This window comes from Gobius niger (genome assembly GCF_951799975.1).
Source record: "Gobius niger genome assembly, chromosome: 15".
NCBI classification, from domain to species: domain Eukaryota; kingdom Metazoa; phylum Chordata; class Actinopteri; order Gobiiformes; family Gobiidae; genus Gobius; species Gobius niger.
Genome location: NC_136866.1, coordinates 27957179 through 28029267, shown reverse-complemented (window position 1 = coordinate 28029267; position 72089 = coordinate 27957179). Strand labels below are relative to the sequence as shown.

The 72089-nt window shown below is 40.6% G+C and overlaps 1 protein-coding gene across 1 annotated transcript; it reads left to right on the top strand.

The window, feature by feature from the left end:
* Positions 1-22351: 22351 nt before the first annotated feature.
* Positions 22352-58893, top strand: LOC306975090 (rho guanine nucleotide exchange factor TIAM2-like). Its single transcript, XM_079572511.1, has 21 exons — positions 22352-22885; positions 23908-24468; positions 31249-31476; positions 36030-36215; positions 36320-36493; positions 36597-36663; positions 38817-38906; positions 39091-39270; positions 41445-41494; positions 43194-43379; positions 48294-48530; positions 50460-50528; positions 50651-50776; positions 50845-50953; positions 52139-52318; positions 52414-52532; positions 54164-54272; positions 54350-54405; positions 55395-55479; positions 55549-55624; positions 58450-58893. Exons 1-21 carry the CDS (start codon positions 22355-22357, stop codon positions 58889-58891), a joined length of 3861 nt encoding a protein of 1286 aa, XP_079428637.1. The 5' UTR covers positions 22352-22354; the 3' UTR covers positions 58892-58893.
* The last annotated feature ends 13196 nt before the right edge of the window (positions 58894-72089 follow it).

The following is a 72089-nucleotide window of genomic DNA, read 5'->3' as shown; positions in this document are numbered from 1 at the left end:
TCACGTCATCTGATTTGTTTTCCATCATTTTTTTGTTGGGTCTTCAATTCATTTTTGTCATTTTTTTGTTATTTTTTGTCAAATTTTTATCACATTTTTGTCACATTTTGTCCCATTTTTGTCTATTTTTGGCAAATTTTCTCTATTTTATTTTTGTCACATTTTTGTCATTTTTTGTGATTTTTTATCATTTTTTTGTCATTTTTAATCCATTTTTTGTCAGATTTTTGTCATTTTTTTGTCACATTTTTGTCATTTTTTCGTCAATTTTTTATCACATTTTAATCACATTTTGGTCATTTTTTCGTCATTTTTTAATACTTTTATTTATTTATTTTCGTCAATTTTTGTCACATTTTTGTCATTTTTTCGTCAATATTTTATCACATTTTTTATCACATTTTTGTCATTTTTAATCAAATTTTTGTCACATTTTTGTCATTGTTTTGTTATTTTTTGTATCCATTTTTTGTTTGATTTTTGTCATTTTTTTGTCACATTTTTGTGATTTTTTGTGATTTTTTATCACATTTTTGTCATTTTTTCGTCAATATTTTATCAAATCTTTGTCACATTTTTGTCATTTTTTATCACATTTTTGTCATTTTTAATCAAATTTTTGTCATTTTTTCGTCAATTTTTTATCACATTTTTATCACATTTTTGTGATTTTTTGTGATTTTTTATCACATTTTTGTCATTTTCTGTCACATTTTGTCACATTTTTGTCATTTTTTCATCAATTTTTCGTCACTTTTTTGTCAATGTTTTCTCGCTTTTTTGTCACATTTCCATCATTGTTTTCATCTCAGTTTGAAGAAAATGTGCTCGGTTCAGGTGGGAGTTAAGGGGTTAATTATATCACTATTGCTGAAGTGAATTTACCTTTAAGTCTCCAGCACAACACAGTCACACACACGAGAGTCAGCAGAGCCACAGTAAACACCGCAATAACAGCGAACAGGACTGAAAACACAGGACAGGTGGGTCAAATCCACGTCTTATCTGCACAATAGAAGAAAGTCTGAAAATGTCATTGATTCTGAGCAAATGATTGAAACACTGAACCAAACCAAGAACCATCTTCTCTCCGTTACCTTGTTTGTATCTGGAGCTGTTGGCTGAAGGCGCTGCAGGGTTTGGGGCCGTCGTGATGTTTGAAACAATCGTCGTCACATTTGGAGCTTGAGTTTGGAGGAGATCTGTTCCATTGCAAAAGAGAGAGATTTCAAATGAATCAATGAAGCTCCTCCTGTTTCCATCTGATTAAACCTGACAGGTCGGTTCAGAGAGTTGGTCTCATTGGTCAAAGTGACGCACCAGGGATTCTGACCAGCAAAGGGAGGGACCTAAGAAGAAATGTTGAAGGCTCAGGCAGGAGGAAGAGGAAAGAGGAGGAGGAGCTGACCAGTGCAGGACACCACGCTCTGAAACAGGGACAAACCCAGGAGGCGCTGCTCCGTTTCAGAGGCGACTGAACTCCCTTCTCCAGGATGAGCCTCAGCGCCGCGTTCAGTTGCAGTGGCTCAGGACTAACCGATACAGGACTTACTTACATTTGTAAAACTACAAATAGATGCAAGTTGGCCATTTTATACTCACTACTGCCACCTCAGGTCATAATTGTAACTGCAGCGTCTATATTATGACGGCACTTTGGACCAGAAGTAACAACTTTCTGAGTGACAGTGCAGGATTTTAGAGGCAGTTGTGGTGAACAGGTCTGAGCTCATTCTACACATTAGGACATGGAGGAACGTGTAGGGGGAGGAAAATACATAATTTAACATTTTTAAACTCTGTATAGTCCCTTTAACCTCTTAACTCCCACCTGAACCAAAAGGATCTTTTCCTTACGTCATCAGATTTTTTTTCCATAATTTTTTTGTTGGGTAGTCAACTCATTTTTGTAACTTTTTTGTCATTTTTTTTGTCTTTTTTTTGTGTCATTTTTTTAATCATATTTTAGTATTTTTTTTGTAACATTTTGTCAAATTTTTGTCAATTTCTTGTGACATTTTTGCCACTTTTTCATCAATTTTTCGTCACTTTTTTGTCAATGTTTTCTCACTTTTTTGCCACATTTCCATCATTGTTTTCGTCTCAGTTTTGTTGCTATTTTCACAGCTTTTTTCCAGAAGCTTTTGGACTGGGGTAAAGCCAAACTGGAGAAAATGTGCTCGGGTCAGGTGGGAGTTAAGGGGTTAAACATACAGACTAATAAACATTTCCAAGTCAGGACAACAGAATGTGCACGCGTTATTGCTCAGAAAGTTTACAGACATTTTTTTAATTGACCTTCCCAAAACCACGCCCCAAAACGGTAGTTGTCCAATCAGTCATGCCGCAGGCCTCCGATGCAAATCAATGGGACATACCAGCAATGAGCACTGAGCAAATGCACCAAAAACCCACCGGACAAAGAAGAAGCAAAAAAATGGTGAAGCATCTGCCTGTGAAGGATGTAAATCGGAGACTCGTAGGTACCACAGGAGCGTGTCTGGAGGAGTCGAGTTATTTTCCTTCCCAAAGCGAAAACAAAACCTGAACCTACAATGGATCAAACACTGTGGACGGCCTACGCCCAGATAAATGTGTTCCAACAAACAAGCATAGGTCTGCTCTAAGGTAAGGCTAGGGCCCACCCACTAGGCTAACACCTTAGCATGCTAACACCTTAGCATGCTAACACCTTAGCATGCTAACACCTTAGCATGCTAACACCTTAGCATGCTAACACCTTAGCATGCTAACATCTTAGCATGCTAACATCTAGCTACCGACAGCCACATAACGTTTAACAAACTGGCACTGGAGCTGTGACTTTAACTGCAGCAGTGAACTTTTACAAACCGACAGTCTCATGTGTATTTTGTCTCCCTTTATGATAAAAGTACTGTGTATTTGTCTCCCTTTATGATAAAAGTACTGTGTATTTTGTCTCCCTTTATGATAAAAGTACTGTGTATTTTGTCTCCCTTTATGATAAAAGCACTGTGTATTTTGTCTCCGTTTATGATAAAAGTACTGTGTATTTTGTCTCCCTTTATGATAAAAGTACTGTGTATTTTGTCTCCCTTTATGATAAAAGTACTGTGTATTTTGTCTCCCTTTATGATAAAAGTACTGTGTATTTGTCTCCCTTTATAATAAAAGTACTGTGTATTTTGTCTCCCTTTATGATAAAAGTACTGTGTACTTTGTCTCTGTCCTGATAACTGGCTGTAGCTGATTGCTATTGTGGCACCTGTAGGTTTAGCTAGCGTTAGCTAACTTTAGCGCACCAGAGAAATGTTCCTATTTTTAGAAATACTTAAGTCAGAAGTTGCTAACCGGGCAGCACAAGAGCACGACGGGTCTACAAGGCGGTACTGTTGCTTTTCATCATAAGGTTTCTTTGATTGTACTGGAGACCTGTCTGTTTGCTGTAGTGTTAATAGTCCTTTATCCTTGGTGGGATAGTTTAATATCTTGAATATCTCCCTCTGTTGCAGACTGTGCCCCTTTTGCCTCGATCTGGAGGACATCGCGCATTTATTGCTTCAATTAGTCACTAACCCAGTCACTTTAGCAGCGGCATCAGAAAGTTTGACGGACGTAGCAACAGTAACTATGTGGGCGGGGCTTTTGCTAAACACAATAATTAATAATCAGACAATGTAGGCATCATTAACCCCTTAACTCCCACCTGAACCGAGCACATTTTCTCCAGTTTGGCTTTACCCCAGTCCAAAAGCTTCAGGAAAAAAGGTGGGAAAAAGCAACAAAACTGAGACGAAAACAATGATGGAAATGTGACAAAAAAGTGACGAAAAATTGATGAAAAAGTGGCAAAAATGTGACAAAGAAATTACAAAAATGTGATAAAAATGTGACAAAAAATGACCAAAAAAAAGACAAAAATTTGATTAAAAATTTGATTAAAAATTACAAGTGACAAAAAATTTATGAAAAAGTGGCAAAAATGTCACCAAAATGTCACAAGAAATCAACAAAAAAATTACAAAAAAAAGACAAAAATGTGACAAAATGTGCCAAAAAAAATTACAAAAATATGACAAAAATGTGGTAAAAATTCTACAAAAAATTGCAAAAATGTGACAAAAAAAATGACCAAAATTTGATGAAAAATTGACGAAAAAATGAAAAAAATGTGACAAAAAAAATTTGATAAAAAATGGACAAAAATGTAAAAAAAAAAGAAATGGGTTGAATACCCAACAAAAAAATGATGGAAAAAAATCTGATGACGTGAGGAAAAAGATCCTCTCGGTTCAGGTGGGAGTTGAGAGGTTAAGAACATAAATATTCTGACTCTATACAACAACAGCAGATTGTTTATATTATGTTATAAACTGCATGGATTTGTCCATTATACAGAAAGATACGATAGTCTATGGTTGTAGTTTACCTTTGCTTGACACGCGGATTTTCCAGGTTTTATTGGTTAAACGGTCCAAGACGTGACAGAGCAGTTTCAGATCCTTTTTCACAAACTTCAGTGACGACATGTCCCATTTTAAGGATGAAACCACCTCAGAGCGGTTGAGTGTGACCCGGTCCGGCTCCGCAGACAACAGTGAACAGTCTCTCTCTGAAACTGAAGAAAACAAAGTCCACACGTGTAAAATGATGCACTCGATTCATTTTGCATTTTTCTATTCAAATCAGTAAAACAGAAACGCCTGTATTTGACCGGGTGTCAGGGCTCACAGGGTCAGCGACAGACCTGCTGGGGCCCGGGGCAAGACGTTTAACAAGGACCCCCCAATAATAGAAATAATAAAACATGGGCTTCTTCTCTGATTATGCTTTTTAAAGATTTCTCATATAGTGAAGTGACACCAAAGTAATGTTGGTATTAAAGTGGGCCGAGTGAGCAGTGCAGGTAAATAGTAGGAAGAATAAGATGAAGGTTTATTGTGAAGCCTCGGTTCTTACCTGTGACCACAGACAGCGACACCGTGTGGAGGGGAGGGTTCACTGCAGAGCGATGACAGGAGTACAAACCCACGTGTTCCTCAGTCACAGGCCTGATTTTTATGGAACAGTCCCGCTGCAGACTGAACAGGTGGAGTTTTGTTTTATTATTGATAATTCCGTCCTGAAGCAGCACAACAGTGTCTGAGCTCTTCTGTCTTCGAAATGTCCAGGAGATGGCGCTGCAGCCGTTTTTCTTCAGTCCAGGACAGCGCAGAGTCGCATCATGATGGTGTTTGACTACTTCAGCAGAGGGTTTTACAACGGCTGCTCCTGCTTAGACAACACGGAAACTGTGAGATCAACAGTTTCGCGAGAAAGTGCAGTATTGTGATAAATCGTGCTGCTCAGTCTAGTGGTTAGAGAACCTATTTCACCGGAGAGAGTTTTGGAGAGGTTAGAAACTCGGATTGATTGCAATACAAAGGACCTGGGTCTATCTCACCGGCCCGGTATTGTGTTGTCCTCAACCTGTGAGATGTTTCTGTGACGTCCCTGCATCGTCTCTAAAACCTGTCGGAGACCAAGGAGATCTCAAAGCTCAAAGAGTCATATGGAGTCTCCTTGAACCTGTTAGTTTTCAACCAGACGACCAGGGGATGTCTCGGAGACCAGCGGCACCTCGAGTCTCCAACCAGTCTCCAGGCCCTTTATACATGCGTTTCCGATGACATCACACATAGTTTTGGTGGCCATTTTGAATACCGAAGTAGCATTATGCAGTTCTACAACATGTAACAATATCTCTACTCGGGATGAAAATGAAAAACGACTGATGAACAGTGGCATTTTATGTTCTCGTAATCAAGTGCAAGAAGAAAACATGTTTATGTGATAAAAGCAGCAGATGTGGCTCAGACGTAGCAGCTCTGTCTGTGGAGCTACAGCAGGATTTACTAAAGATCTGCTTCACTGAAGACTAAATGAACACATCAAAGAGGGATAAACAGAAGAAAAAAAACTTTCTCTGTGATTTATGCAGAGTCTCAGTCTGAGTCAGTGTTTCAAGACGTTAGCATGCTACCGGTTAGCATCTGTCAATCAACTGTCAATGGCTTCAACAAGATAAAGACATATGTGTGGCTCACATCTATGAACACTGAGGAAATACTACAGTAACAGCTCTGTCACATGTTATTTCCAAGGCTAGATGTTTGGAGTGTGGTTCAGGGCTTTCTCTTGGAGAGGTCAGAGCTGAGCTGTTGAAGCTAAATGCTAACCGGTAGCATGCTAACATCTTAAACACTGACTCACTGGCTTCTCCACAAAAACATGTGATCTCTGGAGCCGTGTTTTTAGTGTTATCTTCATAAAAATGCAGCTTTCTTTCTTTTATATCCTGAGCAGAGATATTGTTGCATGTTGTAGTACTGCATAATTCTACTTCTGCATTCAAAATGGCCGCCATAACAACAAAAGTCACATGATTGAAAGGGATGTATACTGCTGCACATTAACAAAACAAAACAGCACAAACTAGCACAGACGAGTTACATGATACTAGAAGAATTTACATTTGATTTGCAAAAGTATCTCTAATACTGTATGATATATGTTTTTCAGGTTGATGGATGGAGGAAACAGAAAAACGATACAGACTCTGTTTACAGTTTCAACACGTGCTCCTCCCATAGTGTTTGTTCTAGTTTCACAGGCACTTTTAACCACAAAGCTCTGCAGAAATGATGCACACTTCCTGACAGATTGTATCTTCTAGGTCAACTCGAAGGTGAAGCATGTTCCAGGATTTCACTTTATTTATGTGTTTATTCATTATGTTCTGTGTCTTTACGCGAATAACTGACTCCAACACAACTGCATTTATTCAAAGAATGTTTAGATACAAGTTGGTTCTTAACCCCTTAACTCCCACCTGAACATGTTTTCTCCTGTTCTCCAAATTCTCCAAATATAAACGCTTTTTCAAAACAGCGACAAAAAAGAAAAAAAGAAAATGAGGATGTAAACACAATAAAAAAGCGCTAAAAAGTGACCAAAAAATGCAACAAAAATGACAAAAACTCAACAAAAAGGTGAAAAAGGGGCAGCAAAAAGTGACAAAAATCCAGCAAAAATGTGACAAAAATCCAGCAAAAATGTGACAAAAATCCAGCAAAAATGTGACAAAAATCCAGCAAAAATGTGACAAAAATCCAGCAAAAAAGGGACAAAAATCCAGCAAAAAATGACAAAAAATCTGAAAAAAAATGACAAAAAATCTGAAAAAAATGACAAAAATCCAGCAAAAAAATGACAAAGATCCAGCAAAAAGTGACAAAAAAAATCCAGCAAAAAAGTGACAAAAATCCAGCAAATATTTGACAAAAATTTGACAAAAATCCAGCAAAAAATTTGACAAAAATCCAGCAAATATTTGACAAAAATTTGACAAAAATCCAGCAAAAAATGACAAAAAATCAGCAAAAAAATGACAAAAAAAAATCAGCAAAAAAGTGACAACAATCCAGAAGAAACTTAATAAGAAATGATAAAAACACATAAGGGAAATAGAAAGTGACGACAATGGCAAAGAGGAGAGAATGCATTTGGTTTTGGCGGGTGGTAAGAGGTTAATAGTCTTCCATCTGGTAATGCGCGTTTGCATCCACACTGAATAGAGCAATTGTTGGTACAGTTTATGAAATTGTTCTAAATCTCTAAATAAGACTTCAATCTATTATTTTTCAATGAATTCTACTTTTGTTTCAGGTAAGCAAACAGATGATTGGATAATAAGGGCACGCATTTTAGCAATATCGTTTCTAAAAAATCAAAAAATGAATGAAAGTTAGAAACAAATGTATTGATTTGACGTCTTACCTGTGGTCGGTGGAGCCATAATCACAAACACTAAACTCAGTAAACTCCACTTGCAGCGGCTCATCTTGCTCTTGTTCGTCTGTTCCCTTCAGTCTCTCTGGTTTGTGCCCTTCACGGGGAGTTCACTTCCTGTGAGTTTCTGTGGGCGAGTTTGCAGCATCTTGTTTTGTTGAGGTGGAGTTTGACGCAGCCCGGAGTGTCCTCATTATAACCACTGCAACAAAAGTGAAACTAAATGCACTGAAAGATGTCAACTCGAAGGTGAAACATGTTCCAGGATTTCACTTTATTTATGCATTTATTCATTATGTTCTGTGTCTTTAGGCGAATAACTGACTCCAATACAACTGCATTTATTCAAAGAACGTTTAGATCTAAGTTGGTTCTTAACCTCTTAACTCACCTGAACATGATAAAATGACTATATGTCATATCTTCTTTGTGCATAGTTAATGAATGTATCTATTTCTTAAGTACGAAAGGGGGTAGGCTCTAACAAGCTGAAGCTTCTGCCTACTCCTTTTGAGCATCATATCCACGTTATTTATTTATCTATTTGGCTATTCACCTACGCATGTATCTTTCTTTTGCTGAATTACTCTGCTGAACTCTGTTCCTATGAAGAACTTTGTGGAGCTCAGATGCTCAAATAAAAAAGATGAATTGAATTGAATTGAACATGCAAAAAAAATCCAGCAAAAAAGTGAAAAAAAAAATCCAGCAAAAAAAGTGACAAAAATCCAGCGAAAAGTGACAAAAATCCAGCAAAAAAGTGACAAAAATCCAGCAAAAAAGTGTCAAAAATCCAGCCAAAAAAAAGACAAAAAAAAAATTCAAAAATGACAAAAATCCAGCAAAAAAAATGACAAAAATCCAGCATGACTGCTGATGACGTGAGGATCTTTTTCCTCACATCATTAGATTTTTTTTCCCAGTTTTTTTGTTGGGTATTCAACACATTATTAAAAAAAAACGTTTTTGTCATTTTATTGTCATTTTTTGTCCGATTTTTTGTCATATTTTTGTAATTTTTTTGTTAAATTTTTATCACATTTTTGTAATTTTTTCGTCAATTTTTCGTCACTTTCTTGTCAATGTTTTCTCACTTTTTTGTCACATTTCCATCATTGTTTTCGTCTCAGTTTTGTTGCTTTTTCACAGCTTTTTTCCAGAAGCTTTTGGACTGGGGTAAAGCCAAACTGGAGAAAATGTGCTCGGTTCAGGTGGGAGTTAAGGGGTTAAACCAAATTCTATATCAAATACTGTAAAACTATAAGGATGTGGAGGGGAAACATCTGGAACACAGCACCTTCTGGAGATTAAAAAACAAAAGCTGAGAGGTAAAAATATGCAGCATTTTTTTTATTGCAGAAAATGGTTTCTGGTTTCACTGAAACATCACTGAGATGTTACACTTCAGATGCTCTGCTGTCCTCGGTGGGTCTTCTTGTGTCTTCGGAGATTACACTTGTCAGCAAAGGTTTTCTCGCAGACTGGACAAGTGAATGGTTTCTCTCCTGTGTGTGTTCTTCTATGTATATCTAGACTACCTTTTTGTGTGAATGTTTTCTCACAGACTAGACAGCTGTAAGGTTTCTCTCCTGTGTGTGTTCTTCTATGTGCCTCTAGACTAACCTTGTGTGTGAATGTTTTCTCACAGTGTGGACAGCTGTAAGGTTTCTCCCCTGTGTGTGTTCTTCTATGTGTATCAAGAGAACTCTTTCGTGTGAAGGTTTTCTCACAGACTAGACAGTTGTAAGGTTTCTCTCCTGTGTGTGTTCTTCTATGTGCCTCTAGACTAAATTTGTGTGTGAATGTTTTCTCACAGTGTGGACAGCTGTAAGGTTTCTCTCCTGTGTGTGTTCTTCTATGGTTATCTAGATAATCCTTTCGTGCAAAGGTTTTCTCACAGACTAGACAGCTGTAAGGTTTCTCTCCTGTGTGTGTTCTTCTATGTGTATCAAGAGAACTCTTTTGTGTGAATGCTTTCTCACAGACTAGACAGCTGTAAGGTTTCTCCCCTGTGTGAACTCTAACGTGCTTTTGTAAATCCCTTCTACACCTAAATCTCTTGTGACAGACTGAGCACTGATGCTTCTTCTCAGCTCCATCAGGTCCCGCCTTGTCTTCTTTGTGGGTCTCTGGTCCGGACAGTTTGGTGCCGGTGTCTCTGCTCTGGACTCGGTCGTCGTCGTCTCCATCAGCCTCTGTCTCCATCACCTCTTCACTCTTCACACAGACAGCGCTGGACTCTGGAACAGGCCTGAAACATGATTTACATCAACCCCTTAACTCCCACCTGAACCGAGCACATTCTCTCCAGTTTGGCTTTACCCCAATCCAAAAGCTTCTGGAAAGTAGGTGTGAAAATAGAGACAGAGCTGAGACGAAAACAATGATGATGTGGCAAAAAAATGACAAAAAATGACCAAAAATGACAAAAAAAATAACAAAAAAAAGGACAAAAAATGACAAAAAATAACCAAAAAAATGACCAAAAAATAACAAAAAAATGACAAAAAATAACAAAAAAAATGTGACAAAAATGTGACAAAAAATGTGACAAAATAAGACAAAAAAATGAGACAAAAATGCGACGAAAAAATGACAAAAAATGTGCAAAAAAATTACTAAAAAATTACTAAAAATGACTAAAAATTACAAAAAATGACAACAAAATAATAATAAATAAATAAATAAAAAAATGAAAAAAATGACCAAAAAAATTGAAAAAAATTGAAAAAATATGACAAAAATGTGACGAAAAAATGACAAAAAATGTTCAAAAAAAGGACAAAAATCGGACAAAAAATGACACAAAAATAATAAAAAATAAATAAATAAAAAAAATTACAAAAAATTACAAAAAATGTGACAAAAATGTTACAAAATTGAGTTGAATCCCCCCCCCCAAAAGATGGAAAAGAATCTGATGACGTGAGGAAAAAGATCCATTTAGATGAGTTTTGTAGATCTTAGCTTTCAAATGAGGTGTTACACTGGCCTACAGGATTTGGGTAAAGCTGAACTGGAGAAAATGCTCTCGGTTCAGGCGGGAGTTAAGGGGTTAAACATTCATCAATCTATTGTCATCATCAGTCAGTGGATTTGGGCGTGTCGGACTTACACAGGCTGCTCCTCCTCCTGAGAGACGCTCTGCTCCTCTGGCTCCTCTGGCTCCTCCGGCTCCTCCGGCTCCTCTGGCTCCTCTGGCTCCTCTTTAATCCAGCCAGTCTCTGTGAAGTCCTGGTTCAGACCCTGGACTCTTCTGCTCAGAGCCTGGTCCAGCAGCCGCTGCCTCCTCTGGTTTTCCTCTTCTGAGCGAGAAAGCTCCTCCTCGTACTCCGCTGTGGCTCTTTCAAACAGCGCAGAAATCTCTCCAACCCCCCTGGGCCAGACGCTCGATCACCAAAGCTCTCAGCGTTTGGACTTTAGACATTTTTACAAACTCTCGAGTTCTGAACAGAGACGACAGAGAAAACAATTAGGTTTTACTGCTGCAAATCCCATAATGCTTTAGCCTGGCTAACACCAGACTAAAATCACAAGTGATATTTAGTCTGGGGACCACCAATTCATTTTCTCGTAGGAGAGGTGTGGTTTACGATCGTCCATAGTCGTTTATTGGGCGATACGAAAAAAAAAAAAAAAAGTCTCATGCATCTGCACGTAGCCACAGCCAATCATATCATCGTATGAGATGACGTATGACGTACCCGCTGTAAACTTTTGAGCTAAATTATTTAGAACAAGGTCTAAAGCTTGATCAAAAAATACCATCGTGTCTGCTGCTGTCATGTTGGATCCGTAAATAAACTTTTTTTTAAATTATCCGTAAATAAACTACAAGCTTCCATATATCGAATAGCGCGTCATCGTCTTGCCGTCCCTCCTCGCTCTGTGATTGGTTCCCAAATCCACCGGAGATTTGGCCATGGTCCCCAGGCTGTTGTGCAGTTCGAAATAATTCGAGCGCACACAGCAGCCTGGTGTTAGCCAGGTTAATAATGCTTTTCAATCTGAGTCACAATCCCAAACTTTATTGTCAGTTATATATTTAATGTTATGGGAGCAACACTATGTTTTCTGCCTGAACAGAAAAGAAATAATCCAGGGAACCACCCACTTAACTGCAGTAGAAGAAGAAAACAGAGGAACATACTAGCAGCTGAGTCTACATTGTGTTTGAGACCGAAAAATCAGTGTCGCCGCCACACAAATACAAATAAGAAACAGCAATGATGAAAACAAGTCTTTAAAATGCTCTGAACAAACCTATATAACATGGAGGGAAGTGAAAATAGGACTTACCTGGACAAGTCATAAAATCACAGCCAAATTTTCCTCAGCAAAAACAGACTGAGGGTTGCCACGGTGACATGATTTAAAATGAAACAACTTGGTTAAGTTTAAAAATTTGGTTTCCGTAGAAATGAGGAGATTGTGCTTTTTCGAGAAGGGTCTGGTCTGTGAGTCGAGGAGCTTAACCCCTTACCTCTCACCTGAACCGAGCAGTTTGAAGTCTCCAGTTTGGCTTTACCCCAGTCCAAAAGCTTCTGAAAAAAAGCTGTGAAAATAGCAACAAAACTGAGACGAAAACAATGATGGAAATGTCACAAAAAAGTGAGAAAACATTGACGAAAGTGGCAAAAAAATGACAAAAATGTGACCAAAAAAATGACAAAAAATATGACTTAAAAAATTGCAAAAATGTGATTATAAATGATAAAAAATATGATAAAAATTTGGAGAAAGAAAATTACAAAAATGTAAAAAAAAAAAGACAAAATTGTGATAAAAAATTGACAAATAAATGACAAAAAAGTTACAAAAATGAGTTGAACACCCAACAAAAAAATGATGGAAAAAAAATCTGATGACGTGAGGAAAAAGATCCTCTTGGTTCAGGCGGGAGTTAAGAGGTTAAACTAATCTAAACTAATAACCCTAACCTTAAGGTGGTCATGCACGAGCTTAATATAGAAGCTGCAGTTACACGTATGACCTGAGGTGGCAGTAGTGAGTATAAAAATGGCCATCTTGCATCTAGCCCCTTTAAGGAGAGTGGAGTTTATGAAAGGCCTGGTTCTTTGGTCACAAAAAGCTACATTCTTAGACATAGGGCAGTCACGATAAATACTCTATCGACTTATCGTTCAATAAAAAACAGATAAACGATACAGTTTTGTGCTCGATATTTATCCTCTGGACATTTATTAGCATTTCCCCCCATTCTTTCTTTGTAAAACTTTTCACTGAAGCAAATTGAGCTACATTATGTTTCATGTTTATTGCAGCTTGTGTGATATTTCAGGATAGGATTCTGCACTTTTCGCCTGAGAGTCGACAGTATCGAGTATCATCAATAATATCGTTTATCGCGATATTTTCCTCCCTCAATACATCGAACTTCAAATTTGTTATCGTGACAGGCCATTCTGAACCAATGTGACCGGGCTGGACGGGTTCATTCTGTGAAATGTCCAGGAGAGGGCGCCACACGAGCACAAAGCAGCCGAGAGTCAGGCATTAGTCTGATATAATCGCTTTACAGGTTCAGCTTTATCCAAATCTAAACGCTTCGTGAAAAAAAAGTGTCAAAATAGCGACAGAACTGCTACAAAAACACAATAAACAAGTGACAAAAACACCTTTAACCCCTTAACTCCCACCTGAACCGAGCACATTTTCTCCAGTTTGGCTTTACCCCAATCCAAAAGCTTCTGGAAAAAAGGTGGGAAAATAGCGACAGAGCTGAGATTAAAACAATGATGAAGATGTGACAAAAAAATGACAAAAAAGGACAAAAAAGGACCAAAAAAAAGGACAAAAAAGGACAAAAAAATTGACAAAAATTTGACAAAAAAAGACAAAAACATTGACAAAAAAGACAAAAAAGGACAAAAAAATGACCCAAAAGAATGACAAAAAATGACAAAAAAATTGACAAAAAAAAGACAAAAAATTTGATAGAAAAAGACAAAAAAGGACAAAAAATTACCAAAAAAATGACAAAAAATGACCAAAAAAATGCAACAAAAACACAATAAACATGTGACAAAAACACGATTAAAAAGTGATGAAAAGGTGAGAAAAAAGCCACAAAAGAGCGACAAAAAAGGGACAAAGAAGCAACAATTTCACAATAAAAACAGCGACAAAACAAATGATGAAATCGTGTCGAAAACATGACTAAAAAAGCATCAAAAAGTGATGAAGAAAGCAACAAAAACATGACCAAAAACCCTCTGGAAACTCGAACAGCGCTGGGTTCAGGCGGGGTCAGAGGTCACGTCTCTGCCAGTGCCGTCACTCCCTCACCACAGTCACACAGAGGTGAAGATACGCACGCTCTAACCACTAGGCCACATATGGAACTGGTTCTGAAAGCTTCACCTTTAGCACAGCTGCAGATTTCGACATCATGACTTTATGCAAATTCAGTTTCATTTGTGGTTTTGCCGCAGATTAATGAGTCATATGTAAATTAACTGGATTCTCATTCATCCAGCTGCACATTTCCAATGTTATGTGGCTGATGTGAGGGCTAATCCGGACTAAATTAAAGGGGATAGATGCAAGTTGGTCATTTTATGCTCACTGCTGCCACCTCAGGTCATACGTGTAACTGCAGCTTCTATATTAAGCTCGCGAGGCAGTTGTGGTGAACAGGTCTGAGCTCATTCTACACATTAGGACATGGAGGAACATGTAGGGGGAGGAAAATACTTACTTTTAACATTATTAAACTCAGTATTGTCCCTTTAAAGCAGGGCTCTCAAACCCATTTGGACCGGGGGCCAAAAATGCGAACCCAGTGTTGGGGCCGCAACAGACGAAGCTTTTTATATTAAGACTCTGGAGTGTCTGAGATCAGCTCAGATTCAGCTCATGTAAATAATGTGGAGTCACTGACCTCTGACCTCAGGCCTTTCTCTGACCGACAGTTAGAACTGATGAGGCTTATGTTTTTACTGTCAATGTTACTGTAATTATTTGCAGTATTTTAATACATTTCCATATTCTCTATTTCTAATGTAACTATGGATCATGTGTTCGCACGTGTGTCCTTCATAAAGATTAAATTCATTGACCTGATAATGTAGCTCTGAGAGAAAAGGCTCCTCACTTTACTGTTGTTTTAAACACTAATACAATGTGTTCACTTTGTAATGTCATAAAGGTAAATATGGTAAAGGTGCTTTTTGTCCTGCTGCAGAGCTCTAACTTTTCCAGCACATGTTTAGCTGAACAACTGAAGTTTCTCCTCATGTTCTGACGTCTCCACCTGTTTCAGGAGCTCCTCTCTCTCAGTCGCTGCTTTTAGTCTGTTTCTCTGTTGAATAAAGTTGATAAGTCGTCTGCAGAAGCGCCGCGTCTCCTTCCCCGTCTGATGTTGACGTTCTCGCGTCCGCAGCAGTATTGGCGCGACAGCGCGGTGCCTCATGGGAAATGTAGTTCGAACGTGTTTAATGCAATTCACCGGCGGGTCGCATATAAGGTAAATAAGTCATTATCTCGCGGGTCGCAAAAAATTACCTCGCGGGCCGCATTTGGCCCCCGGGCCGCATGTGTGAGACGCCTGCTTTAAAGGTACCTGATTTTTGTTCTAGTACGAAACAAAATTGACTTTGTCCTCCTTTAGTTTGTAAACTCAGACATTTGCCTCTACATACAGTTTTGTGAACTTGCAGGCACGTTTGTTTAGTTATTGATTCATTTGGTCGGGACAGTGCGTGTTATTGAACATACGGGTCTCATGCATGTAAACACGCCACACCGTCATCCCTCAAACACACTGTCATTCATCCTGGCCTATTGTACATGTTTTTAGTGGTAGGGGAAACCGGGTACTCCAGAGGAAACCTACGCAGACACGTCCTCTTTCATACATTTCAATCCATAAATCAGGTTTAGGGCCTTTAACCCCTTAACTCCCACCTGAACCGAGCACATTTTCTCCAGTTTGGCTTTACCCCAATCCAAAAGCTTCTGGAAAAAAGCTGTGAAAATAGCAACAAAACTGAGACGAAAACAAGGATGGAAATGTGACAAAAGAGTGACGAAAAATTGATGAAAAAGTGGCAAAAATGTCACAAGAAATGGACAAAAAAAAATCGAAAAAATGACAAAAATTAGACACAAAAAAAGACAAAAATGGGACAAAAAAATTACAAAAATGTGATAAAAATGTGATAAAAATTTGACAAAAATGTGACAAAAATGTGATAAAAATTTGACCAAAAAATGACAAAAATGTGATAAAAAATGGACAAAAAAATGACAAAAAAGTGACAGAAAATGACAAAAAAGGTACAAAAATGAGTTGAATACCCAACAAAAAAATGATGGGAAAAAAATTCTGATGACGTGAGGAAAAAGATCCTCTCGGTTCAGGCGGGAAGAAAACGTAATTTTGCATCATGTACAATATTTTGTCCTAACTTTCCATATTAGAATATTTTGTGACCTGTTTCTATCTCTGTGTGTGATTCTGAAAAGTGCTGATCTCTGGGTGATTGAAGTTTGAATTTCCCACGTCTGTCCCTCCATGTCCCGCCTGGAAACCCTGTTATTGGAAGGAGCTCCTGAGTCTAAGCTGCTCTGACAAGCTCTCCCCAAAGCAGGACGGCACACAGACCAGGTTTTGTTGGTTTTGGGACTTCACTGGTCCCCGGTTTTTGGGGCTGGACTGGCTTAGCCTTTGGGATTCAGGATTAGGACCAGACTCTGGGGGGAACAGTGTGGACCTGGTTCAAACGGGACTTTTCAAAACACTGCATTCCTCTCCACGTCGCTCCCAAAATCCTGGTTTAGTCCGGACTGCGTTCATTTTCTCCTGATTTCATGTTCAGAGTTTCCCGTCTGTCACTCAGGCCTCGATGAACTCTCTCTTGTCCATTTGTCTCGAAGACCATCTGCTTCTTCTGCTGCTCCCCATTCACTTTTATAACAAAGGCCTCCTCCCCCCTCGCTCTCTCCAGGACCTTCCCAAACCCATGGATCCCGCCCCCCCCCCCCCCCCATGCTGACCCGGGGCTTCGGGGACGAGACTGTGCTGGAATGAAAGGACGGACTTAACGCATTGTTGAAGGCGGCAGCTGAGGAGACACCACCTGTTACTGTGGGGCAGCAGGAAACAGGCGGGTTCATCATGTTAGCCTAGCATTAGCATTAGCATTAGCATATTCCAAACGTTTAACCCCTTAACTCCCACCTGAACCGAGCACATTTTCTCCAGTTTGGCTTTACCCCAGACCAAAAGCTTCTGGAAGAAAGCTGTGAAAATAGCGACAAAACTGAGACGAAAACAATGATGGAAATGTGACAAAAGAGTGACGAAAAATTTATGAAAAAGTGGCAAAAATGTCACAAAAATGTCACAAGAAATTGACAAAAAATTGACGAAAAAATGTGACAAAATGTGACAAAATGTGAATAAAAAATTACAAAAATATGACACAATATTGGAAAGAAAAAATGACAAAAAATGTATACAAAAAATGACAAAAAAATTACCAAAAAAAAGACAAAATGTGACAAAAAAAATTACAAAAAAATTACAAAAATGTGACAAAAAAAGTGTCAAAAAATTGCTAAAAAAAATTGACGAAAAAATTACAAAAATGTGATAAAGAATGACAAATAAATGACAAAAAAGTTACAAAAATGAGTTGAGTACACGTAAGGATTAAACAACTCGGAGTCGTGCATTAGGTAAGGGACAATGTATAGAACGCTGGTCATTATCGGGAAAATAAGTACCTTCAGGGCGAAACAAGTCCAGTTCGCCCTGTCGGTACTTATTTTCCCGATAATGACCAGCGTTCTATACATTATCCCTTACCTAATGCACGACTCCGAGTTGTTTAATCCTTACGTGTACTCTCTTGAATGGAATACTTCAATACTTAAGTACTTTCACTTACTTACTTTTCTTGGAGTAATATTTGGCCAGTAGTTTATACAAACAACAACAACGCATTATAGAAGGCGGCATATGGACGTTTTTCACAGTAAATTGTTCAGTAGAAGCCAAAAAACAGCACTTGTTGCTAATGTTAGCATGTAGCATAAAGTTAACTTTAGCTACCTGGTTATCTTTTCTTTTTTTTTTTTATGTATTTCTGGGCTGTTGAACCACTTTTCTTCTCTCCGTGCCTTTGTATCTCTATTTAGTAGAAAACTATATTCATAAATCAGCGTTTGTTAAAGCAGTTTTGGAGTCACTGGAGAACATTTTGATTTTCCTTTTTCCTCTTCTGACTGCTTCAAACATGACCATATATGGGCAAACTAACATGTTAACCCCTCAACTCCCACCGGAACCGAGCACATTTTCTCCAGTTTGGCTTTACCCCAGTCCAAAAGCTTCTGGGAAAAAAGGTGGGAAAAAAGCAACAAAACTGAGACGAAAAAAATGATGATGTGACAAAAAAGTGACAAAAAATGACAAAAAATAACAAAAAAATGACAAAAAAATGACAAAAAAGAAGAAAAAAAATGACAAAAAATGACAAAAAATTGACAAAAAATTGACAAAAAATGACAAAAAAACAATTTTAAAAAATGACAAAAAAGTCAGAAAAAGAGTTGAATACCCCCCAAAAAAGATGGAAAAAAATGTGATGACGTGAGGAAAAAGATCCATTTAGATGAGTTTTAAATGAGGTGCTGGCCTACAGGATTTGGGTAAAGCTGAACTGGAGAAAACGCTCTCGGTTCAGGCGGGAGTTAAGAGGTTAAGGGAGAAAACGAGCAAAAAATCTCAACATTGACCAGCACTTTCAGTAAACATGGTGTTCTTTCTGCCACACAGAAACAAGACTTGCTTCCAGGCTCATTATTGAAAAAAGAAAAAAAAAAAAAAAAAGAAAAAGTCGGAGGATAATATTATTTCAGCCTGAAAAACGCACGCGGACCCGCTTCACACAAAGCCACATTCTGCCAAAACCTGCCAGAACCTGAGAACGCGGAGCGGCAGCGGCGCGCGGTAAAAGAGCCCATTGTAGAGCGCGGTTTCCTCTGCGTGCGCGAATGGAAACACAGGGACACGCCCACACACACACGCACACGGGCGCGCGCGAGGAGGAGGGGGAGGGCGAGAGTTCAGCTGGATCTGACAGGAGCCGAGGAGGCAGAGGAACGGGAGGCGGCGAGAGGAGAGGAGCGCGAGCGCGGCACGGAGAGAGAGAAAGAGGTAAGAGCTGGAAACGAGACGCAAAAACAAGGACGTTTGAAACCGAGAAGAAACGGGACGTAACGGGACGTAACGGGACGGAACCGCTTTGGAAAACACGGAGGGAAATGTGGTTTACGTTTCAAAACAATAACCAGGACTAAAGGAAGTCTCTCTCACAACTTCAGGCACGTTTGTCCGTCTTTTTCACGTTGCTCTGCGTTTTAACCTCTTAACCCCCACCTGAACCGAGCACGCTTTCTACAGTTTGGCTTTACCCAAATCTGAAAGCTTGGGGGGAAAAAGAAGCGACAAAAACGAGGATCAAAACGCAACAAAAAATTGACAAAAAAGAGAGAAAAAAACTAAAATATGACTCAAGCGGGACAAAAGCGGGACGAAAATTCTTATCACTTTTTTGTACATTTTTTGTCACTTTTTTGTCAATTTATTTGCATTTTTTTGTCAAATTCTTATCACTTTTTTGTACATTTTTTGTCACTTTTTTGTAAATTTTTTGTCACTTTTTCGTCAATTTATTTGCATTTTTTTGTCAAATTCTTATCACTTTTTTGTACATTTTTTGTCACTTTTTTGTCAATTTTTTCACACTTTTTTCACATTTTCATCCTTGTTTTCGTCTCAGTTTTGTTGCTATTTTCACAGCTTTTTTCCAGAAGCTTTTGGATTGGGGTAAAGCTGGAGAAAATGTGCTTGGTTCAGGTGGGAGATAAGGGGTTAATATTTTGAATGTTCGTATCTCGATATCAGTACAATTACGATATATCTAGGGCTGGGCGATATATCGATATTTAAGATATATCGATATACTTTTAAATGAGATATGGAGTATATCGCATATATCGGGATATTTCAAATTCAGATAAGCTATTGAGTTAACAAAAAGAAACACTCTTCAACTGAGCACTTTATTTTGTTATCTCTCAAAAAAAGATTGACCTATTTTATTTTATAGGCTATTTTTATTTAAGATTTTTTGTTTTATTTAAATGGAGCTTTGTTATACAGTGTTTATGTTTACATTTTATAGTGAGTTTCAATAAAACTACTCGTATTTGGCTTTGACTTCGACTTAACATTTCGCATTTTGCGGAAAAAATATCGGGATACATATCGTATATCGATATTCACCATAAATATATCGGGATACGACTTTTGGTCCATATCGCCCAGCCCTAGATATATCCTTTGCCGGGAGCTCGTTTCCATGGCGATGTGAAGCCAAACATGAGGTTTAAAGGAGAAAAAAAATCGACTCCTCTGAGCTTTGTAACACTGTTCGTAACTGTCCTCCCCATAATCCAACACAGAATCACTTTTGAGCAGTTCTGGGCTCAAGGTGTGTTCATCACGTCGCCAAGAACTGACTGGCAGCGCCGTGCAAGTGGAATGGAAACGGTGTTAGTGGTGATAATGGCAAAAAAGAGTCAAGAGCAACAACGTTTTAGTCATTTATAGCTTGTCACTTCCAAAGCTACACGTAAACAATGTGTTTATTCTCTCAAGGAGCTGCACTGGCCCCACTTTGTTGTGTGAAAGAGGCGTGAATGGGAACATTTTATTTAATAATTTTAATAAACCACTAAATAAGCTTTACAATTTAAAACACTGTTTGAGAAAAAGCTTGGTCTTTCTTGAATTCTCCAACTCACAATGTCCCCCAAACTCCAAAATGATGAGAATTTCCCTTAACGTCTTAACCCCCACCTTGTATTATCCAAGTATCCAGGCTTTACCCAAATGTAAAGGTGTTAATTCGGGTCTAAAGTGCCGTCACGAGCTTAAAATAGAAGCTGCAGTTACACGTATGACCTGAGGTGGCAGTAGTGAGTATAAAATGGCCAACTTGCATCTAGTCTCTTTAAACGAAGATGGGAAAAGCAGCAAAAATAAGCAACAACGACAAATAAGGAACAACTAAGTTATAAAAATGCTCCAAAAAAAAGGCCACAAACAGTGATGAAAAAGTGAGAAAAACACAAAGAAAAAAGCATCAGAAAAGTGATGAAAGAGCAACAAAAAGTAACGAAAAGTGACAACAACGGCGCAACAATGCAAGGAAACACAACAAGGAATGACAGGTAAAGGTTATTTTAGAAAGACATGATAACAACAAAAAAGTGTTTAAAGCAGAACTACATAACTCTTGCCCATAGAGGCCATAAGCGCCACTGCAGGTGTCGTAGCATGTTGCGTTTTTCTACTCTTTAACCTCTTAACTCCCGCCTGAAACGAGAGGACGTCATCAGATTTTTTTTTCCATCATTTTTTTGTTGGGTGTTCAACTCATTTTTGTAATTTTTTGTCACATTTTTTGTCATATTTTTTGTCACATTTTTTGTCATTTTTTCGTACATTTTTCATCATATTTTTGTCACATTTTTTTGTCACATTTTTTTGTAATTTTGTGTCAAATTTTTGTAATTTTTTTGTCACATTTTTGTAATTTTTTCGGTCATTTTTGTCACATTTTTGTCATTTTTTCGTCAATTTTTTTATCACATTTTTGTCACATTTTCTGTCATTTTTTGTCATTTTTTGTCAATTTTTTGTAATTTTTGGTCACATTTTTGTCACATTTTTGTCATTTTTTCGTCAATTTTTATCACATTTTTGTCAAAAAATGTTTTGTCATTTTATGTCACATTTTTGTCATTTTTTTGCCATATTTTTGTAATTATTTTGTCATATTTTTGTCATTTTTTTGTCAATTTCTTGTGACATTTTTGTGACATTTTTGCCACTTTTTCATCAATTTTTCATCACTTTTTTGTCAATGTTTTCTCACTTTTTTGTCACATTTCCATCATTGTTTTCGTCTCAGTTTTGTTGCTATTTTCACAGCTTTTTTCCAGAAGCTTTTGGATTGGGGTAAAGCCAAACTGGAGAAAACGTGCTCGGTTCAGGTGGGATTAAGGGGTTAATCGTCCGTGAGAGTAAATCCTACCCTGACAGAAAAGACAAAGGGACAGAGGGATATTGTTCATCCAATTACACAATGGAGATCATTTATTTCCTTCAAACTTGGCCGTAAATACTGTTTAAGTAGCGCTAGCCCGCAGTTAGCCTGTTAGCTTCTTCTTCGTGATTCCATTAGTGTGTATTGCGCATCCGGGTCAGAGCAGGGAAAGTTGCAAGGGGGGTTTTCTGGCCAGAGACACCAGGGGGAGATGAAAGACCCCCCAAATCCTCCCAATAACACTTGTACTTCCCCCAGAGGGACTACGGGAAGGATTTATTAAGATAAACAAGTTACATAGTACTGCTTTAAATACAAAGACTCATACAAAAACATCTATAGTCAAATCTAAAAGTCACAATATAATATAAATACTCTGTTTTTTTCAGATAACCATGGGAAACGCCGACAGCAACGTTACCTGTGAAGGGGCGGAGCTTCAGCCTGGACACACCTGGTGGGGGCGGAGTCAGCAGAAGAGCGGCCGCAGCTGCAGGAAACAGAATCAGCCAACGAGGAGCCAAAATCGGACTCAAAATGTGGATTTAAACGCGGATTTTGGGAGAGTTTTATCCAGTAACGTGTTTGCGGATTCTTGGCCCAGCGCGAGACGCGACAACGACTTCGTGAGCGTCAAAAACGGAAGCCTGAGCTCGGAGGAGACTTTACAGGAGGCGGAGAAGTACAACCTGAGCAGCAGTTCGTACCAGGACAGCGGGTTTGGGGAGTCCTTCCAGACCCCGAGTCCGGTCTCCTCCCAGAGCCCGGACTCGTCGCCGGATCTGGTCCTGGCCCGGGATTGGACGGACTCGGCGAGGACGTCTGGGGAGAGGGAGGAGCCGCGGAAAACGGACGCGTTCAAGAGCAGGATCAGGAAACTCAGCGACTGGACGGGGAGTCTGAGGATCAAGAAGAGGCGGGTCCAGGTGAGAATTGACCAATCAGAGAAGAGATGTGGGCTAAACAGGAAGTGAGGGGGGATAATGTAAAGATTAGAAACCATAAAAGCCAGAGGAAAAAAAAGAAAGAAAACTCAACCATGACAATGCTCAAAACCTAAAATACCATTACTTGCCATAAATTTATCTTAAAGGTGCATTATGCAACTTTTTATGCACATTTTTGGGGGGATATTTGTGTGTATTTGACCTTGTAATGACCCTGTGGGTGTGGTCAGCATGACGCCTTTACTTCCATCCCAGTGGTCTCTAGACATTTCATCCTTTTAACTTAACTCATCAGTATTTAAAGCAGGGGTAGTTTGGGTAGCCCATTTTCTTCCACAAATATTAGTTTTGTACATCATATATATGACCTAATGGGATGTTTTGCCGGAAAATGTGAAAATATTGACCATACTTTCCACATTTTAGAATACTTTATCACGTATTTGAGCTCTGAGATTGAGATCCTCTTGTGGGCCAAAGGTTTTATGCTGGCGGGCCGGATTCGGCCCCCGGGCCTGACGTTGCCTACCCCTGATTTAAAGTATCGATATCGTTCGACACTTCAACGACAGAGCACAGAAGACGACTCAAGAACCTTCAGCGAAGATAAAGTATTGATACTTTGATTAAGTATCAATACTTTGATTAAGTATCAATACTTTGATTAAGTATCAATACTTTGATTAAGTATCAATACTTTGATTAAGTATCAATACTGGGTATCATGATATATCGTGATATTATTGAAAAATGATATTTTGTTGTTGACAATTCTAAAAACCTGAACAATGAATAAGTATATAAATATAAAACAAGCCAAAAAAATGAAAATAAATAAAAAATAAATGTTAAAATGTACATAAAATTTCAAATATAAATGAAGTAAAAATAAAATGATATGAAACAAAACATAAAACAAAACAAAACCAACTGAATTCAAGTGAGATAAAGACTTTATCTTAGGGACAAACCCAGGTCTAAACGTTCTCCTCTTCTTCCAGGACCCAGACCTCAGCAGCAACTGGTCCTTCAACCCTCTCCAAAACTCAGCCCTACCTCAAATCCAAGTCCCAAACCTGGACCAGACCCAGACCCAGTCCCAGGCCGCTCCAGACTCGCGTCTCAGCGTCTATCAGAACTTCCGCCAGGACCTGGAGTCCAGATCCACGTTAGGCTCCGCTCAGACGTCCTCGGACCGGGACTCTGTGGACCGTGAGGAGCAGGGGCTGAGGCGTGGGCCAGGAGAGCGGAGTCTGGAGCGGGGCGTGGTCCGGAGAGCCGGCTGGATCTGGATTAAACCTCTGGTCAAACTGAGCCGAGACCAGCTGGAGCTGGCGCCGCGGAGGAAGTGGAGGAAGTTCTGGGTGAAGCTGAGGGGCTGCTGGCTGCAGTTCTTCTCCTGTCCCGGTCTGGACCCGGTGGCGGAGCTCCGCGAGGGAGACCCGGGCCCCGTCATGGAGCTGCGCGTGTGGGACAGTCTGGTGCAGCCGGTCCCCGAACACCCCTCCAGAGAAAACGTCTTCTGCCTGAGCAGCGCCGCGGGACACGTCTACCTGCTGCAGGTGAGGAACGACAGCCTTTAATGCAGGGGTGGGCAACGGCAGGCCCGGGGGCCGAATATGGCCCTCCAGCATGGACGCTCTGGCCCTCAGGATTTTTTTAATGATTTGGAAGATGATATTATTACACAAATCAGAGGTCAAAAGGTTTGAATACTCTAAAAAATGTGCAAAATACAGTCAAATCTTAAAAAACTTCTAAACAAAACACCCAGTTAGGTCATGTATAGGGCTGAGTACGATGCTTTATCCGATATCTATACTAAAACAGATATAAATACATAGATATCATATTTAAATACTGCGTGGAAGGTCTGCACATTTACAATATCAGGTTCATCTCTAATGGCAGGAAATGTGTGAAACATGGGGATTAATGCACAATTATCATACTTGGAATTAAAGGGGGTGTATTATGCAAAATGGACTTTTTCAAGCTTTACATCATGTTATTAAGTCATTCCCTCATTAAAAACATGCCTGAAGTGTTGCCTTGGCACATTCACGTATTTTTGAGTAATCTGTAAAAACTCTGATGGCGGCCATTTTAGGGATAGGTTTGCCTGAGTCCTCCTAGGAACGCCCCCACCTCCTGGAGACGCCTCCGAGCTTTCGTCACCAGCCGAGTAACCAACCACTGCTCCTCAGCAGAACCCCCTCCCCACTGATGCCACAGACAGCGTGTGGAGGGGGCATGTCGGAAAGGCTCAGAGGTTCTTAAAGAGACAGAGGCCTATTTCAAGACATTCACTACAGCCATTTTGAGAGAGACATTTTATACAAGGCAGTTATTCTAATTTACTGCATTTACAGACCAACAGAAGGTTTGGTCATCATTGTAGTGTGATATAGACTGGTGCTATGTGATTGAACCCGCCTGAGAGTATCATTTTCCTCACGTCATCAGATTTTTTCCCCATCATTTTTTAATCAAATTTTTGTCATTTTTGGTCACATTTTTTATCATTTTTTGTCAATTTTTTTTATAAATTTTTTGTCACATTTTTGTAGTTTTTCTGGCACATTTTGTCAAATGTTTGTCATTTTTTGGTCATTTTTTTGTCAAATTTGTGTCATTTTTTCATACATTTTCCGTCACTTTTTTGTAACATTTTTGTCATTTTTTTGTCATTTTTTGTCAATTTCTTGTGACATTTTTGTGACATTTTTGCCTCTTTTTCATAAATTTTTCGTCACTTTTATGTCACATTTCCATCATTGTTTTCGTCTCAGTTTTGTTGCTTTTTCACAGCTTTTTTCCAGAAGTTTTTGGATTGGGGTAAAGCCAAACTGGTGAAAAGGTGCTCGGTTCAGGTGGGAGTTAAGGGGTTAAAAGGACCATCTCTGGCGATTTGTGCCAATTTAACAACAAAAACAATTGGTCTCACTTGGCCCCCGAACAGCACTTTGGGAACCCCTGACATAGCCTCATGACACATTATAGACCCACACACTCAAACACGTGTGTTAAAGCCACGATTATGCAGAATTTGTCCCTGAAATGATCCAAACCAAGTGTTTCAGACAGATGCCTCAGCGATTACTCACATGAATGAAGCAAGACGGGTTTGTTTTGATTGGAAACGACTTTAAAAGCTAAAACAGAGGGTTTCCACACAGTGATATGTTAACCTCTTACCACCCGCCCAAACCAAATCCATTCTCTCCTCTTTGCCATTGTCATCACTTTTTATTTCCCTTTTGTGTTTTTGTCACTTTTTTATTACTTTTTTGCTGCTCTTTTGTCACTTTTTTGCTGGATTTTTGTCTGTTTCTGCTGGAATTGTGTCTTTTTTTTGCTGGATTTTTGTCTTTTTTTTGCTGGATTTTTGTCCTTTTCTGCTGTTTTTTTTTTGGTCTTTTTCTGATGGATTTTTGTCATTTTTTGCTGTTTTTTTGGCATTTTTTTGCTGAATTTTTGTCACTTTTTTCTGCTGGATTTTAGTCATTTTTTTGCTGGATTTTTGTCATTTTTTCTGCTGGATTTTTGTCTTTTTTTTGGTTGAATTTTTGTCTTTTTCTGCTGGATTTTTGTCATTTTTTTGCTGGATTTTTGTCCTTTTTTTGCTGGATTTTTTGTCTTTTTTTTGCTGGATTTTTGTCATTTTTTTGCTGGATTTTTGTCATTTTTTTTGGTGGATTTTTGTCACTTTTTTGTTGCTCTTTTGTCACTTTTTTGTTGCTCTTTTGTCACTTTTTTGTTGCTCTTTTGTCATTTTTTGGTCACTTTTTAGCGTTTTTTTTTTTGTTGTGTTTTCATCCTCATTTTCTTCTCGTTTTTTGCCGCTGTTTTGAAGAAGCTTTTTAGATTTGGAGAATTTGGAGAAAACATGTTTAGGTGGGAGTTAAGAGGTTAAAGCAGAAAAGCCTTCGATAAATGATTAAGGTGTAATGAATGATAGTTTAATGATCAGACTAAACTGAAAGCTGCGTGATCCACATTCGTGCAGCAGGTGGTCAGAATGTTATGGCTCGTCTGACACTTGTTGTGGATGTTCCTCGTTCCTCCCGTCTCTGCAGCTGTGCATGACAAGTGCGTATTTATATTCACGCTCCGCACACTGTTGGTTTGTGTCGGGCGAAATATCCCATCGTACATTCCTCAGATGCCGGAGTGGAAGTTATGCAAGAAGCACCACAGAGCTGGGGAGTTCCTCTGGGCGCCGTGAGTCACCGACCGCACATCGCTCGCGGGCGGAGTCTTCTGCGTAACCGGGCAGGCGTGTTCCATGGCAACGGCAGCTTTCAGGAACAACTCGTTTTAATTGCGCTTTAGTATGCAGAAAATGGCAGAAGTACATCAGCACTGTGGTAAAAAAAAACACAAGTGCTGCAGATACTTTGGCACGAGTTAGTCGCTTTGTTTTTCTGCATTTACCAAAAACTACTGGTATTGAAAAAATTTAAGTATCGAAAGCAAGTACCGAAAAGTAATATTTATATTGAAGGTTAAAGGGATATTTCAGGATTTTTGACATAGGGCCTCATTTCCTTGTTATCCAGAGTGTTGCTGATTTATGGAGATATTTTTTTTTTGTAATTCATGCAGTTTTTATATTTGAAGAGTTTCGTGGCGCTAGGCTAGTGCAAGGCTAGTGCATTTCTATGGTATCAGCTAGCCTGCATTAACCTCTTAACTCCCACCTGAACATGTTTTCTCCAAATTCTCCAAATCTAAAAGCTTCTTCAAAACAGCGGCAAAAAACGAGAAGAAAATGAGGATGAAAACGCAACAAAAAAGCGCTAAAAAGTGACAAAAATCCAGCAAAAAAAGACCAAAATCCATTAGAAAAAAGACAAAAATCCAGCAAAAAATGACAAAAATCCAGATTTTTTTTTGTTGAAAAATCCAGCAAAAAAGTGACAAAAATCCAGCAAAAAAAGTGACAAAAATCCAGCAAAAAAATTACAAAAATCCAGCAAAAAAGTAATAAAAAAGTGACAAAAACACATAAGGGAAATAAAACGTGACGAGAGGAGAGAATGCATTTGGTTTTGGTGGGTGGTAAGAGGTTAAAAACAGTGTGACCCGCTCCACAGAGCACCTGAGGCAAATCACTTTTAACACCAGACTAACCATATAAATGTCTGTGTCCATAGAATCATGTTTGGAATATAACTGACCTGCATCACATGAACGATCGCATTTTGAGGGACTATTTTCTAGCAGATCACTTCACCGCTGTGTAGCTTATACAACCACAAAGCTGATGCTGCTCAAATATAAGGTATTTTAAATGCAAAATGGTTTTATTTATATGGTTAGTCCGGTGTTATAAGTGATTTGCCTCAGGTGCTCTGTGGAGCGGGTCAGACTGTTTTTAATGCAGGCTAGCTGATACCATAAAAATGCGCTAGCCTTGCACTAGCCTAGCGCCACGAAACTCTTCAAATATAAGAACTGCAAGAATTACAAAAAAAAAATAACACTCTGGATAACTAGGAAATGAGGCCCTATGTCAAAAATCCTGAAAAATCCCTTTAATGCTGTTGGTTATCAAAATGTAATAAATAAAAAAATGGAAAAAAATAAGAGAAACTGTTTTGTGTTTCTCCGCCCTTTTGTAGTTAAAGCCACACCGCGTAGAATTTTACCCAATAAATAAAATTGAAATACAAGCATCTATTTTATGACATTTTCATAATTGAAAAATACCTCATAAATATATAAACAAACAGGTTTTTTGTTGCTAGCGGCTAAGACATGACTAACTTTACTGGAAGTGGGCGCGTCTCCAGCTCGTCTCCATGGAGATGTGACTAAAACCAGGAGAATTTGAGATTCAAACAGGTTTGGTTCTCATCCAAATCCATTCTTTGATTACCCACTGCAGACACAGCATGTTCTGTATTGAGCTGGTCATTAAGAGCATGTTTTGAACTGATGGTCCAAATGTTACGCAGTGTGCCTTTAAAGGAAGTTTCTTGGTCGTTTCACCTCAAACAAATGATACAAATGCAAAAGAAAATGAAATGGAAGGAAAATAAATAAATAAAATCCTACGCTGACAGAAAAGACAAAGGGACAGAGGGATGTTGTTCATCCAGTTACACAATGGAGATCAGTTTTTTCACTCAAACTTGGCTGTAAATACTGTTTAAGTGGCGCTAGCCCGCAGTTAGCTTTGCCCGTTAGCCTGTTAGCTTCTTCTTCGTGATTCCATTCGTGTGTATTGGTGAGTCCGACCCAGTGCAGGGAAGTTGCAATTGTGGTTTTCTGGCCAGAGACACCAGGGGGAGATGAAAGACCCTCCAATCATCCCATTAACCCTTGTATTACCCCCAGAGGGACCAAAGAGAGGATTTATGAAGGTAAACAAGTCAATATCGTAATTATTCCAGTTTACTTCTTTAACCCCTTAACTCCCACCTGAACCGAGCACATTTTCTCCAGTTTGGCTTTACCCAAATCTAAAAGCTTCTGGAAAAAAGCTGTGAAAATAGCAACAAAACTGAGACGAAAACAATGATGGAAATGTGACAAAAAAGTGACGAAAACATTGACAAAAAAGTGATGAAAAATTGATTAAAAAGTGGCAAAAATGTCACAAGAAATTGACAAAAATTGAGAAAAAAATTACAAAAAATTGAGAAAAAAATGACAAAAAAATGACAAAAATGTGACAAAAATGTGATTAAAAAATTGACGAAAAAATGACAAAAAAGTTTCAAAAATGAGTTGAATACCCAACAAAAAAATGATGGAAAATAAATCTGATGACGTGAGGAACAATATCTGGACATTGCAGCCACAGTTCTCGTCTGTAGTTTGGACCTGGATGACTCTTTTGTCCCGCCGCTCTGACAGGTGCTTGTTATTGTTGTGTAAATGAGCGGCGAGCGGCCGAGCATTAAACCCCCGGAGATTCCCTCACACAGACCCTGCCCCCCAGCTCTTCCACTGGACAGATGTCAGATACGCCTCTGACTTGGGGCCCCTCTCTCGCTGTGCCCCCCCTGGGTCTCTAAGAAAACACGTCCACAGAAGTCCACAAACTATTTTTAATCCGGCGGAGAAGAGCTGCCACAACAACATCTGCTGCCTGACGAACACATTAACAAGAGACAGAGTTTTCATCCCGTTCACAAACTCCACATGCTTGTACTCATACTCGTACTCATTCATGAGGTCCCGATACCAGAAACCGATACCATTTGAAGTGCGGCCAGCGCAGCTACGAGGCGCATCTACGAGGCGCAGCTACGAGGCGCAGCTCTCAGCTGAGGAGAGAAGAAGCAACAAACTTGAGAATTGTTTAGTGGAAACACAATAATCCACATAGAGCTGACTTTATTACAGACTGCGCTCTCTAAACCAGAGTCTGAGCTGGATTTAACCAGAGCTAATGTTGTTAGTGCTGCAGCGTCTGCAGTGTTTACAACATACAGGCTAACGTTGCTAACTCGCGGCTAGCAGTTTTGGCCATTCTGACGTAGTTTTAAGCCCAGGGGTTTATTCATCTGAAAAACTAACCCAGCGACTAAAAAGTCCTCAGAAAATCCAAATTAAAGACATACAGCATGTTTATATTGAGCCAAAATGAGCTGCAGCAGAACAATGAAAACGCTGTAGCTTCTCGCTAAGTTACTACAAACACACGAGAAAATCTACAGGAGCTGAAGTAAAGACGAAAAGAGACCATTTAAGAAACATCTCAATACTATTGTTAAATAACAATACATAAATGAATAAAGCTCAGGCATTGGGAGCTTTTGGACATGGGCTTTTCTGTCTATGATGGACAGAGACATAAAAATTATATTGAATGAAAATAAAAGATAAAAAAATAAATGGCATCAGCACAATTCTAATGTTCTTCTTAAATGTGTCGCCTACTTTACATAAGGAAATGTACATGAGTAAATTAACTAATTACAAACCAATCTGCTGTGAAAAAAGTAAATATGTTGAAGAAAATGCCTTGTACTCGGATCGGTATCGGCAAGTACTTAAATCAAAGTACTCGTACTCGGATCGGTTTTAGAAAAAGTGGTATCGGTGCCTCCCTATATCTGGTTATCCACGTGAAGAAGAAGAACACGGACAAACAGGAGCTCTTACTCAGTGTTTATTATTATGGCCCATTGATTTTTTAACATTGATCGCGTCCATCTCCATGGCAACGCTGACAACAACATCAGGTTTTCACTAATTAGACTCGAGTGACATTAAAACACGCCGAGCCGTGACCTGGAATCACCATGGTAACACACATGTCCTCTGTCTAAACTGTGTGGCTTTAAACAGGAAATACAAAAGTGCCTTATTGCTTCTCTCCTCAGGCCGGTTCCCAGTCGGACCTCGAGGCCTGGATCACCTCGGTCCACTCGGTTGCCGCGGCGACGGCCTCCAGGAGCAGCGGTCACCGCGGCGACACGCTGGACTTCCTGCGAGAGCGCGTCCACTTCCTGTCGCAGAGGATGGAGGAGGAGCAGAGGGTGAAGAAAATGGCCGCCCTCCAACTGAGCCTCATCACAGAGACGGAAAACCGCAGGAGCGTGCAGGCCCAGGTACTACTACTACTACTACTACTACTACTACTACTACTACTGCTACTGCTACTACTGCTACTGCTACTACTACTACTACTACTACTACTACTACTACTACTACTACTACTACTACTCCTACTACTACTACTACTACTACTAGCACTACCACCTCAGGAGCGTACTGGCCTCCTTTGGACCTCGTTTTTTACTGCGCTGTTTTTTTAGTATCATAAATAAAAAGAGGACGCCTAAATCTTTGATTGACAGGCTCTGGAGCTCTCTGGATGCTTGTTGTCGATCCGCCCGCCCTGCGAGGGCGGGGCTTCCAGCCTCTTTGACCTTTTAAGGAACAGGCTTTGTAGGAGGAGACGGGGCAGTATAACTACTACTGCCACTACATGTCTTTGAACAGTTGCCTTAAACTGTTTGTGTTTATTACAATGAATAAAGGGCTTAAAGCAGTACTAAGTAACGTGTTTACCTTAATAAATCCCTGTCCCAGTGTTAATGGGATGATTGGAGGGTCTTTCATCTCCCCCTGGTGTCTCTGACCAGAAAACCACAATTGCAACTTGACTGCCACCAGGTCAGAGGCCCCAATACACACTAATGGAATCACAAAGAAGAAGCTAGCAGGCTAATGGGCAAAGCTAACTGCGGGCTAGCGCCCTTAAACAGTATTTACAGCCAAGTTTGAGTAAAAAAATGATCTCCATTGTATAATTGGATGAACAATATCCCTCTGTCCCTTTGTCTTTTCTGTCAGCGTAGGATTTACTCTCACGGACAAATAAAAAGTTAAAAAATCGTAACTTGCTACGACACCTGCAGTTGCACTTATGGCCTCTAGGGACAAGAGTTACTTAGTTCTGCTTTAATGCCTCTGTTTTTTATAAAGGTTAAGTTAAAAACAGTTATTTGTCATTATACAATAACTGTACAATGGTATTTGTCCTCTGCATTTGACCCATCCTTCGACTCCGCTGGGACGACCCGTAAGGAGCAGCGCCCGGAGACCCATCTCCAGATGTAGAGTCAGGCTGATATTCAGAATCACCTGGCTGGAGGATTCACCTATTGTACATGTTTGCAGTACATGCTCCTCACAGAAAGGCCCCGCCCAGGTGGGAAACGAACCCAGGACCCTCAAGCTGTGAGGCACGAGCGCCACCGTGTTGCATCTCGGAAAAAACAGATGAAAAAGCCTCATTTTCATAAATATTCAAAGGGCCTGTTACTTTTTATCCATAACTGTTCTGTTTTGGGGCATCTCTTCACTTTCCAGCCTCAGTGAATTCCAAAAGCGCTGACACCCTCCCCCTGCTCTCCAGTACCACCCTGTTACACACGAGCAGCCAGTCCCCTCCCATAATGCTCTGGGGTCCGGGGCTGGGGAGGGGCCGGACTGACTCTGGGACTGACTCTGGGACAGGCTCTGGGACAGGCTCCTGTTTTTGGAGGGTGCACGTGATCCCCCTGTTCCCAGACGCCGTTACATAACTCTCCCCCCGCTCGAGCCTTGTTTTCCTGCCTTTGTCCTGGGTCGGTCCGGGTTCTCAGGAAGTCTCCACATCTGTGCGCCTCCCTGCGCCTCCCTGCGCCTCACACACTCCTCCTGCACAGACAGCGAGGGCAGACGGAGCTGGGTCTGAGGGAAAAGCAGTCTGAGCGCTCGGTGTTTGGCTCCGGGCTGAAGCCGCAGCATAAACAGTCGTGGTTTGTACGACTTTAATCAACTCCAAATGAGCAGAGAGGCTCCCGCCACAACGGACACGATGATTCAGAAACTCAGATCCCTCACTGTGAAACATAGGAAAGAAAAGAACACCAATGTACTCTTCAAACTACACTCCACATGCAGAACTTCAGATAGATAGATAGATAGATAGATAGATAGATAGAACTTTAGAGTGGTTTCTTTCCCATTTTAACAGTTACTCATGTGATGAAAACTGTTTTTAGGTTGAAACGTGCTGCTGTTATTAAAGTCCACTATTAACAAACTGGCAAACTTTCATCTACTTATATTAAGACTTGTATTTGTGTTTTTTTAAGCAAAACTAGACTCTCTAATACACCTTATATGTGATTTTGGGAGCTCTGTGATGAACAGAAGTGAAATAGATGACGATCTGGACATTTTATATATTTATTTATTTTTAGTCTGAGGGGGCGTGGTGTTAGTCTGAGGGGGCGTGGTGTTAGTCTGAGGAGGCGTGGTGTTAGTCTGAGGAGGCGTGGTGTTAGTCTGAGGGGGCGTGGTGTTAGTCTGAGAGGGCGTGGTGTTAGTCTGAGGGGGTCTGGTGTTAGTCTGAGAGGGCGTGGTGTTAGTCTGAGGGGGCGTGGTGTTAGTCTGAGGGGCGTGGTGTTAGTCTGAGGGGGTCTGGTGTTAGTCTGAGGGGGCGTGGTGTTAGTCTGAGGGGCGTGGTGTTAGTCTGAGAGGGCGTGGTGTTAGTCTGAGGGGGTCTGGTGTTAGTCTGAGGGGGCGTGGTGTTAGTCTGAGGGGCGTGGTGTTAGTCTGAGGGCGTGGTGTTAATCTGAGGGGGCGTGGTGTTAGTCTGAGGGGCGTGGTGTTAATCTGAGGGGGCGTGGTGTTAGTCTGAGGGCGTCGTGTTAGTCTGAGGGGGCGTGGTGTTAATCTGAGGGGGCGTGGTGTTAGTCTGAGGGGGCGTGGTGTTAGTCTGAGGGGGCGTGGTGTTAGTCTGAGGGCGTGGTGTTAGTCTGAGGGGCGTGGTGTTAGTCTGAGGGGGCGCGGTGTTAGTCTGAGGGGCGTGGTGTTAATCTGAGGGGGCGTGGTGTTAGTCTGAGGGCGTGGTGTTAGTCTGAGGGGGCGTGGTGTTAGTCTGAGGGGCGTGGTGTTAATCTGAGGGGGCGTGTGTTAGTCTTAGGGGGCGTGGTGTTATGCTCCGTCCACACCAAACTCGTTTTGGCGCCTCCAAAGCGTCAGGTTTACATTTAAAATACATGGAGGACGCGCCTCCGGGGGGCGTCAAGATGTCCCGCAGCGCGTCACGCGCCTCCTCCGCGGCGCGTTTTGAGGTTTTTCACGCTTGGTGAGCGTTTGACGCGCCTCCAGGGCGTTGAGCGCGGCCGACGCTCGAGTTGGGAAATGTTGAACTTTTTGGCGAAATTCGCGAGCGTCGACCAATCAGGAGCTTTCTCCCCATAGTGACGTACGTTGTAGCTAAGCCACCGGGGCAGATTCTACGCCAGCCCCACAGATGTCAACAAGTCACAAGTTACGGACGTAGCTTCTTTGTGAACCGGAGCTACAGCCGCTCTGGGACTTTTTTTTTTAGAAAGACACATCAGTGCTTCTTTATCTAAACACCAGGATTAAAAACGGCGGAAGTACCGTTGAAAGCGACTCTCGTCCGAGCGCAGCTCCTGGAGCAAATGGTGAAACTCGCCAAACTGAGAACGCCTTCGGACGATCTCATGAATCCAGACACGGCGCCGACGAGCCCGTAGACGACGTTGTCTGGCTTTATGAAGCAATAAAAGCCAAGCCACTCTCTCTATGTCATCCATGTTGATAACTGATAACGGCTCCCAACGCGCTCCACGACGACGCTCTTGACGCGCGTCGAGAGCGTCTTGACGCTTGGTTACGAGCGTCTGACTTGAATGAGCACAGGCGTCCAACAACGGGCGTGACGCGCGTTTTTGACGCCCAAATCGAGTTTGGTGTGGACGGAGCATTAGTCTGAGTCACATTTTTGTTGAGTTTTTGTTGAATTTTTGTTGAATTTTTGTCACATTTTTGTTGAATTTTTATTGAGTTTTTGTCACATTTTTGTTGAATTTTTGTTGAATTTTTGTTGAATTTTTGTTGAATTTTTGTTGAATTTTTGTTGAATTTTTGTTGAATTTTTGTCACATTTTTGTTGAGTTTTTGTTACATTTTTGTTGCATTTTTGTTGAATTTTTGTCGAATTTTTGTCACATTTCTGTTGAGTTTTTGTCCCATTTTTGTTGAATTTTTGTCACATTTTTGTTGAGTTTTTGTCACATTTTTGTCACATTTTTGTTGAATTTTTATTGAGTTTTTGTCACATTTTTGTTGAATTTTTGTCAAATTTTTGTCACATTTTTGTTGAGTTTTTGTCACATTTTTGTTGAGTTTTTGTCACATTTTTGTTGAATTTTTGTCATTTTTTTGTTGAATTTTTGTCACATTTTTGTTGAGTTTTTGTCACATTTTTGTTTAATTTTTGTCATTTTTTTGTTGAATTTTTGTCGCATTTTTGTTGAATTTTTGTTGAATTTTTGTCACATTTTTGTTGAGTTTTTGTCACATTTTTGTTGAATTTTTGTCACATTTTTGTTGAGTTTTTGTCACTTTTGGGTTGAGTTTTTTGTCACTTTTTGTTGAATTTTTGTCACATTTTTGTTGAATTTTGTCACATTTTTGCTGCGTTTACATCCTTGTTTTCTTCTTTGTGGCTTTGTGGCTATTTTGTGGCTTTTTTCCCAAGAAGCTTTTTGATTAGGGTAAAGCCAAACTGGAGAAAATGGGATCCGTTCAGGTGGGAGTTAAGAGGTTAATAACTGGTTTCGTTTCGTTGCAGATCAGCCAGTGGGAGCAGAGCATGGAGGGCCTGAGCATGGACCTGTTCAGGTTTAAGTCGTACCTGTGCAGCCTGCAGGGCCTCGAGCTCCCGAACCCCAAGAACCCGCTGTCGGCCGCCTCACGCGCCTCCAAGAGCACGCTGGGAAAACTCGGACTGTTCAACGTGTCCACGCTCCACGCTCTGGTGAGACAAAAAACAAAAAACAGGCTGTTATATGTTTTTTACAGCCACTAAAACCTGCTTAACGTAGTTTTAGTGTCAAAGTGAAACATACTCGATCTGTCCAGGTTTGCAGCAGAGACCAGGCCGCGCTGAGACGACACAACCGCGATCTGATTGGCCAGACCAGGGAGCGACGGGCTCTGATTGGACGAACCATCAGGAAGAGGCGGAGCTTCAAGACGTCAATGAAAACGACGGAGAATCAACACGGCGACGATCGACCTCTGCCAACGCCTCAGGTCAAAGCCTCTTCACTTCGGTCCCGAGCGGAGTTTCACAGATTCATGAAAACAAAAAAGAAATAGTGAATAAAAATCGAATTATTTTATTTTCATCCTTTAGGTCCAGGAAGAACAAGACGAGGAGCTGACTCTGCAGCTCAGTCGAACCAGCTCACATCTCGATTATGGTACTGCTCCCTTTACTACTGACGACTCCTGCTTCTGGTGTACATGCGTTTCCAATGACATCACACATAGTTCCAGCGGCCATTTTGAATAAAGTAGCATTATGCAGTACTACAACATCTAACAGTATCTCTACTCAGGGTGAAATGAAAGAGAACTGATTGACAGTGGCATTTTTATATACTCGTGATCATTGTTCAAGAAGATAACAGTTAAAACACAACACAACAGAGACGCACGTTTATGTGAAGAAACCAGCAGATGTGGCAGCTCTGTCTGTGGAGCTACAGCAGGATTTACTGAAGATCTGCTTCACTCTGAAGACTAAATTAACACATCAAAAAGCAAACAGAAAACCTTTCTCTGCGATTTTTACAGTTTGTCATGTCGACAGAGTCTCAGTCGGAGTCAGTGTTTAACCTCTTAACTCCCGCCTGAACCGAGAGCATTTTCTCCAGTTCAGCCTTACCCAAATCCAGTAGGCCAGTGTAACGCCTCATTTGAAAGCTAAGATCTACAAAACTCATCTAAATGGATCTTTTTCCTCACGTCATCAGATTTTTTTTCCATCTTTTTTGGGGGGGTATTCAACTCATTTTTCCCCCCATTTTTTGTTCTTTTTTTTTGTTCTTTTTTTGTCATTTTTTGTTCTTTTTTTTGTCATTTTTGTCACATTTTTTCTGTCACTTTATTGTCAAAGTTTTCTCACTTTTTTGCCACAAAATCATTGTTTTCGTCTCAGTTCTGTCTCTATTTTCACAGCTTTTTTCCAGAAGCTTTTGGACTGGGGTAAAGCCACGTTAGCATGCTACCGGTTAGCAACTGTCAATCCACTGTCAATGGCTTCAACACGTTAAACACATGTGTGACTCACGTCTATGACACTGAGGAAATACCTCTGTCACATGTTGTTTCCAAGGCTAGATGTTTGGAGTGTGGTTCAGGGCTTTCTCTTGGAGAGGTCAGAGCTGAGCTGTTGAAGCTAAATGCTAGCCGGTAGCATGCTAACATCTTGAGCAGCTTAAACACTGACCCACTGGTTTCTTCACATAAACATGAGCATTGATTACGATTATATAAAAATGCCACTGTTAATCAGTTGTCTTTCATTTTCATCCTGAGTAAAGATATTGTTACATGTATAGTACTGCATAATGCTACTTCGGTATTCAAAATGGCCGCCATAACAACAAAAGTCACATGACTGAAAAGCATGTGTATACTGTATTTGTATTCTCAAATGCTGCACATGGTCATATTCACTCTCAAACTAAACAAGATCCAAAATCCCCTCTCCCCTCTCCCCTCTTGGTGACTAATTTATCAACAAAATAAACCAATACATTTAACCGTTAACTCCCGCCTGAACCGAGCACATTTTCTCCAGTTTGGCTTTACCCCAATCCAAAAGCTTCTGGAAAAAAGCTGTGAAAATAGCAACAAAACTGAGACGAAAACAATGATGGAAATGTGACAAAAAAGTGAGAAAACAGTGGCAAAATGTGACGAAAAATTGATGAAAAAGGGGCAAAAATGTCACAAGCAATTGACAAAAAATGGACGAAAAACTAAAAAAAAATGGACAAAAAATTGACAAAAAAATAACAAAAAAAATGACAAAAATGTGACAAAATGTGACAAAAATGTGATAAAAAATTGACAAAAATTGACAAAAATGTGACAAAAAATGTGACAAAAATTGGATAAAAAATTGACAAAAAAATGACAGAAATGTGACAAAAAATAACAAAAATGTGACAAAAACATGACAAAAATTTGACAAAAAAATGACAAAAAACTTACAAATATGAGTTGAATACCCAACAAAAAAATGATGGAAAAAAAATCTGATGACGTGAGGAAAAAGATCCTCTCAGTTCAGGCGGGAGTTAAGAGGTTAATCCATGATCTGTTATTCAGCTTTCGTCGCCAAAAAGGTTTTTTTCCCCCCCATATGTTTGTCTATGGAACCGCAGTTTGGACCCGGAAGCATGCCACACTTAACAACTCCATAGCCACAGCCGCCCTGGGGTAGACTGATGGAAACGAGGCTGCCAATTTCCCACCACCAACCGCTCACTCACTTTACTACAGCGACTTTTTTTTCACTGAGAATCGCCTGATCATAACTTCCCCTGACCGTCCCCTGTTGCAGGCTTCGCTGTGATTGGTCAGGTCGATGCCGAGGGGCGGAGCCACATCTACATCAGTCAAGTGGATCCAAACGGACTGTCGGCGAATCAAGGTCTGAACCGAGACACCTTTTATTATAAACAGAAGCTTTTCTCCAGAAATAATCATGAATCAAGGCCTTAAATGTCCTTAAAAGCTTTATATCTACACTTGTTTGGAAATAGTGTCAGCTTTTAGTGACCAAACGTTTATTAAAAATAAAAATGCACTCAGCTTCCCGGTCTGGTCCCCCTCAGGGCTGCGTGTGGGAGACCAGGTTCTGTCGGTGAACGCGGCGCCCGTTTCCCGGTTGGATCTGGACTTGATCCCGAGCGTCTTCAGCCACAGGACTCTGCTGCTGTCCGTGCGGAGGCGCCGCCCGTCACCTGACCCCGCGCCGGCCAATCAGGAGCGGGACAGCCAGTCATGTGACACAGGTACGACTGAAGGGCTGAAATTAACACAATATCAACATCACCGCGGTCTCTCCTCTGACTGAGACTCTTAGAGTTTTGAGGATCTGAACTTTTCTCGAGTCGAGTTTTTGTTTTTTGTCTTTTACTCCATTACATCCTGGACCTCTTAACTCCCACCTGAACAGATCCCATTTTCTCCAGTTTGGCTTTACCCTAATCAAAAAACTTCTTGGGAAAAAAGCACCAAAACAGCCACAAAAAAATGAGAAGAAAACAAGGATGTAAACGCAACAAAAATGTGACAAAAATTCAACAAAAAGTGACAAAAATTCAACAAAAAAAAGAATAAAAATTCAACAAAAAGGTGACACAACACAGCAACAACGCAAGGAAAAAGTTCAGTTTTGTGGGTCTTAGCTTTCAAATGAGGTGTTACACAGGCCTATATAATAGCCAAAGAGGACAGAATGCATTTGGTTTAGGCGGGTGGTAAGAGGTTAATATACATCCAAAATATAAAACTGGCAGCATATTTTGTCTAAAATAAGCCAATCAGAGTATGTTTGATGCTCCATGGAAAAGTTTTCATCTTTATTTTTATGTTGGGAGAACAGTTTTCTTATTACTTTGTATCCGTCTGTAGCGGCTAACCCGCTAACTCGCTAACTTAGCTTACTGCGACAGCTAACAACAACCAACTTTCAAGTAATTTTCCATCGATAAATCATATTTTGACGTAAATTTCTAAAATAGATCCAAAAATAAAGGTTGTAGTAAGTTGCCAGTATAATAATTGATAACTAGTGTAAATTTGGTGTCACTACAGTAACAAATGTAGAAGGTATTGAAAATTATCCATATATTGTCATATTTTGGCATGGATTTCAAAATAAAGGTCCAGACCTTCAAAGTAAAAGGTATAGAAAGTTGCTAGTGTAATAATTGGCAACTGGGGTAAATTTAATGTCACTGAGCCATTCACGCACTCATTCATACATCAGTGTACACAGACACTGAAGGCCCTGGGCATAGGCAAGCAAGGCGGCTTGTCTGTGCAACACATTATGTCCCTGTCAAATAAATAAATAAATGAATACCTAGGGCGGCATCTGCTGGAGGGAGTGCCTTATTGCATGAAATCAAGTACATTGATCTAATGATTAAATCAGTACGAAGTAACGTGTTTACCTTAATAAATCCTTTCCGTAGTCCCTGTGGGGGTAATGCAAGTGTAAATGGGATGATTGGGGGGGGTGTACAATATCCCTCTGTCCCTTTATATTTTCCTCCCCCTACATGTTCCAGCCATGTCCTAATGTGTAGAATGAGCCAAGACCTGTTCACCACAACTGCCTCTAAAATCCTGCACTGTCACTCAGAAAGTTGTTACGAGTCCGAAGTCCCGTCATGCATGAGCTTAATATAGAAACTGCAGTTACATGTAAGACCTGAGGTGGCAGTAGCGAGTATAAAAACTTCCATCTCGTCCCTTTAACCTCTTTACTCCCGCCTGAACCGAGAGGATCTTTTTCCTCACGTCATCAGATTTTTTTTCCATCATTTTTTTGTTGGGTATTCAACTCATTTTTGTAAGTTTATTTGTCATTTTTTCGTCCATTTTTTAATCACATTTTTTGTCATTTTTAATAATTTTTAGTCAATTTTGTAGCATATTTTTGATAATTTTTTTTGTCATTTTTTGTCACATTTTTGTAATTTTTTCGTCAATTTTTCATCAAATTTTTGTCCTTTTTTTGTAACATTTTTGTCATTTTTTTGGTCATTTTTTGTCAATTTCTTTTCTTTTCTTTTTGTGACATTTTTGTCTATTTGTCATCAATTTTTCGTCACTTTTTTGTCACATTTCCATCATTGTTTTCGTCTCAGTTTTGTTGCTATTTTCACACCTTTTTTCCAGAAGCTTTTGGACTGGGGTAAAGCCAAACTGGAGAAAATGTGCTCGGTTCAGGTGGGAGTTAAGGGGTTGAACAAACTTAATCATTCCGGGTCAAATTCCACGAGACGAGACTCGAGATTTTGACATAATCTGCAACAATAAATAAAGATGGAATATTGATTTTTACTATCAACTAAACACTCATGGATGCAGTGCAGTAAAATAAAAGGGAAAATCCACTCATTTGACCCTGTCCCATGATCCTTATGAATCATTCTTCTGCCTCGTTTTTCCACAGACTCTTGGACTCCGATGTCAACGTCAGACGAGCCTTTGACGACAAACCAGGTAACTCTCCCTTTCCTCAGATTCACACTTCACTCAAACCGGTTCAGTCCCGATTCGCTCCTCTCTCCGCCTCCTCACACGTCGAGGCTAATTGCTCGTAGTAAACGCCGATTAGCCTCTTAACCCTTTGACATCCTCCCATAATTCCACCGGCCGCACCTCGCCTAAACCCTTCCCTTTACCCACAATCCCCTCCGTCTGCGCCACGTGACCCGCGGCTAATCCAGGTTTAGTCCACACAAACAGTCTGGGGGACAGAAACGACAACATCGCCAGCTTTTACCGCGACATGGAATGGAAATAAAAGCACTGACCTCAGGGAGACACTGCAGGTGAACAGGGAAATAATGGACTAATGTGAAGAGCCGGATTTGGATAGTTTGATTTGGGGGATTGTACGTGTCGTGGAGATGAAAACTGGATGATGGATATTGAATAAAGTAGTTATTAGGGCTGCACAATCAATGACACAGGAAGCCATGATAAGTAAGTCTTCCCTCAGGCTGAGATTTACTCCTTTTTGGCAGATTTAGAACCATTTTAGCCTCGTGTAAATCCTGTAATAGAGTTTTTAACCTCTTACCGCCCGCCTGAACCAAATGCATACTGTCCTCTTTGGCCATTATATCGGTCTGTGTCACACCTCGTTTGAAAGCTAAGACCCACAAAACGGATATTTTTTTGTCACATTTTTGTTGAGTTTTTGTCACATTTTGTTTGAATTTTTTTTGATTTTTTTTTGTATTTTTTTTGATTTTTTTTTTAATTTTTGTTAAATCTTTGTAGAATTTTTGTCACATTTTTGTAGAATTTTTGTCACATTTTTGTTGAATTTTTGTCACATTTTTGTTGAATTTTTGTCACATTTTTGTTGAATTTTTGTTGAATTTTTGTTGAATTATTTTGATTTTTTTGTCACATTTTTGTATAATTTTTGTATAATTTTTGTCACATTTTTGTTGCGTTTACATCCTTGTTTTCTTCTCACTCTTTGTGGCTGTTTTGGTGCTTTTTTCCCCAAGAAGCTTTTTGATTAGGGTAAAGCCAAACTGGAGCAAATGGGATCCGTCCAGGTGGGAGTTAAGAGGTTAAAGTCTTTGGTCTTGTTATTGCTAAAGGAATCTACGACTAACTAAGCCAGTCTCGCCCTGATCTTTTGGGGGTTCGAAGCTTTACAAATCGAGTCAGGAATCAGATGTTCAGATATGGAAAAAGTGGGAGTCTGCAGGAGTGACTTTAAGCGTCTTATAGTGAAGATCAGCAAACGTTAAAGGCTCAAAGTGACCCCGAAACCTCAAATCTGAACGTGACGGAGTTCATCCTGCAGTGTCTCGCCTTAAAGGATGGAAATAGTGGCAGTTCACAAAGTACTGGATGAAAATAAATTTGTTTTCTTGGATTTTAACGTTCACAAGTTCACATACAAATGGATAAATGGATACGCTTTAACACTCCAGCCAAGACGCAAGACTTTTTTGGACTAGTTCTACAAGTGAAAGATTAGTTTGCAGAGGAGGGATATACCTAAGAATGGACCTTGAACTACATTTCCCATGATGCAGCAGTGCCCAATACGATTCTCCATCTTTGCAAAGGCCTGAAAGTTTTGAAATCATGAACTAAATCGAGCAAATCTTGACAAGCATCGAGAGGTTGGGACTTGCTTTTCTTCGGGCGCTGTTTTTTGGACGCGGTGCAGATGTTCGTCCAGACGTCCTGCTCGGTGCCGTTGACCCGGAGGCGGCCCCTGACCCTGGGCGCCCTGTGCTGGGTGTTGCCCCGGGAGGAAGAGGAGAGAGGGGAGGAAAAGGAGTCCACTGGGTACAGAGAAATGCTGAAGGAAAGCCACTGCTGCCTGCGCTGCGGGACTGCGTCTGTGGTGATGGTAAAGTATGAGGGAAACGTGGGCGAAATGAGAAGGAATTAAATTAGGGTGACCGGACGTCCTCATTTCTGACAATCGCAGCGTCAACCAAAGTTTTGTCGGTTGCAGCTCGTCTTTGTCTCACTGTATTTTCCCCACACCGGCTTAACCTCTTGACTCCCACCTGAACATGTTTTCTCCAAATTCTCCAAATCTAAAAGCTTCTTCAAAACAGAAGCAAAAAACGAGAAGAAAATTAGGATGAACACGCAACAAAAAAAAAACGCTAAAAAGTGACACAAAAAATGACAAAAACTCAACACAAAAGTGAGAAAAATCCAGCAGAAAAATGACAAAAATCCAGCAGAAAAAAGACAAAAATCCAGCAGAAAAAATGACAAAAATCCAGCAAAAAATGACAAAAATTCAGCAGAAAAAAGACAAAAATTCAGCAGAAAAAAGACAAAAATTCAGCAGAAAAAAGACAAAAATTCAGCAGAAAAAAATGACAAAAATTCAGCAAAAAAAAGACAAAAATTCAGCAGAAAAAAGACAAAAATCCAGCAGAAAAAATGACAAAAATCCAGCAAAAAAAAGACAAAAATCCAGCAGAAAAAAGACAAAAATCCAGCAGAAAAGTAATCAAAAAGTGACAAAAACACATAAGGGAAATACATAAAAAGTGACGACAATGGCAAAGAGGAGAGAATGCATTTGGTTTTGGCGGGTGGTAAGAGGTTAAAGGGACAGGCCACCATTTCTCCACACTGAGATATGTTCTTACCTGAGCTTAGACGAGTTGATGTGTCCCTGTCTGGTCTTTACGCTCAGTCACGCAAAAACACCGAAGATGTTGTTAGCATTTAGCCTCTCCTCCTCTCCTCTATGGGGCAAAACGGGGGTGAAGTTAGAAGCGACCGAACTCTTCCACGTTTTCTCTATTTAAAGCAGAACTAAGTAACTTGTTTAGTTTAAAGGCCACCGTTTTACATACTGAGATATGTTCTTACCTTAGCTTTGACGAGTTCTTTAGGACCTGTCTGATCTTCCCCCGTGCCTTCAGTCACGTAAACACAGCACAGACGGCGTTAGCATTTAGCCTCTCCCTCTCTCCTCTATAGCTCCAAAACAGGTCAAGATAGAAGCTACCAAGCTCTTCCACGTTTTCCCTATTTAAATATGGTTACGTGAAGTGTTCCACTACAAAGTATAGTTACACATAATTAAACAATGTGGATTTTCTAAGCGGATAAAAGGGGGAACTATATTGTAAGGCGTAATAATACCAGGAGTAATATGGCATCCGCACAGTAAAGTGAAGATTACTGCGTGACTGCGCTGTGTTTACGTGACTGAAGGCACGGGGGAAGACCAGACAGGTCCTAAAGAACTCGTCAAAGCTAAGGTAAGAACATATCTCAGTGTGTAAAAACGGTGGCCTATTCCTTTAAAGGGTTAAGTACTGGAAAAATATGAAAAATACTGTCAATTACTTACAAAATTCCAAACAGAACACCAAATGAGAACATATATTATGCACAGCACTGGCATTTCTGAGTTTACTTTTGGCTAAAATCGTCAGGTTCGGCCCTTGGTCTTTTTACAATGAAGAAAATTAGCCCCCGACCGAGCAAACTTGCCTACCCCTGATGTAGGGGGAGGAAAATACATCATTTTAACATTTTTAAACTCTGTATAGTCCCTTTAATGGGCCTAATTGTAGCTACATTATGAAATGTTAATGAGCAGGACTCTGAGCAGTTTTCTTCATATGAAAGATCAGGAGACTTTTTAAAGTTTATTTCCAATAAAATCGATTAAAATCGTCCAAACTGAGTAAAAAAAATCGAGATTTTATTTTTGTGGCCATATCAGCCAGTCCTACTTGGATCGTGTAACTACTCACGTAACCATATTTAAAAAGAGAAACCGTGGAAGAGCTTGGTCGCTTCTAACTTCCCCCCCGTTTGGCCCAATGTTTTTGCGTGACTGAGCGCACGTGTAAAGACCAGACAGGTACACATCAACTCGTCTAAGCTCAGGTAAGAACATATCTCAGTGTCTCTATAAAGACCAGGACTATACAAGGACTGATCCTCTCGGTTTTCTCAATGGCGTCTCTCTGATACAGACCCTCCCTGTAAACCATTACACTCGGACTTGCTCTGACAGAGCTCGGTGCGACGCTGTGTTTACGACTTTCTCCTGCTCCGGCTTGTTTTTAATTTTGAAAATATTCGGGAAATCACAGATCCGCACGAGCGTTTATATTTCGGGTCCGTACACGCTGGGCTTTAGCGTCACATTTAATTAATTTTAATCATTCTCTATTCATGGTAATGCAATAACTAAGGAAGATACGTAGGGCTGGGCTGTTAATCATAATCACACTCTCTACTGGAATCTCAACAATGGCCTTGGGACTTTATTAGGACTTTATTAGTCAGGGTTACTGACATTTATTTGGCAGAAGCAGAGCCTGGTTTTGGAGTTTGGGGCGAGACAATGGGGGATTTTTGTGATAAATGATAGTGGAGGAAAGAAAAAAGTCTTGATCTGTTTCTGGCAGAATACGGTGTTTATATGTAACTGAGAAATCTCCTGTTTACAAGAGCAAATAAAGGCTTCTATTATAGTATAGTATTCAGGGTAAATACAGTATGCTTTTCCAACTGCGGCTTATTGTTGCTTTTCTTTCCCTTTACTTGTCCTGGGTCTGTCTTTGTCACCGACGTGGACCAGGGAGCACTGGGGGGAGGTTAAAGCCAGGACAGGAGGGAGAGAGTGCAGCTGACGGAGTTTAGCGAGCGTGCGGCCCAGCACTCCTACGGGGCGAGAAAATAGCAACAAACTGGAGAATTGTTTAGTGTAAATCCAATATTCCACATAGAGCTGACTTTATTACTGACGACACTCCCTAAATCAGAGTCTGTGCTAGATTTAACCAGAGCTAAATGTTGCTAGTGCTGCAGCGTTTACAAGATACAGGCTAATGTTGCTAATGTTGCTAACTAGCCGCTAACTCGTGGCTAACAGTTCTGGAGATTCTCATGCCGTTTTATGCCCAGGGGTTAATTCATCTAAAAAACTAACCCAGTGGCTAAAAAGTCTTCAGAAAATCCAAAATAAAGAGATACAGCATGTTTGTATTGAGCCAAAATGAGCAAAACAATCAAAATGCTGAAGCTACTGGATAAGTTACTATAAACACACGAGAAAATCCACACGGAGCTGAAGTAAAGGAGAAAAGAGACCATTTATCTGCAGTAATAAGTAACATCTCAATACTATTGTTAAATAAAAATACATAAATGAATAAAGCACAAGCATTGAGGAGCTTTAGGACATGAGCTGTTCTGTCTGTGATGGACAGAGCAATAAAAATAAAAATATTATTGAATGAAAAATAAAAAGGCATCTGTTCAATAAATGAGTAAATTAACTAATTACAAACCAACTCAGTCTATAAACCGTGTATTCACTTCAAAAAGTCTGTTGTAGAAAAAGCCTTGTACTCGTATCGGTATTCAGTATCGGCAAGTACTCAAATCAAAGTACTCGTATCGGTTTAGAAAGTGATATCGGTGACTCCCGAGCAGAGGTTCCGCTAGACTTTTTTTTTGTCGGCCACTTTGGCCGGCTGGGTCGTCAAATGTCGGCCATTCGCAAGAATTACCGGCCATTAAAAGATATATACATTATGAACGTGGCTTATTATCAATAACAATCTACATTTAGACAGAGCTACACGAGTGCATTAGTTGGTCCAAAAACACGGCTATTTCTAATTAAAGACTGACGTGAGAAAAATGTAGCAACAGCGAAAATCCAAACATGAAGTTGTGCGCGTGGAGACGGTGGAGCAGCAGGTGTCACGCGGATATACACCACTCATATGCACTTTAACTCAGACAGAAAGTAGCCGATATCTACGACCCTCACGCTGTCCTTATCCAGGTCTGACCAGCTGCTCAGCGAGGGCGGGGCTGTAGATGCCCCTCCGCGCTTTTACGTGGCTTCAGGTGTAAAATAGTGATTAAGTCCCTCATCGCTGAAATATTGTGGAGAGACAAATCGACAGCACTAAAGTCACAAAAGTCAGTCTCGAGCGATTCAAAACGGACCCAGCTCTGCTTCGCTTTAGAGCGGCTCCAACACCGGTAACTGAGCCGAGGCGTCTGCGCAGACTGACCGAGGGAAGCACCTCTAAACCCGGCCACTCTCTGAGCGGCTCCAACACCGGTAACTGAGCCGAGGCGTCAGCGCAGACTGACCGAGGGAAGCGCCTCTAAACCCGGCCACTCTCTGAGCGGCTCCAACACCGGGAACTGAGCCGAGGCGTCTGCGCAGACTGACCGAGGGAAGCGCCTCTAAACCCGGTCACTCTCCCAGGAAGAGCCGCTGCGGGACAGCGCGTCAGTCTGACTGAACACATGCGCGTTTCAAGAATATCCTAATCAAACGTATTAGCTGCCGAGTTCTTAACACACTTATATCAAAGTAAATGTACCTGTAGTTTGCCGTTTTCTTGGAAAATGTGACGAAGCACGAAGAAAAAGCGTTACATATCCAGACAGCGATGATGGCGCTTCGACTGCGCTTTGTAAAACGGGCTAAAGGCGTAAATCTAAACTTTTTTGATAGAAATATTGAACCTTTTTTAATATTTAGGCCTGTCTCGAAAACACTTTGTTATGTTAGTCACTGACTTAGGTGACATGTTTAATATATTTTTCTATATTCTCTTTCCATATTTTTTACTGTCGGCCAATTTGGCCGATGGACATAATTTTTACCGGCCATTTGCGTTTCAAACCGGCCAAAAGCCGGCTACACCCCTGCTCCTGAGCGACATTTATTTATTTATTTCGAACTCTCAGTGTAATGGTTGAATTCTGACCTAATTTTGTGATGTTTTTGTGATGTTTCCCCCAGAGCACGGAGCGGATCAACTCCCTCTACCAGATCTTCCCAGAATGCCGAGCGGCGAGCGTGGACATCCCCAGGAACCCGTACGATGGGAAAGAGGCGGAGCTCCGCGCGTCGTCGAGCCCCTCCCACTCGAGTTCCGGCTCCTCCCACTCCAGCGTCAGCCCCTCCCACCTCAGCGCGTGCCAGCGAATCAGGAAGGTGATCGAGGAGCTGCTGGAGACGGAGAAGTCCTACGTTAAAGTGAGTCCTGGGACCTTTTGGCGGAGGGCCATTCGGTTTAACGCGGAGAGTCATTCGGTTTAACGCGGAGAGTCATTCGGTTTAACGCGGAGAGCCATTCGGTTTAACGCGGAGAGTCATTCGGTTTAACGCAAAGAGTCATTCGGTTTAACGCGGAGAGTCATTTGGTTTAACGCAAAGAGTCATTCGGTTTAACGCGGAGAGTCATTTGGTTTAACGCAGAGAGTTATTCGGTTTAACGCGGAGAGTCATTCGGTTTAACGCGGAGAGTCATTTGGTTTAACGCAGAGAGTTATTCGGTTTAACGCGGAGAGTCATTCGGTTTAACGTGGAGAGTCATTCGGTTTAACGCAAAGAGTTATTCGGTTTAACGCGGAGAGTCATTCGGCTTAACGCGGAGAGTCATTCGGTTTAACGCGGAGAGTCATTCGGCTTAACGCGGAGAGTCATTCGGTTTAACGCAGAGAGTTATTCGGTTTAACGCAAAGAGTCATTCGGTTTAACGCGGAGAGTCATTTGGTTTAACGCAGAGAGTTATTCGGTTTAACGCGGAGAGTCATTCGGTTTAACGCAGAGAGTTATTCGGTTTAACGTATAGAGTCATTCGGTTTAACGCAAAGAGTTATTCGGTTTAACCCGGAGAGTCATTCGGTTTAACGCGGAGAGTCATTCGGCTTAACGCGGAGAGTCATTCGGCTTAACGCGGAGAGTCATTCGGCTTAACGCGGAGAGTCATTCGGTTTAACGCGGAGAGTCATTCGGTTTAACGCGAAGGGCCCGATCTTGTGCATCAAAACGGAGACGATAGCGTGACATTTTGCGCTCAGTCGGAGCGCACTTTGTGATCTTGCCACTCCAGACTTGGCGCATTTAAGTGGGTTGAGACACACACATTTTCCTCCAACCAGATCGACTCCGCGTCCAGGAGAGTGCTTGTGTGGGAGTGGGGGGTGAACATGTGCTTTTGTTTTGCTTCGCGTACACGCCAAGCGCGGGCTGATCCGCGCCACAGCGGACGCTGTTGCTCTTTTTCTCTCGAGACGTGAACATCGTTTAGCTCACGATGGGGTAAATAAAGTTTTTAGTTTGACCTGTGAGAGCCTAAGGCTTAAGAAAGCGCAATGTAAACAAGGAAGTGAATGTCAGCCGTGTTTCCATCAGTGCAGTCACCTCCTCTTGTGACGCTCCCTCATAGGTGGCGGAGGCGAATGGCACATACAGCTCCGCCACTCGGAAAATAATTCGCCAAGAGCCTGCGCCGCCCCGTGCGCCGCCACAAGATCTGGCCCGAAGAGTCATTCGGTTTAACGCAAAGAGTCATTTGGTTTAACGCGGAGAGTCATTCCGTTGACAGTCATTCAGGGACAGCATTAAAAGAAGAGACTTGGTTGTTACAGCTCAAATAAAACATTTTTTTCACCAGTTTTTCCCCAATTCTTTTCCCAATTTATTCCCTGTTTTTTTGCCCCAATTTTTCTGAATTTCCCCCCTCATTTTTATTACTAATATTTGCCCTATTTCCCCCCATTTCCCCCCCAATTTATTCCCATTTTTCCCTATTTCACCCCCCCCCCCCCCCCCCCAATTTTTCACATTTTTCTTATTGTTTCACCCAATGTTTTCCTTAATTTTTGCCACAATTTGTCCAAATTTTCCCATTTTTTTTCTCATTTCCTAAATCTTTTTTTGTTATTTTTTTTCCTACTATTTTCCCTATTTCTCTCGTCCCCCCAAAAAAATTCATTCCCCATTTTCCCCACACATTTCTTGACATTGGAGATGAACCCCGATTTTGTAAATGTGCAGATCTTCCACACATTATTCTTCCGTTTCCTGGTTCCAGACGACAGATATATGGTATCGGTACCCAGCCCTAGCGTAGGGTCATTTAGTGTAACGTCAGTTTAACGCGAGGCTTTTTTTGTGCAGGACCTGGTTCAGCTGTTCGACCTGTACCTGACGCCGCTGCAGCAGGAGACGTTTCTGAGCAAAGACGAGGTCAGTTTGAGGAAGCTAACGGCTACAGGAAAATCGCATGAGGAAGCTAACGGAGTTTCCCGAGCTGCTTCTCCTTTTTATTTCTATGCTCGACCTCCCCCGACAGTTCCGCTCTGTTCCAGATGGAGGCGCTGTTCGGCAGTTTACCCGCCATGTTGGATTTCCAGAGAGTTTTCCTGCAGACGCTGGAGGAAAAGATCGACCTGTGTCCGAGTCTCAGCAGCTTCGAGACGCCGGAGGAATTCAAGGTAAGAACACGGAAACCAGGACTGAACTAAACCAAAAAACAAGACTAAACCTTGACGTTTTCCTGCAGAAGTTGCTGTTCTCTCTCGGAGGCTCCTTCTTGGTTTATGCCGATCACTTCAAACTCTACAGCGGCTTCTGCGCCAACCACATCAAAGCCCAGAAGGTCCTGCACAGAGGTACCAGCCACATTTTAAGCTACTTTTATCCACTGACATCTTGGTTTTAGCATAAGAGTTAAAAAATAGACCAAACTCTTCTTTCGTGGTGCTTATTTTACCACGTTTTGCGCTGTAGTTGTTCAGGAAGTACCTCTAACATGGCGGCCCTCTCTGGTCTTTCCCACGCTCGTTCATTCACAAATACTGACAAGTTTGGTATCCACGTGTAGCAGGAAAGGCTGTGACCGAGATGACAGTGTAATCCAAATATGGTCATTTCCTTTGTGGGAGACAGCAGCGGCTAAAGACGGGAGGAACATACACAGGGCGCATGTGCAGACGAAGAGACTAAACTTTAAGACCTTCTTTCCTTCCTTCCTTCCTTCCTTCCTTCCTTCCTTCCTTCCTTCCTTCCTTCCTTCCTTCCTTCCTTCCATCCATCTTTTCCTTCCTTCCATCCATCTTTTCCTTCCTTCCATCCATCTTTTCCTTCCTTCCTTCCATCCATCTTTTCCTTCCTTCCATCCATCTTTTCCTTCCTTCCATCCATCTTTTCCTTCCTTCCTTCCTTCCATCCATCTTTTCCTTCCTTCCATCCATCTTTTCCTTCCTTCCTTCCATCCATCTTTTCCTTCCTTCCATCCATCTTTTCCTTCCTTCCATCCATCTTTTCCTTCCTTCCTTCCATCCATCTTTTCCTTCCTTCCATCCATCTTTTAATTCCTTCCATTCATCTTTTCCTTCCTTCCTTCCGTCCATCTTTTCCTTCCTTCCATCCATCTTTTCCTTCCTTCCATCCATCTTTTCCTTCCTTCCATCCATCTTTTCCTTCCTTCCATCCATCTTTTCCTTCCTTCCATCCATCTTTTCCTTCCTTCCATCCATCTTTTCCTTCCTTCCCTCCATCTTTTCCTTCCTTCCCTCCATCTTTTCCTTCCTTCCATCCATCTTTTAATTCCTTCCTTCCTTCCTTCCTTCCTTCCTTCCTTCCTTCCTTCCTTCCTTCCTTCCTTCCTTCTTCCCTTTCTTCTTTCTTTCCTTCTTTTCCTCACGCTGTAATCCATATACGGTCATTTCCTTCCTTTTTCAGATGGATTTTTCATTATCTATTTCCTGTTTTATTGCATCAACAGAAAACATTTCTTATACATAATAAATATTTTTAAATTAAATTATTTCTAAGTTTATTTGTTTTATTTTTAGCTAAAACCGACGCCGCCTTCAAGCACTTCCTGGACACGCGGAATCCGTCCAATCAGCACTCGGCGTCTCTGGAGTCGTTCCTGATCAAACCGGTGCAGAGGGTCCTGAAGTATCCGCTGCTGCTGAGGGAGCTGGTTTCTCTGACGGAGGAGAGGACGCCTGAACGCCTCCACCTCACAGGTACTGCAGACCCGGGACCGTCAGGGCGGGACGTCGATAAAACCGTCCCGTGATTGAAATAAAAAGAGCTTAATCGACTGGTCTTGTTCCCGCAGAGGCGCTGAAGTCGATGGAGGAAGTGGCGTCTCACATCAACGAGATGCAGAAGATTTACGAAGAGTTCGGCTCCGCGTTCGAGAGGCTGAACGCGGAGAACAGCGCCCCCCATGGACAGGTGGGGAACATGTCGAACTCCCCAAATCTCAAAGGGAATCAATTAAATTCATTGGGAAATAGACGTCAGTAGATCTGAGTTTGCGAGTACAGAAATCTGCCAGTGGAACAAGTATTTTTCCACTTAAAGGATCTGTATCTGCTATTTTAGCCTTTCCAAAGTAAACTATAGGCATTTATATAATATATATATATATATATATATATATATATATATATATATAAACACACCTCTACCACTATGGAGTACTATTTTTTGTGATGAATTTAAGTATTTTCTGGAGGTATTTTTCTAACCCGGAAGACAAGACGCTTGGATTCAGTTAACTCCGCCCCCCCTCCCCGAGTTGATAAAGCCAATGCAACTTTTGCAGTAGTAGAAATATAAATATCACAGCAAAAAGTGAAGTTACTTCATAATGCAGTTAGAAGGAGTTGACATCTGCAACACAGCTTCATAAATGGCTAACACACATGCTAACACACACAAGCTAGCACACGTTTTGACTCAGCACGGCTCTGGCCGCTTCATCATAAGAGTTTAATCCACTTTGATTCTGGCGTTACATTACAGACGTTAAAGGGATATTTCAGGATTTTTGACATAGGGCCTCAGTTCCTAGTTATCCAGAGTGTTGCTGATTTCTGGAGATATTTTTTTTGTAATTCATGCAGTTCTTATGTTTGAAGAGTTTCGTGGCGCTAGGCTAGTGCATGTCTATGGTATCAGCTAAAACAGTGTGACCCGCTCCCCAGAGCACCTGAGGCAAATCACTTATAACCCCAGACTAACCATATAAATGTCTGTGTCCATAGAATAATTTTAACCATAAGAACAAATAATAACACATAAGAACTGCATGAATTACAAAAAAAAATATCTCCAGAAATCAGCAACACTCTGGATAACTAGGAACTGAGGCCCTATGTCAAAAATCCTGAAATATCCCTTTAAGCTCTTCCTGTTTGACTCTATGACGTAAAAAAGGCCAGTGTCACAACTCAGTGGTTTTCCAGCAAAGGGCGGAGCAGCTGCTCAGAGCAGGATTCAGCAGGATTGTTGAGAACTGTGTGAATGAAGTAAAAAAAAGTCGATTTTTTTTTACCTTTAAGACCTTTAAGACTTAAAGTCTTACAACATAGATTTTTTTTATGCAGTGAGATTCATGACTAGTTTTCTACCTTGTTGATTTCATGACAGATTTTTTCACTACTCAAACAATCCATTGTGAAAAATATATAAACAAAACAAAACTATGAATCTAAACCTGCAGGTCAATCCATTATTTTGATATTTATATAGATATTTTTGCCCCAATGGCAGGTTCTTTTTTTACTGGGCAAGTCAAAATTACTCAAATTAAAGTCAAATATTCTTAATTTCAGGATTATTGCTTTATCAGGCGATTACCTTTTCACAGCACAATGGCTCCCTCTGGTGGTGCATCAGCAAAACGACTGCAAATCATTTGGTTCTTCACTGTTTCTGCATAGTTATTTACATTTCACTAGCTTTAAAGTATGCAATAGCAGAAGTAGGATTAGTAGGAAGTTATTTATTCACTTACCATTAAAGTGTGTAATAGCAGAAGTAGGATTAGTAGGATTACTTCTTACCTGTCCTGTGTGTAGGTGACGGAGCTGTCGATGGGCGACTTCCTGCTGCGCTCGTCTGTGCTGTGGCTCAACCCTTTCCCCAGCCTGGGCCGAATGAGGAAGGACCCGCAGCTCACCCTGTTCGGTCAGGAAACAGATCAACTTAAAGCAGCACATTTACGAGTACTTATTGTGTTAACGTGGTTTTGTTTCTCTTTGCAGTTTTCAAACAAGCCGTGGTCCTCGTTTACAAAGACCCCAAAGTGAAGAAACGACTGGTGCGTTTTGTGATGTATTAGTTACACACAGGGCTGGGTGCTGCTACATTTCAATAACAGTATTAAAAAAAATGGAGGTGAAACAACCAAGTCACGTCTTTAATGTTGCTTTAATATCAAACTGGTGTCATTTAACCCCTTAACTCCCACCTGAACCGAGCACATTTTTTCCAGTTTGGCTTTACCCCAATCCAAAAGCTTCTGGAAAAAGGGTGTGAAAATGGCAACAAAACTGAGACGAAAACAAGGATGGAAATGTGACAAAAAAGTGAGAAAACATTGACAAAAAAGTGACGAAAATTTTTGGAAAAAGTGGCAAAAATGTCACAAAAATGTCACAAGAAATTGACAAAAAATGTGACAAAAAAACGACAAAAATGTGAAAAAAAAATGACAAACATGGGACAAAAAAATGTGACAAAATGTGACAAAAAATTTAAAAAATGTGACAAAAAAAGTGACAAAATGTGACAAAAAATTACAAAAATGGGACAAAAAAATGTGACAAAATGTGACAAAAAAATGTGACAAAATGTGACAAAAAAATTACAAAAATTGATGAAAAAATTACAAAAACGAGATAAAAATTTGACAAAAAAATTTACGAAAAATGTATTTAAAAAATGACAAAAATGTGACAAAATGTGACAGAAAAATTACAAAAATTGATGAAAAAATTACAAAAACGAGATAAAAATTTGACAAAAAATTTACGAAAAATTGATTTAAAAAATTACAAAAATGTGACAAAAAATTTGACAAAAAAAATTACAAAAATTTGACCAAAAAGTTACAAAAATGAGTTGAATACCCAACAAAAAAATGATGGAAAAAAAATCTGATGACGTGAGGAAAAGATCCTCTCGGTTCAGGTGGGAGTTAAGAGGTTAAAGGTGCCCAGCCCTAGTTCAAAGACTTTTAAATGTAATAATGTTAGTATTTTGGATTGAAATGGCAGTTAAGGTGTTCAGTTTGTGTGATGTGTTCAGGTGTCCCGCTCTGACCTGGACCCCTTCAGGTTCCGCTGGTTAATCCCAGCGTCGGCCGCCCTCGTCAGGAGCCAGGACGGCGCCGGTGAGCGTCCCGTCAGTGAAGTCCTGCCGGTTTGGCCGTGGTTGAGTCTGACGTCTGTGTGTGTTTCAGACGGAGAGTTCGAGCTGGTCCACCTGCGCTCCGTGTGCGAGGGACGTCCCGAGACCGTCTTCCAGCTCAGCTCCAGGTCCGTCCCGTCAAACACACGCACCGGCATCAGAACCACAGGGGCCCAGTCCCACCTACAAACACATTCGAGGGGAATCAATAAGAGTCAGCTGTTTATCTGCTCTGTCCAGGCTCATTATTGGGGAAACAGCTCCCCCTGGTGGCCGTGTATCAGCCCTGTGTGACGTCTTTAATCTGTAAATATCCAGCTTTATTAAACGTGTTCAGCAGTAGATTAACTGCTGAACGAACCATATTTACTCTCAATATAGAAAACTCAATTTTATTTAATAACAATATAAAAGGGACAGAATAAAAGCTGTAGTTACATTATAATCAACTAAAGTAAAAGTGTGCTCGTAGGTTTCCTCCGGGTACTCCGGTTTCCCCTACCACTAAAAATATGTACAAGAGGCCAGGATGTTTGAGAGTGCGGGACGACAGATGGAAATGGTGCGTTCATTAACATACACTGTCCCGACCAAATAAACAGTACAAATAAAACAAGCAAATGTGACTGATGTAAAGATCACAGTGAGTTTGATTAAAAGTGTGAATGATCTGAAACATCAGATCACTGCCTTTGCCTTTTCATAAAGGAAAAACTTAAAATAAACTTTATTTTTCTGGCCGATATAATGCAGATAAAAGGCTGATATTTCCATAACAGAACGTTTTTTTGCATTGGAAAGAAGACCTCAAAGAAGAGCCTAAAAACATTCCTAGGCCTTGGTGAAAATCGCTGTGAAAATCGGTCACAAGTTTGTGCTCCTCGGATTGTTTATTGGTTTATTTGGTCAGGACATCCGTCCGTCCGTCCGTCCGTCCATCCATTTTCTTCCACTTGTCCGTTTGCCGGGTCGTGGGGGCAGCTGTTGGAGCCCACATCACATTGCACCAGCCCCTCATGGCGCCTCCTGCAGGTGGTGGGTCCACAGAAGGACGGCCTCATGGTTCACAGGCCTGTTGGTCTCTCATAAGGGGCTTCTGAACCGCTCTTTGTCTGACCCGTCACCTCGGACCTGTTTGCCCTGGGAGACCCTACCAGGGGCACGAAGACCCGACAACAGAGCCACAGGATCATCCAGGCGCTCAGACCCTCCACCACGTTAAGGTGGCGGGTCCAGGAGGGGTTGGTCGGGACAGTGCATGTTAATGAATAAGCCACACCAGACTGTAGCCTTGGACTAATTTCCATCCATCGTCCCGCACTCCCACTCAAACATCCTGGTCTATTGTACATGTTTTTAGTGATGGGGAAACCGGAGAACATGCAAACTCCACACAGAAAGGCCCCGTCCAGGTGGAAATCGAACCTGGGACCTTCTAGTGAAGCACAAGTGCTAACCGCTGTGCTGCTGTGCCACCCTGTCACGTATTTTACATATTTATGTTGCAGACTTGCTCATCATTTCAGAACCATAAGAGACTTCCGTTTATTTGTTCTGGAATCTGCTGATTTTTTTCTTTAAGCACCTGCTCACCATGAATGTCCTGAATCAGCCCTCTCCTTTTATATAGCGCCCCCTGCTGCTACAGTTCAACACTGACCTGGGCTGGGTACCGTTAAAGGAATAGGCCACCGTTTTTACATACTAAAATATGTTCTTACCTCACTTTAGACGTGTTAATATATCCCCGTCTGGTCTTTGTCCGTGCGCTCTGTCAGGCAAACGGAGCACATACGCAGCCTCTCCCACATGTCACATAGCTCCGAAAAAGCTCACGATAGAAGCTACCAAGCTCTTCCACGTGTTCCCTATTTAAATAAAGTTACGTGAAGTGTTTTCATGCGAAGTATATTTACACAGAAATGTAACATGTCGATTTTATAAGCAAATAAAAAGGGGGACTATATTGTGAGGCGTAATGATACGAGGAGCAAAACGTCCGCGCAGTAACTCCTAAAGGTTATTGACAGAAGTGAGCGGGGAAGTCTTTAGGAGTTATGGGAGTGGATCTCTCCTTCTGTGGTTCTCCCCAAGGTTTCTCTTTTCTCCTGCCGGGTTTTTGAGTTTTTCCTTGCCGTACTGGAGAGTCTAAGGACGGGGGACGCCCACGCCGCTCATCGCTACCTTTGGACATTATATTTGACTGGATTCACCTGAACTTTTAATTGTCATATTTATTGCTGTGTTTTATTGCCTTGATGTTTGTTGCAGCCCTTTGAGGCGACTTCTGTTGTGATATTGGGCTATACAAAACCATTAAACTTGAAACTTGAAACTTGAGTTACTACGCGGACGCTGTGCTCCTCGTATCATTACGCCTCACAATATAGTCCCCCTTTTTATTTGCTTATAAAATCGACATGTTACATTTCTGTGTAAATATACTTCGCATGAAAACACTTCACGTAACTTTATTTAAATAGGGAACACGTGGAAGAGCTTGGTAGCTTCTATCGTGAGCTTTTTCGGAGCTATGTGACATGTGGGAGAGGCTGCGTATGTGCTCCGTTTGCGTGACAGAGCGCACGGACAAAGACCAGACGGGGATATATTAACACGTCTAAAGTGAGGTAAGAACATATTTTAGTATGTAAAAACGGTGGCCTATTCCTTTAAACAAAACCAGTTTGGTATAGACAATATTAAAGTATTGAAAGCGAGTACAGAAAACAAAATTGTATCTTTAGATCCACGTTTTGTTGTTGCAGGGACAGAATTAAAGGAACTGACCTTGTTGTTTCAGCTTAATGAAATTATTTTTTTCCCCGGCATTCAAAAAGCTAGGAATGAGTTTGGACACAACTTACAATCCAAAATGTGCCTTTTAGCTTTAGTTGTTGAAATGTGTTTTGGATCCAGACCTGACTCTTTGTTTCATCTTGTGTCTTTTCAGTGACGTTGAATCCAAGTCCCTGGTCCTGGAGACTCTTCACTCCATCCTCAAAGACCTCGCTCCTCCACCGTCCTCAAACCTCGCTCCTCCACCGTCCTCAAACCGCGACGTCATCATCTCCAACGACAGCCTCCAAAATGGCCGCCCTCCTCCCCATCACCCGGACCGCGCGGAGCCGCTGGAGGCGCAGCTGCAGAGGCTCCACTTCGGCGACCCGTCGGAGCGCGGGGACGACGGGGGCGGGCGGGGCCTGTGGCAGAGGAGGCGGGGCTTGTGCCAGAGCGGGCGGGGCCTGGAGGAGTGGAGGCGGAGCTTGGTGGAGCTGGGCGGCTTGCTGGACAGAGACTACAGCGTCCAGAGTCTGACGTCCATCATCAACGAGGACTGTTTCTACAACTCCATCCGGCGACGCAAGGCCAGGCCCGGACTAGACCTGGTTTAGTCCGGGTTAGACCTGGTTTAGTCCGGATTAGACCTGGTTTAGACCGGACTAGACCCGGTTCAGTCCGGGTTTAGTCCGGGAGCTGATTCATGAACTTAAACCTGCCTTTAAAACAAACGGGATCAGCTCAAACAACACAAAGTCAATATCAGGTGTGGGTTTAGGAGTTTACTTGAAATAAGAAAGTAAAACGGCCAACGGGACAGTGTTCTTACCCCACTGGCAGATAAATCTCATGACGTCGCCTCAAAGGTTAAGGAAAGGAGAAAGGAGCTGACCCGGAGTGTTACTGCAGGAACGATCTGGAGAAGCTTTAACCCCTTAACTCCCACCTGAACCGAGCACGTTTTCTCCAGTTTGGCTTTACCCCAGTCCAAAAGCTTCTGGAAAAAAGCTGTGAAAATAGCAACAAAACTGACGAAAACAATGATGGAAATGTGACAAAAAAGTGAGAAAACATTGACAAAAAAGTGACGAAAAATGGATAGAAAAAGTGGCAAAAATGTCACAAAAATGTCACAAGAAATTGACAAGAAATTGACAAAAAAATTTACAAAAAAATGACAAAAATTTGACAAAAAAGTTACGAAAAATTTATGAAAAAGTGGCAAAAATGTCACAACAATGTCACAAGAAATTTACAAGAAATTGACAAAAAATTGACGAAAAATGACAAAAATGTGACAAAAAAGTTACAAAAATGAGTTAAAAAAAATCAAAAAAATGATGGGAAAAAAATTTGATGACGTGAGGAGAAAGATCCTCTCGGTTCAGGCGGGAGTTAAGAGGTTAAATCTTTTTAAAAGTTCTACAGAAGTTCACTCGCTCTCCACACCGCCTTCTCAAACTACAATGAGAGTCACTGCCATAGATCTACATAATAGAGATCGACAGGTCCCATTTATAGTCATGATCCCGAGTGGTCTGTGACATTAACATGATGAAGCCTGTTCCTTATAAGGTCAAATTTATTTAAAAAACACATTTACAAAACAGTCTTCACTGCCCCAAAGTGCAGTACAGGTACACAGTAACACAAAACTACAATAAACACAGCAATATATGAAACAACAAGTTAAACTATGAAGTCAAAATATGAAAAATGCTCATCTCGTGTTAAAAGCCTGAGTTGAAAGATGAGTCTTTATAACAAAGTTTTGAAGTTTCCACCTGAAGTAGCCTGTGTAATGTTCCAGAGGGAGGGGGTTCCACAGTTCAGGGCCTGCTAAGGGCAAAAGGGCGGGTGGACAAGCTACGAGCCTCCACAGAGCTCCACCTGTCAATCACAGACTTAATAAAGGACTATTCATACTCCACAAGACACAAGAACTTTAAACTGACTAAACTTTAGACTGAAAATCCAGCCAATCACAGCCAGAGTCCTCGCGGCCGTGCTAAACGAACGTCTGCTGAGCCGAAGTGTCAGGAAGAGCTGCCGAAGTTCTCACGTCTTGTGGAGCATCAACCGGCCTTTAAGCTTCACACAGTCACAGAACAAAAACCCGCCTGGTTATAATTCTGACCCCAGCGTCTCATGGGTCATTTATAGCAGTGTTTTTCAACCTTTGTTGAGCCAAGGCACATTTTTTTCATTGAACTAATCACGAGGCAGAAAATGTTCTCATCAAAGTGTCTTGGCCAGGAACACCGTATAGTCTCACTCGCCTCAATACATCACTACTTCTCTTGTCTCAAAGAAATTAACTACCTGATATGGAAGAGTATAATATGATTACTCTGCACAGACACTCGAAAACGGTACTTTTTTTGTGGATAATAATGCATTTGTTTAAAAAAAACAACTAGGTGAGATTGGATAATTTCCCAAGGCAAACCAGACAACATCTCACGGCACAGTGGTTGAAAAACACTGATTTGTAGAACAAGAGTCTGTTGGAGCCTCCCCCGGCCACCAGGGGGTGCTATTACAGCAATGTCAGCTCCTGCCATGAGGACCAAAGAGAAGCACGTTCCTCTGGTCACTGTCCCCGAGGGCAGGGGTCTGGAAACATTTCAAACACTCTCTTTGGTCAGTCTGAGGATTTGTAACTATTAACCTCTGAACTCCCGCCTGAACCGAGAGCATTTTCTCCAGTTCAGCTTTACCCAAATCCTGTAGGCCAGTGTAACGCCTCATTTGAAAGCTAAGACCTACAAAACTAAATTGATCTTTTTCCTCACATCATCAGATTTTTTTTCATCACTTTTTTTGTTGGGCAGTCATCTCATTTTTTTCATTTTTTTTTCTCACAAATTTTTGTGACTTTTTTATCACTTTTTCGTCAAATTATTTGCATTTTTTTTGTCAAATTCTTATCACTTTTTTCATCCATTTTTTCTCAATTTTTTGACAAATTTTTGTCCATTTTTTTGTCCATTTTTTTCACTTTTTCGTCCATTTTTTCCTCACTTTTTTCACATTTTCATCCTTGTTTTCGTCTCAGTTTTGTTGCTATTTTCACACCTTTTTTCCAGAAGCTTTTGGATTGGGGTAAAGCCAAACTGGAGAAAATGTGCTCGGTTCAGGTGGGAGTTAAGGGGTTAAAATGTACTTTATTTGTGTTTTTATTATTATTATTTGACCAAATAACAAACCCAAATACATGAAATCCAGCACTATGATGTGAAAGTACATCTGATCTCTCTGTTTGGAGCTGAACCGCGGTTCCTTTCGCTCTGCACGTTCTGGTAAATGTGGAACAGTCTGAGCTGATCCTGGTTCAGTTCATGGATTTTTGGCCCAAACTCAAACTCCAGAAGTTCAAAACGACAGAAAGAAACGCTCTTTCTTGAGAAGTATTTAAACATATTTATAAAACTCGCTCCAAACCGAGTACTTGCTCATGTTTTCAAACTGTAAATATTTGTACAGGTTTGGACAAAGTGTCGTTTAATGCTGCCTTTGCTGTATTTATGTTTTCCTTATTTTTATTCTGAATGTATTTATTTGTCCTATAGCACTATATCGGTATTTGTATATTTAAATATTGTAAGTTAATAAATTACATTTTGTCTTTTGATAAATGATCGTCTCGCTTTCTTTGATGCTCTGATTACAAGAAGCAAAGACATTTCATTAAATGTTTTATTGTGAAGTCGAATGAGCCATTGTGTTGTAGTTCTGCTTTTCAACAGTAGATGGCGGTAAAGCTCCTTTTATAAGAATGACCAAAAAATGACAAAAATGTGATAAAAATGTGATTAAAAAAATGTACGAAAAAATGACCAAAAAATGACAAAAATATGATAAAAATTTGACCAAAAAAAATTGACAAAAAAATGGCAAAAAAATGACAAAAATGTGACAAAAAATGACAAAAATATGATAAAAATTGGACCCAAAAAAATTGACAAAAAAATGGCAAAAAATTGTCAAAAATGTGATAAAAATGTGACAGAAAAATGACATAAATGTGACAAAAAATGACAAAAAATTGACAAAAATGTGACAAAAAAATGACAAAAATATGATAAAAATTTGACCCAACAAAAATTGACAAAAAAATGGCAAAAAATGTGACAAAAAATGACAAAGAAGTTACAAAAATGAGTTGAATACCCAACCCTCTCGGTTCAGGCGGGAGTTAAGAGGTTAAATGTTTTATTGTGAAGTCAAATAAGCCTTTTGTGTAGTCCTGCTTTTCAACAGTAGATGGCGGTAAAGCACCTTTTATAAGAATCATTTTCTCCAGTTTGGCTTTACCATAATCCAAAAGCTTCTGGAAAAAATGTGACAAAAAAGTGAGAAAACTGTGACAAAAAAGTGATGAAAAATTGACGAGACAATGACAAAAATGTGACAAACAAAAAAAAAGATGAAAAAATGACTAAAATTGGACAAAAACGTGACAAAAAATGACAAAAAAAATTACAAAAATGTGACAAAAAATGTGACAAAAAAATGACAAAAATCGGATAAAAATTTGACGAAAAAAAAAAAAGACCAAAAAATGACAAAAATTGGACATACATTTGACAAAAAGTGACCAAAAAAAATGAAGACAAAATGACACAAATGTGACAAAAAGTTAAAAAAAATGAAGAAAAAAAAAATTAAAAAGAGTTACAAAAATGACTTGAATACCAAAAAAAAAAGGTGGGAAAAAAATCTGATGACGTGAGGAAAAAGATCCATTTAGATGAGTTTTGTAGGTCTTAGCTTTCAAATGAAGTGTTACACTGACCTACTGGATTTGGGTAAAGCTGAACTGGAGAAAATGCTCTCGGTTCAGGTGGGAGTTAAGAGGTTAAAATGTGTTTCATTTATTTGAACTGAAACAACCAAGTCACTTTCTTTACCCCCCGCGTGCAGTCCAGCTTTACCCAAATCTGAAAGCATCTGAAAGCTAAGACCATGCATTGTCTTTTTTATTTTATTTATTAGGAACACTTTGTCACTTTTATGCTATTTTGACAAAGCTTTTAGATTTGGGTAAAGCTAAACTGTAGAAAAGGTTGAAATGTGTTTTCCCCAGTTCAGTTTCACCCAAATCTAAAAGTTTCTCGACTGGAGCTCACAGCCCATAGGCCAGTGTGACGCCTCATTTGAAAGCTAAGACCTACAAAACGGATCACAACTTTTTTTTACGCGCTTATGTCGTGTTTTTGTTGCTTTTTTGCTCTCTTCTTGTTGATTTTTTTGTTGATTTTTCATGACTCTTTTGCCGCATTTTTGTCTCATATTGGAAGTGTTTTTGTTTTGTTCTCGTCATTTTTCTCGTCGCACTTTCTTCACTTTTTCATCTCATTTTTGCTTTTCGTTTTTGGTTAACGGTTCATGTGGAGCTTAAAAGGATATTTCAGGATTTTTGACATAGGGCCTCATTTCCTCGTTATCCAGAGTGTTGCTGATTTCTGGAGATATTTTTTTTGTAATTCAAGCAGTTCTTATATTTGAAGAGTTTCGTGGCACTAGGCTAATGCAAGGCTAGTGCATGTCTATGGTATCAGCTAGCCTGCATTAAAAACAGCCTGACCAGCTCCACAGAGCACCTGAGGCAAATCACTTATAACACCAGACTAACCATATAAATGTCTGTGTCCATAGAGAACTGACCTGCATCGCATTTTGAGGGACTATTTTCTAGCAGGGTATGGGGACCCCTGGGGGTACTTGAGCACTTAGAAAGGGGGTACTTGGAATTATTTCAGATAAAAGAATTGAAGAATTTCAATATGAATTTCAAAGGAAAGTTAGTTTTAATTATGTTTTTCAGTAAATGGTTTGATTTGGAGAGTATTGTAGCTTCATTTTGAACACAACACACTGTTAAATACTGTATAATATTAATTTAGTTGGTCACTTTGTAATAATATTGGCAAAATCTTCAAGGTAGGTGGTACTCTGAGTATAAATCCACGACTCAAGGGGTACGCGAGGCAAAAAGGGTTGGAAACCACTGGCTTATACGACCACGAAGCTGATGCTGCTCAAATATATGTTATTTTAAATGCAAAATGGTTAAAATGACTCTATCCACACAGACATTTATATGGTTAGTCTGGTGTTATAAGTGATTTGCCTCAGGTGCTCTGTGGAGCGGGTCAGACTGTTTTTAATGCAGGCTAGCTGATACCATAGACATGCACTAGCCTAGCACTAGCCTAGCGCCATGAAACTCTTCAAATATAAGAACTGCTTGAATTACGAAAAAAACTATCTCCAGAAATCAGCAACACTCTGGATAACGAGGAAATGAGGCCCTATGTCAGAAATCCTGAAACATCCCTTTAAGGCTTTAACAGTTTCTTCATCATAATCATAAACAATCGTAAAATCCTCACAGTGATTCTGTCTCTAAAACGCGTTACGACAAATACCTTTTTACAGTCCGCGCACTGTGTGGATGTGACCTCTGACCCCGGCGCTGTGGTGGGACACACAGAGGGCAGTGGGAGGCAGGAATGTGCTGAGGACCAGCTTCAGCTCAGACGGAGCCGAGCGCCGGACACGACCGTGAGTTTCACCGTTTACTTTCACCGGGATTATCCTGTTACTGCAAATATAATCACTGCAAACAGACAAAGCGGGGGGAGAGGCAGAGCTGATTCTGTCTGAAAGCTTCTGGACAGCCTGTCGGTCAGTGTCATGCCTCATTTGAAAGCTAAGGCTACAATACTAAACTTTTGCCTTTTCATCACTTTTTAATCGTGTTTTTGTCGCTTTTCTGTTACATTTTCATCCTCGTTATTGTCTTTCTTTTTTGCTGCTTTTTCGAGAGGCTTTTAGATTTGAGTAATACCAAACTGGAGGTTAATAGTTGCTAATGTTAACACAATATATTGGCTTGCACTTAGAAAAGAAACATCATTCATTTTTATTTTGTTTAACTTGTAAAAATAATGATTTCATATTTATTTACATAATATATATTTACTCATGTATCAATAATGATATTTACAGTACAGTATGTGTCAAAATCTCATTAAATGTGTGACTCGACCTACACTGAAGAAAAGAAAACAAAGGTTTACCGTAAGATGGAAATTAGCTTGTGAAGCTACAGTCTGGTACGGCTGTAATTGTACAGTGTCCTGATAAATAAAAAAACAAACAAACAAGAGCAGAGTAAAAAAAAATAAAAAATCTCCCTCTCTCTTTCCCTTTCTTTGCCCCTCTCCCCATTCTCTTTCCCTCTCTCTCCTCTCACCCTCAACTTCTCTCTCACACACTTCCATCTCTCCCCATTTCTTCCTCCCCCTCTTCCCCATCTCTCTCCTCTCTCTCCCCATTCTCTCCTCTCCTTCTCTCACTCTCCCCCTTTCTCTCCTCTCTCTCTCCTCCCCCCCTTTCCCACCTCTCTCCTTCTCTCTCTCTCCTCTTCCCCTTCCTTTCTCTCTCCTTCTCTCTCTCTCCTTCTCCCCCTCTACCCTTTCTCTCTCCTCTCCCTCTTTCTCCCTCTCTCTCCCCTTTTTCTCTCTCTCTCCTTCTCCCCCTCTCCCCTTTTTCTCTCTCCCTTCCTGTCTCTCTCCTTCTCTCTCTCTCCTCTCCCCCTCTCTCCCCATTCTCTCTCCTCCCCCTCTTTCTCTCTCTCCCCTTTTTCTCTCTCCTCTCCCTCTTTCTCTCTCCCCTTTTCTCTCTCCCTTCCTGTCTCTTTCTCTCCTCTCTCTCTCTCCTTCTCCCCCTCTCCCCTTTCTCTCTCCTCTCCCTCTTTCTCCCTCTCTCTCCTCTCCCTCTCTCTCCTCTCTCTCTCTCTCTCTCCTCTCTCTCTCTCCTCTCTCTCTCCCCCCCTCCCTCCCCTCTCTCTGATTCAGATAAATGGCCCGTCTCTAATTGAAAAGCGCGCTGTGTGTTTTCCGTAGATAAAGCACTTCATTTGTCCGTCCTGCGGGGCCCATTGAGCGGAGGGGCCCCTCGGCGCCCCCCGGGGGACCGCGCACAGACACGGCCATTATCGCCGCGCGGCCGGGGTTCAGAGGTCAAACGGCGGCGTGTAATGAGAGGCTAATTCTGACCGGACAAAGAGGGGCCCGACAAGGGGGAGAACTCTGATTAATATGGAAATAAAAACGTACAGTCGGACAAAATAACATGCGAGGCCCTGAACGGAATAAAGTGCCTGAATATACCCGCCCCCCACCCTCGCCACATCCTCCCCCCCCCCTCGCCAAACATCAGGAATACCCCGCGGCGACGGTAAAACAAATTGTCCCGTTTATGTCGCCGCGTTCCCAGCAGGACGCGGTTCAATCATAACCGCGGCCCCGGGGCCCGACGCCGCGGCCCTCGCCCAGACACGAGGCCCCGCCCCCTCCTCCCCCCCCCCCCCTCCTCCTCCAGAGACAGGTGCATTCAGGAACGCAGAGGACAAAAGGACGAGCTGAGCTTACAGATGCTGGACAGGTTTATTCGAGGGTCCTTCAGGCGGAACGTCAGGCCTTTCTCTGAGCGCCAATGCCCAAACAGGAAGTACTCAGATACATTTACTCAAATACATGTACTCGAGTAAGCTTTACCATGTGGTGCTTTTTACTTCTACTTCAGTAATATTTACTCTTATTTGAGCCACAGTGAGTAGATCTTTCACGTTATTGTTCAGAAAATCATTATATATTATTATTCTTTATTAACCTCTTACCACCCGCCTGAACCAAATGCCTTCTGTCCTCTTCTGCCATTATATAGGCCTGTGCAACACCTCATTTGAAAGCTAAGACCCACAAAACAAAACACAAAATCTTTTTATTCGCATTGTTGCTGTGTTGAGTCACCTTTTGTATGTTTTTTTTTTTCCTTTTTCATTTTTTTGTTGAATTTTTGTTGAATTTTTTGAATTTTTGTGATATTTTACGACATTTTTGTTGAGTTTTTGTGACATTTTTGTTGAATTTTTGTCACATTTTTGTTGAATTTTTGTCACATCTTTGTTGAATTTTTGTCACATTTTTGTTGAATTTTTGTCACATTTTTGTTGAATTTTTGTCACATCTTTGTTGAATTTTTGTGACATTTGGATTGTGGATTGTGACAAAAATCCAGCAAAAAAAAGACAAAAATCCAGCAAAAAAAAGACAAAAATCCAGCAAAAAAGTGACAAAAGAACAGCAAAAAAGTAATAAAAAAGTGACAAAAACACATAATGTATTTCCCTTATGTGTTAAGTGACGACAATGGCAAAGAGGAGAGAATGCATTTGGTTTTGGCGGGTGTTAAGAGGTTAAAGCTTTTGCCCAAAAAGCCAAGACATTTATGGGCTGCTCTGTGTTTGGAGCCATTTTTATCTTGCATGTCATAAACGATTATTTAACTGAATACTTTAACTTAATGTTCTTTTCCAAAAATATTCACAATACTGCAATACTGTATCACCACATGTGAACCAGGCCCTTCTGCCTAACCACTGTGCCACCTCCGCCGTTACTACCACGTTACTTCCTTCGACTCGGCGCTAAACCAAAACAAAGCGTGATTTTTCTGCAGAACCCCCTCGCTCCCGCTCCCGCCCCGCGTGGAAGGTCAGGCGTGATCAGCCTCCGCGCTGCGTTTATGGCCCGTCGGCTTTGATTGAGTCCGGTTAATGAAGTGTGAAATGAGCAGCTGAGAGGCCTGTCAGTCATAGTCGCTCGGAAATCCCAGCTCCAGCGAACGCCTCAGCTGCTCCACCAGGGAAACAAATGATCAGACTCATCAGTATCATTATCATTATTGTGAAGTGAGAGATTCCCGTGGGTTTTTCTCACAGTGAAGTGTATAAAAGCTTTGTTTGTTTGAATCCCATAAACAGTGATTATGAACGAGGAGGATTTTCCCACAAACACAACAGTGGTGAGGGATTCTGAAAAATGAAGCTTCATAATATTATAATGATCAGGTTTACACACGGCTGATACTGACAAGTCAAAATCTCAGTATGTTTGTGGAGCCATATGTTTACAAAATGTCCGAAATGTGCAGCAACATTAAAAAAAAAAATCGATCTTTTTTCAATTTTATTTTCCCCTTTTTTCTCCATTTCCCCACATCATAACCCATTTTCAATCATTTTCCCTTATTTTTTCTAAAATTCTAATTTTTTCCCCCTCATTTCCCCCTTATCTGCCTCCTTCCTACTCACCTCCTTTCCCCACATTATTTAGAATTTTCTATATTGCTTTCTCCATTTCCCCCTTAGTACTTCCCCAATTTTCCCCCAATTTCACCCCCATTTTCCATAATTCCCCACACATTCTTTTTTCCCATTTCCCCTACATTATTACCCGTTTTCAAACCCCTCCCCCCAAAAAATGCTCCAACCTTTCCCTTATTTCCCCCACATTATTACCCACATTTCCCAATCCAAACTTTATGCAATTTTCCCACAACAGTTTCCCTAATTTTCCCCTTCCCCATTTTTTCTTCCAATTATTACATTTCCCCCAAAATGTTTTCCCCATTCTCCCCATATTTTCACAATTTTTTACCCCATTTCCCACCACATTCTTACTCAATTCTTTCCTTATTTTTCCCATATCCCCCATTATTACCCATTTTCTAACATTTTTTCCCGAAACCCCTCCCCATTAAAAAAAATACTCCAACTATTTACCCCACTTTATCACCATCTTCTATAATCCCCGACTTAATATTTCCCCCTTAATATTTCCACATTTTATGCAATTCTCCTGCAGTTTCCCCTAATTTTCCCCTTCCCACCAATTGCCCCCAATTGTTTCCCAATTTCTTACCCCATATTTCCCATTCTCTATAGTTGTTTCCTCAAGTAATGTTTTCCCCTGTATTATTTGTCTATATTTTCCTTATATTTTCACAATTGTTTGCCCCATTTCCCACCACATTCTTACCCATTTTCTATAATTACCCCCAATTTTCCTCAATTTTTTTCCTTATTTTTCCCATATCTCCCATTATTACCCATTTTCAATCATTTTTTTCCGAAACCTCTCCCCCCAAAAAATGCTCCAACCTTTCCCTTATTTCCCCCATATTTCCCAATTTAATATTTCCAAATTTTATGCAATTTTCCCCACAACAGTTTCCCTCATTTTCACCTTCCCCATTTCCCCCCCTTTTCACCAATTGCCCCCAATTGTTTCCCAATTTCTTACCCCATTTCTCATCATTCTATTTCCCATTCTCATAGTTGTTTCCCCAAGTAATGTTTTCCCCTGTATTATTTGCCTATATTTTCCTTACATTTTCACAATTTTTAACCCCATTTCCTCCTCATTATTACCCATTTTCCATAATTTCCCCCATTTTTACCTCCCACTTTATTGGGATCCCGCCATCTTTTCTCCATTTCCCGCCCTTTTCTCCGAGATATTGTATTTGCATATCTTCCAAACGACTACCCCACGATGACCTTGCAGACGATACTTTATGAAGCAAACAGATTCATCATTTTAAAATCGGATGTTTTTTCTTCTTTCTTTCTATGGGGAAACAAACGAATAATGTTACTTCTGGATTATCAGCAGTTTCTATAGGACTCGATCACATGACAGGACTTTTACAATTCTGTCTGCCACCATAAACCAACTAAAGGGATTTATTTTACTGTCCAAATGTGAAAACAAACTCTGGATGTTGATTTCTCTCATGATTGAAGAGTCTTGTGGGAACATCTGCCTGAACAGAACTCAAAACTGCCATTAGGATCTCGCTGTTTGAGGATAAACAGAGACAAAGAGAAGCAGTTATTAAAGGATTTAGTGACAGATCAGAGACGCTGCAGGTGAATGGGGAAAACAAATAAATGTAGAGATATTAACCTGACCAGAATATGAGGGAAAAAACTATTGTCATTTTATGTTTTCATAGAAAAATGGGCTAAACTGCTCTTATTTCAGCGACAAAATCTAAATAATGGCTCAAATCAGATTTAATCTCTTAACTGAACCGAGAGGATATTTTTCCTCACGTCATCAGATTTTTCAGATCATTTTTTTGTTGGGTGTTCAACTCATTTTTGTAACTTTTTTCGTAAATTTTTTATCACATTTTTGTCACATTTTTAGTAATTTTTTTTTTTTTTTTTGTGTTTTTGGTCAAATTTTATCAAATTTTTGGTCATTTTTTTGTCATATTTTGTCAATTTTTTTGTCATTTTTTGTCACATTAAAAAAATAAAAAATAAATTTTTTATCAAATTTTTGTCATTTTTTGTCACATTTTTGTAATTTTTTTGGTCAAATTTTTATCACATTTTTGTTATATTTTTGTACTTTTTTGTCACATTTAGTCACATTTTTGTCATTTTTTCGTCAATTTTTTGTCAATTTCTTGTCAATTTCTTGTGACATTTTTGTGACATTTTTGCCACTTTTTCATCAATTTTTCGTCACTTTTTTGTCACATTTCCATCATCGTTTTCGTCTCAGTTTTGTTGCTATTGTCACACCTTTTTTCCAGAAGCTTTTGGACTGGGGTAAAGCCAAACTGGAGAAAATGTGCTCGGTTCAGGTGGGAGTTAAGGGGTTAATGGTTTCATTTTTTTATTTTCTGGTTCAAAGCTCAATAAATCAGGCTAGGAATTATTCCAAAATCCCTCTGCAAAAAAAAAAAAAATCCCAGGCTAAATTCTTTCATAAGTCCATTTTTAACACGTGCCTTTGTTGATGTCAACGACCTTTACAATAAAAGTTGGAAAAATGTGAAAGTTGATGCTACAAAGCTCTGTGATAAACCCCAAAACAACAAGTGTTTCCTTAACTTTGTGAAAGCAGTGAAACAGCGCCCCCAATTTGACGCTGGTGGCCAAATAGTTTACTGCATCCATATTTACCATAGAGAATGAATGGGAGAGAGTTGGTATTAATCAGATGCGGTGCAAAAGCAGGTCAACACTCTGGGCCAACGGAATTGTTCCGGCCATATTTGGGACCGCGGGCCCCACTTTGAGAACCCCTGCTGTAAAGAGTGGCGTATGAAAACCTCATATGGAGAGAGAGAAACTGAGGGGAAGAAAACTGAAAATGGGTAATAATGAGAGGGAAATGGGGTAAATTAGGCAAAAAAAAATGGGTGGAAAATTGGGGAGATTTTGAGGAAAAAATGGGGGGAAATATGGTTAAAAAAAAAAAAAAAAAATTAGAAATTCAATGATAGAAAATGGATAATAATGTGGGGGAAATGGGGTAGAAATTTGGGTGAAAAAAGGGAAAAAATGGGTTTAAGATTGGTAAAAAATAAAGAAACATTTGGGATATTTGGGGGGGAATTCTAGGGAATTTAACATCTTAACTCCCATATGAACCAAGCGCATTTTCTCCGGTTTGGCTTTACCCAAATCTACAAGCTTCCGGAAAAAAGCCTCAAAGTAGCGACAAAAACGGAACGAAAACAAGAAACAAACAAAAAATCCTCATAAAAGTGAATGAATAAGAAAACGAATGAAAAAAGTGCATTTTCTCCAGTTCGGCTTTACCCAAAGCTAAACGGCCACAGCCGATCGGCCAGTGTAACGCCTCATTTGAAAGCTAAGACCTGCAGTACTGATCAAAACGGATCTTTTCCTTTGCATTGTCACTTTTTTACGTTCTTTTTCATCGCTTTTTTGGGAGTCACTTTTATGTTACTCTTTTCTTGCTTTTTTATTACATTTTTGCCACTTTTTTGTTGAGTTTTTGTGGTCTCATTATCTCACATGTGCCCTGTGTTTATTTCTCATGACCATATTTAGATTACGTGCTCCTACTACACATGGATACCAAACATGCCAGTATTTATGAATGAATAAAAGCCACATATCCTGTAATA

What these genes read in the sequence shown, in the direction of transcription:
- LOC306975090 (XM_079572511.1), top strand. Translation starts at nt 22,355, where the DNA reads ATGGGAAACGCCGACAGCAACGTTACCTGTGAAGGGGCGGAGCTTCAG. An exon ending in GACCTCTGCCAACGCCTCAG is followed by an intron (nt 36,494 to 36,596) that starts GTCAAAGCCTCT and finishes TTCATCCTTTAG; the next exon opens with GTCCAGGAAGAACAAGACGA. An exon ending in CAGGAGCCAGGACGGCGCCG is followed by an intron (nt 55,480 to 55,548) that starts GTGAGCGTCCCG and finishes TGTGTGTTTCAG; the next exon opens with ACGGAGAGTTCGAGCTGGTC.